The sequence below is a fragment of the Microchirus variegatus genome (genome assembly GCF_963457635.1).
Source record: "Microchirus variegatus genome assembly, chromosome: 9".
In the NCBI taxonomy this organism is placed as follows: Eukaryota; Metazoa; Chordata; class Actinopteri; order Pleuronectiformes; family Soleidae; genus Microchirus; species Microchirus variegatus.
The window spans coordinates 1928577-2000028 of record NC_139810.1 but is presented as its reverse complement, the minus strand read 5'-3'; the positions used below and the strand labels follow the sequence as shown (position 1 = coordinate 2000028).

Below are 71452 nucleotides of genomic sequence, written 5' to 3'. Positions count from 1 at the left end.
ATTCCATGATTTTAAAAAATCAGGCGTCTGAGAATTTAAGCCGGAATTTGGATCTTTAAAGTCAGAATTCCGAGATTTCAAAAATCAGGCGTCTGAGAATTTAAGCCGGAATTTGGATCTTTAAAGTTGGAATTCCACGATTTTAAAAATCAGGCGTCTGAGAATTTAAGCCGGAAATTTGGATCTTTAAAGTCAGAATTCCGAGATTTTCATGTCAGGTTTTTGAGATTTTACATCAGAATTCTGAGAATTTAAACCAGAACTAGGAATCCGAAATCTGAGATTTAAGTCGTCACTGAAGAGTCACGAGCGCGACGTCTGACGCGAGAATCAAAGGCAACAGATTAAAGTTAAATAGATTAAATTAAATTGGATTATTAAATTCTGAATCCTCAAATTTAAGTCAGATTTCCGAGACTTAATTCAAACTTGTGAATTTCGAAGTTGGAATTTTCTGTGATTAAAGTCAGAATTCCATGATTTTAAAAAATCAGGCGTCTGAGAATTTAAGCCGGAAGTTGGATCTTTAAAGTCAGAATTCCGAGATTTTCATGTCAGGTTTTTGAGATTTTACATCAGAATTCTGAGAATTTAAACCAGAACTAGGAATCCGAAATCTGAGATTAAAGTCTGACGCGAGAATCAAAGGCAACAGATTAAAGTTAAATAGATTAAATTAAATTAGATTATTAAATTCTGAATCCTCAAATTGAAGTCAGATTTCCGAGACTTAATTCAAACTTGGAAAGTTGGAATTTTCTGTGATTAAAGTCGGAATTCCATGATTTTAAAAAATCAGGGGTCTGAGAATTTAAGCCGGAATTTGGATCTTTAAAGTCAGAATTCGGAGATTTTCATGTCAGGTTTTTGAGATTTTACGTCAGGATTATATCCAGAGTGCGTTTGTTTTGGATACCTGCGTCCGGCTGAGCGGCAGGATGATGGTGGCGTCGTCGAGCTGCTGCGTCCCGATCACCGTCTTCATGTAGAGGACCTGAGACGTGATGCTCTGGACCAGCACCGAGAAGAAGTTTGGATTGGTGAAGTTCAGCGTGCTCTGAGGAGACCGGAGAGTCAGAGATTAGAGAGTCAGAGAGAGTGCCTGAGAGCGGGCACTTGGCGCCATCTAGTGGACGAAACCTCTATTGACTTTTTTTTTGGATTATAGAGAGAGAAAGCCTCACCGTCATGTTCATGAGGACTTTGGTGTTGAGGTGGTCAAAGTGAACGGTCACCGATCGTATCCCATCATCCTCCACCACCACGGGGCGAGGGAACAGGAAGAACGCCACGAGCGAAGACGCCAGGAGGCAAAGCACCACCGACAACACCACGTACAACTTCCTGCGTCACACGAAACAACGGATGTTAATCTGGATTAAATCTGACTCGCTTTTAAAATCACGCGGTAACACTTTGTTGACGTCAGAAATCCCGAAAACGCTCAGTGAGTTCGGAAGAAACGACTGAGCTACGTCCAGCTGTAGATTAAAGTTAAAAAGACTTCGAAATCACTGAAAACATTAACGTTAATCTCCAAGATTAAATGAGAGTTTAAACCAGAATTAGGAATCCGAAATCTGAGATTAAAGTCATCACTGAAGAGTTGTGAGCGCGACGTCCGACACGAGAATCAAAGCAACGACGTCCAACTGTAGATTAAACTTTAGAAGACTTTAACGTTAAAGTTAATCTCCAAGATTAAATTCCTAATTCTCAAATTTAAGTCAGATTTCCAAGATTAATTCAAACTTCTGACATTCAAAGAGAATGCGTCTGAGAATTTAAGGCGGAATTCGGAGCTTAATGTCAGAATTCCCGAGATTTTAAGTCAGGCTTTTGAGATTTTTTACATCAGAATTCTGAGAGTTTAGGAGTCTGAAATTACAAATCTCAGACTTAAAAATCCTGAAAACATGAACGTTAATCTTCCTAGATTAAATTCCGACTCCTCAAATTTAAGTCAGATTTCCAAGTCTTAATTCAAACTTCTGAGATTCGAAGAGAACGCGTCTGAGAATTTAGTCGGAATTTGGAGCTTAATGTCAGAATTCCTGTGATTTTAAGTCAGGCTTTTGAGATTTTACATCAGAATTCTGAGAGTTTAAATCAGAATTAGGAGTCCGTAATCTGAGATTAAAGTCGTCACTGAAGAGTCCGACGTCTGACGTGAGAATCAAAGCCAACAACGTCCAACTGTAGATTTAATGTTAATCTCCGAGATTAAATTCCTAATCCTCAAATTTAAGCCAGATGTCCAAGATTAATTCAAACTTCTGACATTCGAAAACAATGCGTCTGAGAATTAAAGTCGGAATTCCCGAGATTTTAAATCAGGTTTTTAAGATTTTACATCAGAATTCTGAGAGTTTAAATCAGATTTAGGAGTCTTTAAAAATCCTGAAAACATGAACGTTAATCTACAAGATTAAATTCCGAATCCTCAAATTTAACTCAGATATCCGAGACTTAATTAAAACTTCTGACATTCGAAGTTGGAATTTTTGTTGGTTAAAGTCGGAATTCCATGATTTTAAATCAGCCGTCTGAGAATTTACATCAGAATCCTGGGAGTTTAAATCAGAATTCGGAGATTTTAAGACAGAAATGTGAGATTAAAGTGGTCACTGAAGAGTCTTGAGCGCGACGTCCGACGCGAGAATCAAAGCCAACAACAGATTAAAGTTACAAAGACTTAAAAATCCTGAAAACATTCACGTTAATCTCCAAGATTAAATTCCTAATCCTCAAATTTAAGTCAGATTTCCAAGTCTTAATTCAAACTTCTGACATTCGAAGTTGGAATTTTTTTTCCCCCATGATTTTAAATCAGGCGTCTGAGAATTGAAGGTGGAATTTGGATCTTAACGGGTTCAAACTTTTTTTTTTTTTTATGTTAACTTTTCTCGACCGGTGAGAAGCTAAAGTCGAGCTAACGCACGTCTTCCATTGACTCACTGTTTGCCGTCTCCTGACTCCAGTTAGCGTTAGCCGAGGTCATTAGCGTGACTGTGTGTTAGCGTCAGCAGAATCACTGAGTCAAATCGCTCATTGTTGAGTTTAATTCACAGGTTTTATTGTGTTTGTGAGCTGCTCTCGTCACATGAGTTGTGTTGAGATTCCTTTGTGTGTTTCTAGGTTTTTACTGCTCCGATGACGACCACATTTGTGACGCTTCTTAAATGTGAAGATTTCTTTCAGTTTGTGGACAAAACAAAGCAGGTTTTTGGAAAAACTGACCAGTGTTTTATAACATTTTATGACATTTTATGGACCAAACAAGTCCTCCATTGATTGGTGGATGAGAGCAAACACTTCAGATTACTCACGTTCTTTGCGGTCGCAGCCTTTGGTCGCTGTACGGGATCAACGCAACCAGTTCATTGACTTGATCCGTGAAGAGAAAGATAACACAAAAGACCATTAACACACACAGACTAGGAATGTGATTGATCTGAGCACAGAACAGATAGAACAGTACAAATCAACAACAATGAAGCCGTTAACCTCTGTGCAACGTTTGTGTTTAATAAGAATCTGAAGAATTAGCTTCTCTTGCGCTAGCGTGAAATAGTGAGGTTTGATCCAAGCCAAAAACGCTGATGCATCTGTGTAAGAACGCTAACGCGCTAACGTGCTAACGGCGGTGGAAAAAGACAAGCCAACAACGTCCAAATGTAGATCAAAGTTAAAAATCACTGAAAACGTTAATCTCCTAGATTAAATTTGGAATCCTCAAATTTAAGTCAGATTTCCAAGACTTAATTCAAACTTCTGACATTCGAAGTTGGAATTTTTGTGATTAAAGTCAGAATGCCATGATTTTAAATCAGCCGTCTGAAAATTTGCATCAGAATTCTGAGTTTAAATCAGAATGAGGAGATTTTAAGTCAGAAATGTGAGATTAAAGTCGTCACTGAAGAGTCGTGAGCGCGACGTCCGACACGAGAATCGAAGCCAACAACAGATTAAAGTTAAAAAGACTTAAAAATCCTGAAAACATTAATGTTAATCTCCAAGCTTAAATTCTGAATTCTTGAAATTTAAGTCAGATTTCCCAGACTTAATTCAAACTTCTGACATTCGAAGTTGAAAATTTTTGTGATTAAAGTCAGAATGCCATGATTTTGAATCCGGCGTCTGAGTATTTAAGTCGGAATTTGGATCTTTAAAGTCAGAATTCCGAAATTTAATAAACAGACCGCTCCAGTTCCACTGTCAGCTAACGGTAACGGCGCTAAAAGGAGCTAACGGCGCTAACTGGTAAACGGTGCCTGGACTGCGTTTGCCGTGGCACGTAAACATGACGTCACGCGTCGCCTTTTCCCGGTCAGTCGTCAAGCGTCAACGTCGACGCCGTTAGCGCGCTAACATGCCCGGCACTAGCAAGAACACGGAACGGCAACTACGATCGCTCTCGCCTAACGTCGTCAAACCGTCTCACCACTAGATGTCACAATTTTTAACCAACATCCGAATCTCCACTCACCGGACGGTATCCGGCCCGTGCCCTGACACGTGGGACACGTGATGCTGTCTCTCCCGGTGAACTCCACGTACGGGAACTGGGCGATGTCCTCGCGTCTCACCAGGCCGTCCAGAGAGTCGTCGTCGTCGCCGCCGTCGTCGCCGTCGTCGCGGCAGTTGCCGTCTTCCTTACACCGCTGACTGCTCCGCCTCTCCGGGAGGAGCGACGCGCTGCTGCCGCTGCGAGACAACCGCGGGCCCATGGCGCGCCCAGATAGCGCCTCGTTAGCGCCCGCTAGAGGGAGAAGTGACAGCGACTACAGGCCGTCTGTGGGTTCACAATAAACCGAATATTGACCATAATTGTGACGTTACAATTCTAAAAAAGTACATTCCAAATATTCTAAATGTTGCTCCCAGAATGCATTTCAAAATCAATAAAGCTCAGAAACGAATAATTATTTTCATAGTTAACTAAAGTGGTTTGAAACTTAAAGTATTGAATAATCTTGATCAGTGTTTCTTAAACCTACAAATGATGTTCTGTAAACAAAAACAAACATAACAATATTCACAATTAAGAAGCTGAAACATCAGAAAACTACTTAAAAATCTGAGAACTTGCTTAAATTATATATTTTTTTAAAACATTCAATCTATTTAATCGATTCTGAAGAAACAACAATTAATTTATGAATTTCAAACATTGTCCATAAATGTTTTATTTTTAAAAATCCAACAAATTTAGTTAAAGGTCATAGAAGCTGAAATCAAAGTAAAGTGATTTATATGAAATGTGATTTTATCACTTAATCGTTGCAGCTTTTGTAAATATCTGTGAATGTTTTAAATATCTTATTCTGCAAGTTACATTTTCACTATTGTTGTAAAATCAATCCATCATTTATTAGCGATAAACATAATAATTATAATGTCCGGAAATATCGTAAAATCGTCAAACCTGAAAATGTACGATTTTACGGACATTTCGCGGATTAAACGATAAAGTACTCGATTAATCGACCTTATGAAGATAATCGTTAGTTTCGGCTCTAAATCTTCACCGTTTTGTTGAAAACGTACGAGCACAAAACAAACGCATCGTATTATTAATTAACTAATGATTTATGTACGTGCGTATATCGCGGTATCGGACGCTAACATCGCGTGACGGACGGATTTTATCACTTAATCGTTGCAGCCTTTGTAAAATATTTGTGAATGTTTTAAAATATCGTATTCTACAAGTATCATTTTCACTGTCGTTGTAAAATCAATTCATAATTTCTTGCGATAATTAAAACAAATTCTTAAACGTGAATATTCTCTGCTTTCTTGACATTTTTTCCAGTATTTTCTGACATAATTCGATTAATCGATTTTACGAAGATAATCGTTAGTTTCGGCTCTAATTGTCACTCACAAACAAATACATCGTATTATGAATGAACTAATGATGTATATACGTACATATATCGCGGTATCGGGCGCTAATATCGCGTCGCTCCGGTGTCCGCCGCCATTTAATCGACGCCACCTCGCGTCAGGTCCGGCTTTGATTCGCTGACTCACGCAGAATCACGAACTTTGTTGACAGGGAAACTTTAAAACACCGCAAAGTTAAGCTAAGTGCGGCTGCTAACCATGCTAACAAGAGCGCTGTGTGAAAGTTAGCTGCCGCTGCTAGCTGCTAGCTGCTAACTTTAACCGCGGTGTTGTCACGATAGTTAGCGCTAGTTAGCTTGACGAACACACACTTTAACTCACCTCTCACGGTGTTAACGAGTCGACGCCGCCATCAGTGACTCATTTATTGACACCGATGTTCACGCTGTTCACGCTGTGGGTGTGTGAGTGAGTGTGTGTCCTCGCGCCGTGGTGCCTTCACGTACCCTGGGAATTTATGGACACTCTGCCGCGTTCAAGTACCTGTGACTACACCTGTTGTTTTACTATTCAGGTTTTATTTTTGTGAAATTACAGTACGACGTTTTTGTCAAATTTTGAAACCGAATTGTTTCTTTTGTTTTTTTTAATTACACATTTTGGACAACAATGACATTTTTGTCAAATGTTGGACGACATAGTATAGTATGACGTGTTTGTCCAAATTTTGTCCAATTTTATTTTTTATTTTTTTATTTCAAATGTAGGACCACATTTTTTTTTTATTTTTTTTTTTACACATTTTGGACAACATAGTATAGTATGATGTTTTTGGCAAATTTTTGAATCTAATTTTTTTTTTTTTTTTTTTCTAAAAAATTGTCCAATTTTGGACAACATAGTACAATATGCCGTTTTTGTCCAATTTTGGACCAATTTTATTTTATTTTTTTTCAAATTTTGGACCAAATTTGTTTTTTTACAAAAAAATTACACATTTTGGACAACATAGTACAGTATGACGTTTTTGTCAAAATTTGAACCGAAAAAAAAAAATTTAAAAAAACATTTTTTCTCAAAAATTGTCAAATTTTGGACAACAGTACAGTATGCCGTTTTTGTCTAATTTTGGACCAATTTTATTTATTTTATTTTTTTAATTTCAAATTTTGGACCAAATTTTAGATTAATCTTAGTTGTGAAAAGGTGGAGGAAAAAAACATGGAAATCTCACACAAATATTGTTAACAAATGATTTGTTTGCCATTTTAAAAACACACAAAATGGAACTCGTATGCACACAATTGTGATGTGGATAACATTGACTTCAAATTGTTCAAATAGTAAACACAAACCCACTGGTTTCACTCTAATTTCAGAAAAATATCCTTTATCCATTAACATAATAAGATTAGGACCACAACTCCTTTTCTTTTCTGACTTTAATTTCAAGAATTCTGACTTTAATCTCAGAATTATTGTTCATTATTATCACCTTTTTAAAAACAATGTTGTAGGTCACATTATTAGACCCACATTAGCAGCTCATCGCTGCCATCTACTGTCACATGTGTGTAACAGCAGCATTCAAATGTAACCACTGCAGGGAAAAACCACAACACATTTTTATTTTGTTATTTTTTTCCATGAACAATTTTAAGTTCCAGCTTTCTGAAAACAGGAAGTTCGTTATGTATTCCGAGTATTTTCCGAGTTTAATTATGCGTCAGTTTGTGCGAGTCTCCGCCTCAGCTCAGTGTTTTCTCTCTGCAGCATTTTATTCTGAAAGACAGTGAAAAAGAAAAGACAACTCATTTAATAAGAGCTACTGCTATTTTTACTCAAAAATAAATAAACATAATAAAATATATGCCTGCATAAGTCTATGATGATGTCTTAAGAATATTATTTAACAGAAGACGGACATTTCCTAAAGAAAATTAGCATTTTTAGCTGGTTTATAAAGTCAGTCTTTAGTTTCCAGTGAGAAAATAAATGAAATAGTTATTAAATATAATGTTAAAAAAAATATGAGTAAATATCAAATTTTTCTCTGTGTCTAATAACATTTTTGCAATCGTTTATTTTTGGAAAAAATTCACGTTTGTTACTTCTCTACAAATATATATTTTTTTAAAAAAGGGTTTTTGCTTTGGTTTTATTTTGAAAAACTTGTCTACAGGAAATTCAGTGTCCGATGATGTATTCACACTTCACTGTGAATACGAAAGTGCTAATTAACACTCGGCCACTTTTGTGATGTGGTGATGGTGGGGGGGGGGGGGGCCCAAAATGACATTCTGCTTAGGGCCCCATAAAAGCTTGGGCCGGCCCTGGAAGCAGCTAACTAAACCAGGGATAGATGTTACTACGTGAGCCTCGAGTGCAGTGGCTAGGGTGTCCATGTTAGGCTCTATTTCCAGCCCAAAGAGGGCGCTTTTCAGTCCTTAATCAGGACGGACCTTGTGTCTGAGGGCCTCCACGATCAGGTCTCGTCCCCCCCTGGTGGTCTTCTCCTGCGCTGACGCTCGGAGGGCGTCGCCGATCGTTGACGCCAGCACGTGAGACTGAAAACAACCAGGTTCGAGAAATTCATTCAAAACAGGAGTAAAGAGATTATTGCAGAGAATATAATCTGACTCACAAACAGGTAGCAGTGGAACATGTCGGCCGCAGTCAAATTGTCAATTTTCCGACAACATAGTATGAAATTTTTGTCAAATTTTGGAACGCATTTTTTTTTTCTCAAAAATGGTCAAATTCTGGACGACATAGTATAGTATGACGTTTTTCTCAAATTTTGAACTGAAAAAAAATTTCAAAAAAAATTGTCAAATTTTCAACGACATAGTATAATAGTATGACGTTTTTGTCAAATTTTGGACCAAAACATTTTTTTTTTTTTAATTGTCAAATTTTGGACGACCTAGTATAGTATGACGTTTTTGTCGAATTTTGGACCGAATTAATTTTTTTATTTTTTTATTTCAAATTTTGGACGACATAGGACATCGTATAGTATGACGTTTTAAAAAAAAAAAATGTTTTCTCAAAGATTTTAAAAAAATTATCAAACAATTTTCAAATTTTGGATGACAAAGTATAGTATGACGTTTTTGTCAAATTTTGGACCGGAAATTTTATTTTTTTAAAAATTGTCAAATTTTGGATGACAAAGTATAGTATGACGTTTTTGTCAAATTTTGGACCGGAAATTTTATTTTTTTAAAAATTGTCAAATTTTGGACGACATAGTATAGTATGACGTTTTTGTCAAATTTTGGACCGAATTTTTTTTTTTTTTTTTTATTTCAAATTTTGGACGACATACGACATAGTATAGTATGACGTTTTCTCAAAACAAAAATGTTTTCTCAAAAATTTTCAAAAAATAGTCAAAAAAAAATTCCCATTTTGGACGACATAGTATAGTATAACTTTTTGTCAAATATTGGACCGAATAATTTTTTTTTTTTTGATTTCAAATTTTGGACGACATAGTATAGTATGACGTTTTCTCCCAAAAAAAAGTTTTCTCAAAAATGGTCAAAATGTTTTTTACATTTTGGGCGACATAGTATAGTATGACGTTTTTTGTCACATCTTGAACCGATTTTTACAGAAGTAAAGAGATTATTTCAGAGAATATAATCCGACTCACAAACTTCTTGCTCTGGAACAGGTAGCAGTGGAACATGTCGGCCGCAGGGTGTCGCGCCACGAAGCCGAAGACTTTGGGCGAGGACGGCAGGACGCCGCAGAAGGACACGGTGGACAGAGGACACGTGTACAACAGAAACTGAGGACAGAGGACAGTCGGTGAGAAGATGACGACGACGACGTGACCGGGTCGTGGCGTCGACCGCACGACGTCGGCTGCTCACCTTGGTTTTGCTCTCCAACAGGTCGATGCCGTTCAGAGACAGGAAGAGGTGGACTTTACTCTTCTTCGCCACCTTCTCCGAGGAGAATGGATCGGGCGTCTAGTGATGAGGAGACAGAGAAAGTTCATTAAAGTTCATTAATGTCCACTCAGGGGTCAAGAAGTCATAGTTCATGAGGTAGCATGGACTTTTAGCCACGTAACATAAAGCACCACTGAGATTTCCTCCTGCACTTAAGTCCATTTACAAATTTTTTTTCAAATTTTGGACAACAAAGTATGACGTTTTTGTCAAATTTTGGACCATAATCGTTTTTCTCAAAAATTGTCAAATTTGGGACAACATAGTATAGTATGATGTTTTTGTCAAATTTTGAACCGGAATTTTTTTTTTTCAAAAAAAATTATCAAATTTTGGACGACATAGGTTAGTATAACGTTTTTGTCAAATTTTGGACCAAAACACTTTTTTTCAAACAAATTGTCGAATTTCGGACGACATAGTATAGTATGACGTTTTTGTTAAATTTTGAACCAAAATTTATTTTTTTTAAATGGTCAAATTTTGTTTAGCCATTTTGTTCAGTTGCGAAACTTGCAAAACAAAGAAAAGATGGACTCCAAATCCAAGATGGCCGACTTCCTGTTGAGTCAAGGTCATGGTCCCCAGAGGATTTTTTGTTCGTCTTGGTCCGACCGATGTTCCCACCAAATTTCGTTAAACTTAACTTCGGCTGCTCCGTAGGCTTTGACCTGAGGGGGGCACTACTGAGCCATTTCGTTCAGTTGCGAACCTCGCAAAGCGAAGAAAAGATGGACTTTGTTCGTCTTGGGCCGACTGATGTTCGAAATTAAATTTGGCGCAACTGAATTTCGGATGCTTCGCAGACTTTGACCTGAGGGGGCACTACTGAGCCATTTTTCGTTGAGTTGCGAAACTTGCAAAACAAAGAAAAGATAGACTCCAAATCCAAGATGGCCGACTTCCTGTTGAGTCGAGGTCATGGTCCCCAGAGGATTTTTTGTTCGTCTTGGTCCGACCGATGTTCCCACCAAATTTCGTGAAATTCAGCGCAACTTAACTTCGGCTGCTCCGTAGGCTTTGACCAGAGGGGGCACTACTGAGCCATTTTGCATTGTTTTTTCGCAATTGCTAGAATAACAATAGGGCCTCGCACACTGGTGACATTATGAATACGATGTAAACTCACTCCTTGATGACTGACCTTGAGACTCTGAGCTGCTTCGTCCAGGATCTGAACGCCGGCGGCGCGAACGACCTCCACTCGTCCGAGAAACTGCAGATTTTTTAACGAGAGACTTTTTCGTGAATCCACAAAACGTTGACGGAGAACGTCGTCCAGCTCCCGTCACATCAGTCGTCAGAGAAACGTCGGTACGTACCTTGACCTTAAAGGAGATCTCCGAGTCGTCGTCTGAAACGTCGCTCATCTCTGCAGACGTCAAAAACGAGGAGATTTCTCAGCGTTTTCTCCGTCACTGAACTGTAAGCAATAAGAAAATAAAGCTCAGGGTGTAAAGTCTGTCCCGGTTAATAAGTCACTCTCATGTCTTCCTTATTGCAGCCTTATCACATCTACAGCCTGAATATTGCTTTGTAAAGTCTAACCTTTGTGTGTGTGGTTCATGTTATTGGTTTGATCCAGGAGCAAAATCTCCACAGTTTAGAATGCACCGAAATGCACCATAACCTTTAGAGGTGAACTTTCTCTAAACCTTTGAATGCACACGTCTAATTGTTCAATGTTTAATGTCTGATGTTAATAACATGCTGTTCTCTAACAAGGTGATGAAGCGCAACAATCGCCTGCTTTCGTGCTCGAATATCACTGTAGCATCAACTTTTCAGAGGGATTTTCTTGTCAAATATGTGTATGCATCATAGCCAAATAGCCAAAATAATATGTGATAAAAATGAGAAAATAGAGAAGGGGTAGTATTATATAAGTTATTCTTCCTACTACTCCTTTATTTTTTATTTTTGTTGTTGTTGTTTACTTATTTTTTATTTTCATTTCTTCTTTCGTTATTATTATTATTCACATGCTCGAAATAAACTAAACCAAACTAAATATATACACAAAAAGTTAGGGATTAGTCTTGTGGGTGTATCTGCTGCCCCTCTGTGGTCAAACACCAGCTACTGCACTCATATTTTTCAAACATTTTCCCTTTTTTCCCCATTCGGGAAAGTTACCTGATGTGAAGTAACGGGAAAAACTACGCAACTGATACCAAACTGAGTCAAGTACACTGTAAAAAAAAAAAAAAAAAAAAAAAAGTTGGGAAAACTCAAGATTTCAAGGCACTTGATGCCATCAATTTTTGAGTTTACAGTCCAACAAAAGATCTTGTGTTTTTAAAAAAAGTTCAACCAACTTAAATGATTTTGTTAGACAAACTTGTAAGTTAGAGTTGTGCCAACTCAAAATTCTCTTTTCAAACAGTTTGGCTAACTAATCTGGTTCAGATAATGTAAATGTGTTAAAAAAAAAATGATTACAAGTTTGTCTAACAAAATAATATTAGTTGATGGAACTTTTTTAAAAACTCAAGATCTTTTGTTTGGCTTTAAACTCAAAATTTGAAATCTTGAGCTTCCTTTTTTTTTTTTTTTTTACAGTGTATCAACATCATTCAACACGTCAGCAAGTTTTCCCTTAAAGTTTCCCCTTAATATTAAAGTAAGTAAGTTTTTTGTAAGTAAAGTAGTTACCACTACCGCAGGTGTCAAACGTGAGGCCCGTGGGCCTGAACCGGCCCGGCTGATGGTCTGATCCGGCCCGCAGAATACATTTGTTGTTGAAATGCTATATTAAACTACCAGAATGATGTGTATATGGTACATTTAGGCATAATAGTGTTGAAATTGCACATATTCTTCCTCAAGAAATGTCATATTTTGTTAAAAAAAAAAAATAATAATAATAGTTTGACACTTCCGCTGTAGACCCGTGGTTCTCAAACTTCGGTACGTGTCGCTCAATACTTTGAGGTTGTAATGTGACCCGACTCACGTAAATAAACCTTTTCACGCGTTGAGCCCCAAAAGAAATCTCCCACAATCCACCTGTGTGGAATCCAGGTGTTTCAATCAGGCTTTGGGCTCTTGACCCCTATATCTTCAATGAACTTGACCGGCCCGCACAGAGCCGTGACCTTTAACCCCATCCAGCACCTTTGAGATGAACAGGAACAGGAGATTACGAGCGAGAACCTTCTGGTCCAACATCAGCTGTTACAGCTGTGAAAGAGGAACAAACTCCATATTAATATAATATAAATAAACAAACAAAGAGAAGAATTTTCACCTGTGTTTATTTGTCGACTTCATCAATCATAGATACTATAACGTCATGTCATGATTATAGAAATGAGAGTTTTTCAGCCATAATAAGCCAGAGAACAACAGCGATGACGTCATCGATGACATCATCGAGCCAAAACAATGACAGTGATTGGGATTAGCCTAAAAAAAGCAGACAGTTAAAAACAAACACCTGGTCGCGTCAGATCGATTAGTTTGACCCAAAAAAAACGAAGTCGCGACGACGTAAACCACAGAAGAGAGAAGGAGTTTTTTGTTATTTTTTGGTCTCGACAAAAAAATTAATTATCGGATTAATCGGTAAATATTTGTGAAGCTAACGCTAACCGTCCGTCTCTCGGAGAAGAACCCAGGCGTGTTCTGTCGGCTTCGGGCTCAGTGTTTGGTTGCAGATGTGAAACGGAGACGGAGATGTGGATTTGCTGCTGCAGATGAAGACGAACGCCGGCGTCCCGGCAGACACGCAAACACGAGACGGAACCAGAAACACCGGATCGTTTAACGCCGCGCGATCCGCGAGTCCGGTCCGTGAGTTTACGTCTGCGAGGTGAAGTGAAGCTGGGGCCTACGAGTCGTTGACGGACATGTTGTCCATGGCGTTGGGCAGGTTCTGGTCTCCTCCTCCTCCTCCTCCCTGCTTCTTCTTCTTCTTCCCTCCTCCTCCTCCTCCTCCTCCTCCTCCTCCTTCCTGTTTCTTTGCCTTCTTCGTCACTTCCTGATCGATCGGCGCCGGCTTCACGAACTTGATGATCTCTGTCAAACCTAGAGGACGAGAAAAAAAAAAAAACACCAGTGCGTGAAACTGACCGTCATTTAAAGAGGTTACGTCATAGTTTGCGTTATTTGTAGTGCTGCGCACGCTAGCGCCGCTAAAGTTAGCAAATGCCGCGTTTCCATGACGACTGACATAACAAAAGACATGCTTGATGTCATAGTTTAGAGTATAATTCCGTTTAGTATAATCCCACTGAGTATAATCACACTCAGTATAATTCCGGCGAGTATAATCCAGTTTAGGTATAATCCCGCCAGAATATAATCCCGCCAGAGCATAATCCTGGCCAGTAATCCAACCAGAGTATAATCCCGTTTAGTATAATTCCACTGAGTATAATCCCATCTGATATAATCACACTCATTATAATTCCGGCGAGTATAATCCCGTTGCGTATAATCCCGGCAAGTATAATCCTGGCGAGTATAATCCCACCAGAGTATAATCCCGTTTAGTATAATTCCGCTGAGTATAATCCCATCGAATATAATCACACTCATTATAATTCCGGCGAGTATAATCCTGTTTAGGTATAATCCCACCATAGTATAATTCCGCTGAGTATAATCCCATCGAATATAATCACACTCAGTATAATTCCGGCGAGTATAATCCAGTTTAGGTATAATCCCTCCAGAGTATAATCCAGGCCAGTATAATCCCACCAGAGTATAATCCCGCCAGAGTATAATCCTGGCCAGTATAATCCCACCAGAGTATAATCCTGGCCAGTATAATCCCACCAGAGTATAATCCCGTTTAGTATAATTCCGCTGAGAATAATCCCATCTGATATAATCACACTCATTATAATTCCGGCAAGTATAATCCCGTTGCGTATAATCCCGGCAAGTATAATCCCACCAGAGTGTAATCCCATTTAGTATAATTCCGCTGAGTATAATCCCATCGAATATAATCACACTCATTATAATTCCGGCGAGTATAATCCCGTTGCGCATAATCCCGGCAAGTATAATCCTGGCGAGTATAATCCCGCTGAATATAATCACGAGTATAATCCCGCCGAGTATAATCCCGTCGAGTATAATCCCGTTTTACCGGAAAAAGACGCGCGTGACGTCATGTTTACGTGAATCCCGATTGTTAAAACTCTAAAGTCTCTAAAGTAAAGCAGTTTTTCGTGCCGTGGCACGAGTCCAGCTACCATTTGTCAGTTAGCTCCGTTAGCTTCTTTTAGCAGTGTTAGCATTAGCCTACAGTGGAACTGGAGGGGTCTGTTTATTAAAAGAGCAGCGTACCTGTGTTACTGCGTATGTGTGCCTCTGTTTTTAAAGTTCAGCGTTACTTTCGAGACTCGTTTTAACAATCGGGGAGTCACGTAAACATGATGTCACGCGCGTCTTTTTCGGGCAGTTGTTAAATGTTTATCTGTATATGTGTTGCTACGCTAGGTCGCGTGCACAAATACATCACGTAGAGGGCTGTTATTAACCGGTAATTAATGATAACAAAAGAAAAGTTAGTGTTTTCTGTGCACTTTAAGAGTCAGAGCATGTAGAAATAAAAGCATGAATCACATGTTTAAAGTTAGAAATCGTGACGAAATGTTTCCCTTGAAGTCTCACAGAGACACTGGACTGACAAACACTGAGCTGGAATCAAAACTCTGACGCCCAGATTCCTGTAAGCGTGACTCATTTAACTCTTAAAAAACTATTTCCGGTCAGAGAAAAGTCAATCATCAGATTAAAGATGGAATAGAATAAGCCACATATTATTACTAACACACTTGTGTGGTATTTCTGCAGATTAATTATCACGTCAGAGCTCGTGAGTGAACTTCATCTGACTCAAGGATCAGGTGTTGATGCAGCCTGGAGTCTAATCTCTGTTATCCAGGACGTTCACTTGACTCCAAACAAAACTGTTTTTCAGGCATTTCATACCTGTGGGAACCCAGAGTATAATCCATCCGAGTATAATCCGGAAAGTATAATCCCGCCGAGTACAATCCCAGACTATAATCCCGCCACGTATAATCCTGCGAGTATAATCCTGCTGAGAATAATCCCACCGAGTATAATCCCACTGAGAATAATCCCACAGAGTATAATCCCACTGACTATAATACCACCGAGCATAATCCCACAGAGTATAATCCCGTTGAGAATAATCCCTACGAGTATAATCCCGGCAAGTATAATCCCACTGAGTATAATCCCACAGAGTATAATACCGTTGAGAATAATCCCACCGAGTATAATCCCGCTGAGTATAATACCGCCGAGTATAATCCCACCGAGTATAATACTGCTAAGTATAATCCCGTTGAGACTAATCCCACCAAGTATAATCCCGGCGAGTATAATCCCGTTGAGTATAATCCCACTGAGTATAATACCGCCAAGTATAATCCCACTGACTATAATACCACAGAGTATAATCCCACCGAGTATAATCCCACTGACTATAATCCTGTTGAGTATAATCCAGCCGAGTATAATACCATCGAGTATAATCCCATGACTATAATCTTGTTGAGTATAATCCAGCCGAGTATAATCCCACTGACTATAATACCACCAAGTATATTCAGACCGAGTATAATCCCGCTGCTCTCAGGTTCATAGGAACACACAAAGCTCTAAACCACAGCAAGGTGGTGACCCAAGGAGAGCATCCCACCGAGTATAATCCCACTGAGTATAATTCCGCTGACTATAATCCCACCGAGAATAATCCCACCGAGTATAATCCCGGTGATTATAATCCCTTTGAGAATAATCCCACCGAGTATAATCCCGTTGAGAATAATCCCACCGAGTATAATCCCACTGAGTATAATCCCGCTGAGTGACTTCAGTGTGGTTTTACCTGGAGGCATGAAATCCTTGAGCTTCTCTGGAATGACGATGCCCTCCTCAGTCTGGTAGTTCTCCAGGATGGCGCACATGACGCGAGTGGTGGCGCACATGGTGGCGTTCAGCATGTGCACAAACTCCGCCTGCACACGCACACGCACACGCACACACACACACACACACACACACGCACACGCACACGCACACGCACACGCACACACATTACTGATTGTAACAGTACTTCTATAGCACTTTTAAAAACACAAAAAATCATCCTGTAAAAGTGTGTTTTGACGAAGACGACCCGGATTAGAGTGCCGCTCAGAACAAGGGCCTTTCTGCATGGAGTTTGCATGTTCTCCCTCTGTGTGTGTGTGTGTGTGTGTGTTCTTGTACTTGTGGCATACTGAGGACCAGTGAGGGTTTTTAACCAACAAAGTGAGGTCATTTTTACGGAGTGAGGACATTTTGGCCGTTCCTCACTTTGTTTTCATTGAAATCACTTCCTTAGGTTGCTATAACATGCTATACTCAATTTGTCAAAAGAAATGAATTCAAATTTTGGACGACATAGTATTGTTTGATGTTTTGTCAAATTTTGGACCAAACATTTTTGGTCAAAATTTTGTTTTAATTTTGGTCGACATATGACGTTTTTGTAAAATTTTGGACCAAAAAAAACCAACAAAAAATGAAAATGTTTTCGTTCCCTTTTTGCTCTGGGGCTCCACCTGCAGACAGTTTGTGGTACTGCAACCAGTAGTTTTTTTGTAGATGTCATTCATGAAGAAGATATTTGTAATTTATATTTGTAAGTTTCCTCCAGGTTTTCCAGTTTCCTCCCACAGTCCAAAGACATGCAATATCGGGATTAGGCAAAATTGGACAATATGGTCCATAGGGTGGTTGTTAGTAGATTTTATGGCTGTAGAATTGTCCAAAAATGCTTAAAATGTGTGACTTCTTCTGACCCTTTTTCCCAAGATAACTTTCACTTTTGCAATGACAGCACTGAGAGTTTGCACGAGGTGTGGACGAGGAATGATCCCTGAATACAGGGAACCGCAACTGTCCTGTGACGTGAGGGGACGATTTCCATCAATAACATGTTTACCATCCGACAACAACACTTGAAGACGGGGGAGATTTTTGTTCTCCTTCTCCTTCTTCGATAAAGAGAATTACAGTGGTCCAAGAGTGTCAAAATGAAAGCATGACTCAGCAGCTGAGACCAAGTCAAAACTGACGCCCTGATTTCTGAGCGAAAAGGTACTTTTCTCTTTATAGTTTCACTAAAACGGCTGAAGGTGTTATGAGGTAAATAAATAAGACGAGGACGACGCGAGCTCAGCGCTCACCTTGTCCATCATCTTCTTGGTCTGTCCGTAGCGGATGCGGAGGCGTCGCGCCTGGTAGTCGGTGCAGTTTGAGCAGGAGACGAGCTCTCTGAAGGCGGCCGAGGCCGGGAACCAGGCCTCCAGGTCCAGCTTCTTACTGGCTGCATGGTTCAGAGCACCTGTGAGCACAGGAGGAAGAGGAGGAGGAGGAGGAGGAAGAAGAGGAGGAGGAGGAGACTCATGACTTTGTGGATGAGTTTTGAACAGTTTAATTCCACGACACAAGCTAAGGAACTCAGCAAACTGAATACAGGTTTTCTCACTGTGAACGAGCACAGATCATTCGATTGATAATTAGCGCTGGGTAAGCGTTAGCGCAAGACGCGTTTCCATGACGACTGTCCGGGGAAAATTACGCGCATGACGTCATGGTTACGCGCCGCGGCACCGGGGTGCAGTCCAGTTCGCTCCGTTTACCAATTAGCTCCGTTAGCCGCGTTAGCTCCGTTAGTCACATAAACATGACGTTATGTGCGTACTATTACGGTCAGTCGTCATGGAAACGCATGATGCGTTACCGCTGATGCCGTCATGTTTATCCGCGCGGCACCGGGGTGCAGTCCAGTTAGCTCCGTGTACCAGTTAGCACAGTTTACCAGTTAGCTCCGTTAGCTCCGATAGCCGCGTTTGCTCCGATAGCCGCATAAACATGACGTCACGTGCGTACTTTTCAGGTCAGTCGTTATGGAAACGCATCACGCGTTAACGCCGATGCCGTCATGTTTACGCGCCGCGGCACCAGGATGCAGTCCAGTTAGCTCTGTGTACCAGTTAGCACAGTTTACCAGTTAGCTCCGATAGTCGCGTTAGCTCCGTTAGCCACATAAACATGACGTCATGTGCGTACTTTTCCGGTCAGTCGTCATGGAAACGCATCATGCGTTAACGCTGATGCCGCCATGTTTACGCGCCGCGGCACCGGGGTGCAGTCCAGTTAGCTCCGTTTACCAGTTAGCTCCGTTTGCTACGATAGCTGCGTTAGCTCCGTTAGTCGCATAAACATTACGTCACGTGCATACTTTTCCGGTCAGTCTTCATGGAAACGCATGCGCTAACGTGCATTAACGCTGAAGTAGTCATGTTTATGCACCACGGCACAGTCCAGTTAGCTCCGTTTACCAGTTAGCTCCGATAGCAGCGCTAGCTCCGTGAGCCACATAAACACGACGTCACGTGCCTCCTTTTCCGGTCAGTCGTCATGGAAATGCGTCATGCCGTTAGCGCGCTAACGTGCCCGGCACTATTGATAATAGATGATCAACTTGCGACAATCATGAAGGACTTGTGATGACATTTTGGTCAAAGTTAAAAGATCAAGTGTAGCATTTAAGAGGGTTTTAGCAACATAAAATAGAATAAACTCTTTCCAAATTTCCTGGATGTAAACCACAAAAACACTAGAAAGCTATTGCTATTTTCAACGTGCAATCATACCAGACACGATGTTGACGATGCGATAAGGGATTCCAAGCGACTGGTAGAACTCCTCTGCCGTCGCGATCATCTCGTCGAACATCTCCCACGACTTGCCGTCGTGAGGCGAGGCGTAAACAAACTGCTCGATCTGGAGGAAGATGAACGTCAAGAGCTCAGATTCTAAAAAAACACATCTTTACTTCACCGACTTCACGGTGTCTGAGAACCACTGACCTTTTCAAACTGGTGCACCCTGAAGATGCCGCGGGTGTCTCGGCCGTGAGAGCCCACTTCCTGTCTGAAGCAGGTGGAGAAGCCGGCGTAGCGTATGGGCAGGTCCTCGGGTTTAAGCCACTCCTCCCTCAGGAAGGCGGCGATGGGCTGCTCCGAGGTGGCGATCAGGTACTTCTCGTCGGTGGCGCCGTCCTCAGACTTCTCGCTGCTCTTACCGATGACCTGATGGAGGGGGAGGAGTCAAACTAAAGTGTGCTTTGATGCTTCATAACTTAAGTAATTTTTTTGTTATTCTGATTATTGAAAACCATCGTTTACTTTTCTTAATGTGCACGCAATGAAAGTTTGGAATGGTTTGCCCAAGGAAGAGAAGCTAATAGGGATATAATGAATGAATGAATGAATATATAAATTAATAGATGAATTAATGAATAAATGGATAAATACATAAAGGAGTGAATAAAATAATTAATTAATGGATAATTAAATTAATGAATAAATTAATTAATAGATGACTGAATAAATAAATAAATAAATAAATGGATAATTTAATTAATTAATGGATGGATGAATGAATGAATAAATCAATTAATAAATTAATTAAAAGGTGAATGAATGTATACATGGATAAATACATACATGAATGAATAAATAAATTAATTAATGGATAATTAAATAAATTAATTAATTAATTAATTGATGACTGAATAAATAAATAAATTGATAAATTAATGGATAATTTAATTAATTAATTAATTAATTAATTAATAGATGATTGAATTAATTAATGGATGGATGAATGAATAAATAAATAAATCAATTAATTAATTAATTAATTAATTAATTAAAAGGTGAATGAATGAATACATGGTTAAATACATACATGAATGAATGAATGAATGAATTAATTAATGGATATTAAAATTAATTAATTAATTAATAGATGACTGAATAAATAAATTAATGGATAATTTAATTAATTAATTAAAAGATAATTGACTGAATTAATTAATGGATGGATGAATAAATCAATTAATTAATTAATAAATGAATTAATACATCAATAAATAAATTAATAGCTAGAGTGAGAATGAATAGATCGTTCTTTGTACAGCCTGAGACAAACACTGTTGTCTGTAAGCCGCTCACTCTCCCACACCAAACTCCATAGAGACAATAAGCATTGTTTTGATTGACGGGACACAGGACACGCTGGTCCTCTGCTGCCTCATGTGGTCGGTTTGTGTTATTTGGGTGTGCCGCGATGTAAAAACGCAGATTGTTTCTTTGGACTTTGGTGCAGGAAAATGAGTGGTTTACAAAGGAGGGGAGGTTGATCGTGGAGGTTTTCCCAGACCTTGTAGAGCTCCTCGTCAAACTGGCTGAGCTGAGCCACCTCCTGCATCACCTCCTTCCTCATGAAGAACGGCGTGTAGAGCATGGTGTACTCCTTACTGTAGAGGATCCTCATGGCGTAGTTGATCAGAGCCTGCTCCAGGAAAACCAGCGGCCCCTACAGGACAACACAGGGAACAACAATAAGGCCAAGGCGAAATACACACTTTTAATAACACTTTTCACTCATTTTAAGCAAAATTATCTACGTTGTATCAGAATTTGACCACATTTATGGTCATTATTTATTTTTAATGAATTAGTATTATTATTGTTAGTGTTATCTGTTTGTATTGTCACTTGTAAGCAATATATGTTGGAAAATTCAATAAAAAGATTTAAATCTGAGCCTAATTATCTACGTTATAGCAGAGTTTGACCATATTTATGGTCAATTTCAATGTTTCTTACTTCTAAATATGCTTCATTGAAATAAATAATGAAATAAAGCTAATAAGTGTATTTTAGGATCACGTGACACAGACCATACATAGGAACAGTAGATTATATTTTATATTAGAGTGTATTTACAATCACTTTCACTCTCCGAGAAGCACAAACATGTGAAAAGACATGAAAAATCAATATTGAATGATATAAAACAAGTTTACAGTAATAAGATTTTCGCCTATACAATTTTTTTGGGTTTTCCATTAAAAGTCAAGACTTTTATTCATCAAAAGAGTTGCAAAATGAATAGAAAATGTAGTCGAGACATTGACGAGATTAAAAATAATGATTTTTATTCCAAATAAAGCTGTTTTAAGCTGTGCTAACATCATTGCACAAGGGTTTAAAATTAAAATGTAATCAAATAAAGACAAAAGTTGAAACATAAATATTTTTATAATTAAAATGTAATCAAATTAAGACAAAAGTTGAAACATTAATAAAAATAAAAAAAACATTTAGAAAATTGCAATATAACATTTTTTTTTTAAATTGACAAAAGTTGAAACATTACAATTAAAACAAATGTTTTTACCAAAAGTTGAATCATTAAAATGTTTGAATTTTTTTACAAAAGTTGACATTTTTTTTTTTTTTTATAAACGTTTAAAGTCACCATATGTAAGAATGTGGCCAAAAACGGTTACTACATTCAAATTCAAAACACCGAGGTCTTTTGGGTTTCGTTTTCTGACGTAACTGGCAACCCGTGGTTACTCGGCAGCTGAGACTCTACTGACTGCAACGTTTGGTAGACGGCGGTAGGTGGCGCCACATGCCAAAACATGATTTCAAAACATAAACATGATTTGCAGTCTGCAAAATATTTTTTTTTAATGCAAATATTTTGTCTGTACTGTTGTTGTTGGTCAGTTCAGTTTGTTATATGAACATTATTCCTGAGTCTCTGTGACATATTAGGAGGATTTTATGATTTATTACATAATGCACCTTTAACTTTTAGTAACTCCAGTTTTTTTTTTTTTTTTTTTTTTAACAAAAGTTCGTTATTAGGCTTCTGCAGAGCTGGCAATTTATTTGAATCTGGTGTTTTTGGAGCGGGGCCACATCTAAAACACGGCAGGGCAGAGTTCCCTGAGGATCAGGGTTGGGAAACACTGGTGTATATGACCGTCTGTCACGTTTGTCGCGTCTGAACTCACCTTGAGGAAGTAGCCTCTGCTCCCGGCCACGACGGCTCCTCTCTCCCCGTCAAAGCCGTCGATCATGACCACCAGGTCCACGTGGGAGTATTTCTTCTGGACGGTGCAGTCGCCCCAGGTTCGCTCCACTCTGTTGTCTGCATCCTGTCAGCGGGAAAACACAACGACTATATTAGTTATTATCTAGAAATGTAGAGTAATAAAACTAGGCGTCATTTATGAATGATTCACGTGTGTGGACTGGTTTAAACCAGACTATAATCCCCACCTCATCGTTGCTGATGGGCACGGACGGGTGCAGCAGGTTTCCGATCTCCCTCAGGTACTCGAAGCGCTCGGCCTCCAGCCTGACCCTCTCACTGTCGCCTTTCTCCACGGCCTCGTCCACCAGCAAACGCACCTTCTTGATCTGGTTCACCGTCAGGGCCTGGGAACGGAAAAACAAAAAAACCAAAGACGATGACGATGACGAGAAGAGAAAATAAAGGAAATGAGAGCTGTTAAAAGCAAAAGTAGAAGACTTTGGCGGGTCATACCGAGAGCGTTTCAGCCGTGAGAGATTCCAGGTTCTGTGCTTCCTCGGGTACGGAGTCGTCGTCGTCTCCGACTGGTTCCTTCTTCTGCATCACACGAGAGAAACAGACGTTAAGAAAGGACGAAAACTGAAACATTAAAAACTTCCTCTTCTGCACATTAAGCTTTTTGCGCAAGTCAATAAGGTGTGAGAATCTCAGGGTTCACTTACGACACCAATAATAGGTCATAAAGGTCATAAAGTCTATGGATGGAGCATCTCTTTAACGTAGTTTTCTCCATATTTATCCTGCTGAAAACCTGCTCTTCTTCAGTAGAGACGCCATATAGACGACCAAACCAATATTTTTACCCACACCTAGTATAAATAGTTTTTACAAAAAAGTTAAAAAAAATCTTTTTTTAAGTATCTCGTCAAAAATTTGACAACAAAAATTTTAAAAAGGATGTCGTCAAAATTTGACCAATTTTTTTTAAAGTATGTCGTCAAAAATTGGACCAAATTTTTTTGTAGTTTGTCAAAAATTGGACCAATTTCTTTTTTAAGTACGTTGTAAAAATGTGAATTTTTTTAAAAGTATGTCAAAAATTAGACACAAAGTTTTTTTTTCGTCAACTTAAGATAAAAAAAATCTCAACAAAAATTGACAATACATTTTTTTTTTTAAAATGTCTTCAAAAATTTGACAGAAAGGTTGTTTCTTTTAAAGTATGTCGTCAAAAATTTGACAACATTTTTTTTTTTAGTATGTCGTCCAGAATTATATTATTTTTTTTGAATGTAGTAAAAAAATTGACAAAAAAGTTTTTAAAAATCGATGATAATTTGTTTACGACTACAATTAACATTTTCCACAAATGTAAATATTCATTTTTATTATATTTTTTGAACAGCTGTTGACGACGATCTGTTGTGAAAGCTAACCTAGCGTACCTTCATTTTCTCGCCGATGCTCTTGCTGCACAGGTTCTTCGCTTTGTTCAGGTTGTCTGCGGTGAAGCGGCCTGTTGTCGAGTAAACATTACAAATCGGTCAGACACAGGGTTATAAAAATGTAATTAATTAATTAATTCCCATAAATTCAGATTAAAATTTACCAGGTTGGAGTGTTTTCCAAAAGTCGTAAACCATTGAATCGTGGGATTGAGCTAACGTTATGTCTGTGTTCTTGTATTTGTTACCTCAGGAGGTATATATATATAAATATATATATATATATATAATAATGTGTGTGTGTGTGTGTGTGTCTGTGTGTGTGTGTGTGTGTGTGTGACAGTGTGAGATTAAAACAGCTGCAGTAGCAGAGACCAGGTAACACCCAGATGGTCTGTTGTCAGTAGCAACCCACGCTTAAATACAGTCAAAATACACAAATAAACACGTAAACACACTTTGACTCAAACAGTCTCAACAATGTAGAGATAAAATCATTTAATGTGATAAAGCAGTGGATCAAAGTGACAGTGTTTGGCTGCAGTAACCTGCGGTGGCGAGGTTAGCTTGACATGTCGCTGTCTGGGATTGCATCAGATTGCACGGTTGCTACCCGGCATCGCTAAGCTAACCTAGCATTCGCGTTAGCCACCACTTAAGTAAACAGCGTTTTGTCTGAGTAAACACCCACATTATGTCTAAAACGTATAAAATACAGATACATAAGTCGAGTTTGACCATTCGGTTCACTTACACTGGTTTAATAGCTGCTAGATGCGCTAGCATTAGCGTTGCAGGTGCGCTTTCCTGTCAACTACCACACCAAACTCCATTCATATTTGGCGTGAAGATGCTTTAGATTAACTCATTGGCAAGTATGTACACATTGTACGAGGTTATTTTTTGTACCGACTGATAAAAAACATGTTATTGATTAATTCGGCATGAATTTTAAGTGTAATAATCAGCCCTTTATTTGCGCTCTCGGGCATTACATTTCCAAATGTTGGTTTCGCTCTTAACGTAGCAGCCAAATAAATGAGTCGTTAAAAGTATATTCTCAAACGCCGTTTGCGTACGTCTGTGCGCGGTATTCAAGTTTTACCCTCGAATTGTCATGGAGTCATTTGAAATCCCAGATGTTTTGTAACCAAGACAATATTCCAACGCGATCAACACAAATAGAGCAGATTTTCCAATGGGGACCGGCGTTAGCTGCGCTCCACCGCAACACTGACGTTACGGCTAAAGTTAGCGTGGTTAGCAAGCGCGCTAACGTTAGCCACTTTCTTCTTCTTTTTAAATAAAAAGGGCATAAACGCTCACATTTTCTCCACGCTGTGTCCACGTCGACCAGTTTGTCCACGAGCGTCACGTCTTTGAACCGCTTCCGCTGAGTCTCGCGGATGACTTCGGGGTCGCCGCCTTTGTCGGTCCGAAACTGGTCCAGGTCGAGCACCATGGTTCCACGCTGTCGTTCGGTTCTCACACCGGGAGAGAGTGAATGAACGCGCGGCGTCAGAGAGACGACTAGTACACGCGGAATGGTCACACCCGGGTTACCGCGTCAAGACCGGTGCGAGGGAGAGTTAGTGACATCTAGTGGTCAGACGGCGCATTACAGCTCCTCTGACGGCTCAGTGGAATTATTATTATTATTAGCTGCAACACCAGAGGCGATTCTAGAGTCTGTAGGGGCCCTGAGCAAAACATTGGGGGGGGGGAGGCCTTCCTTCCAACCAGTGTTCATTATGTTATAAATAATCTGACACCAACGAAAAATGTATGATTTAAAAACAAAAACAAAACATTTTTCAAAATGAATGAAATAACATGGAAAAACCTTGTAATTAAAAAGAATGTGAAAATATATATGTAAAGAACAATAAAATACTGTAAATAGCTTTTAAAAAACAATATAAACTAAAGAACCCACATTATAAAACAATATATATAGAAGAATAAAATACTGTATAACTGAAAAAAACATATAAACGACAGAAGTACTTCTGTCGCGCCAGAGTACTTCTGTCGCGCCAGAGTACGTCTGTCGCGCCAGAGTACGTCTGTCACGCCGGAATATTTCTGTCACTCCAGAGTACTTCTGTCGGGCCAGAGTACTTCTGTCGGGCCAGAGTACTTCTGTCATGTCAGAGTACGTCTGTCACGCCAGAATATTTCTGTCACTCCAGAGTACTTCTGTCGGGCCAGAGTACTTCTGTCGGGCCAGAGTACTTCTGTCGCGCCAGAGTACTTCTGTCATGCCAGAGTACGTACATCTGTCGCGCCAGAGTACTTCTGTCGCGCCAGAGTACTTCTGTCACGCCAGAGTACGTACATCTGTCGCGCCAGAGTACTTATGTCACGCCAGAATGCGTCTGTCACGCCAGAGTACTTCTGTCACGCCAGAGTACTGTCACGCCAGAGTACTGTCACGCCAGAATGCGTCTGTCACGCCAGAGTACTTCTGTCACGCCAGAGTACTTCTGTCACGCCAGAGTACTGTCACGCCAGAATGCGTCTGTCACGCCAGAGTACGTCTCACGCCAGAGAATGTCTGTCACGCCAGAGTACGTCTGTCGCGCCAGAGAACGTCTGTCACGCCAGAGTACGTCTGTCGCGCCAGAGTACTTCTGTCACGCCGTCTGTCGCACCAGAGTACTTCTGTCACGCCAGAGTACTTCTGTCACGCCAGAGTACTTCTGTCACTCCAGAGCACTTCTGTCACGCCAGAGCACTTCTTTCGCACCAGAGTATTTCTGTCACGCCAGAGTACTTCTATCATGCCAGAGTATTTCTGTCACGCCAGAGTACGTCTGTCACAGCAGAGTACTTCTGTCGCGCCAGAGTACTTCTGTCACGCCAGAGTACTTCTATCATGCCAGAGTATTTCTGTCACGCCAGAGTACGTCTGTCACAGCAGAGTACGTCTGTCACACCAGAGTACTTCTGTCGCACCAGAGTATTTCTGTCACGCCAGAGTATTTCTGTCACGCAAGAGTACTTCTGTCATGTTTTCAGTGTATTTTAACAGTGAAATGTAAACAATATACATGCTATTAGCATTAGCACAGTTGCTTTTATCCATTTCTTTTATCCAATTTTCTGGACAGATCAAGGTCAGACACGAATAAACACAACCGACGGCACGAGCACACAACATTCCCAGCGACATTCTCATAACGTTCCTACAGCACCTGCCTGCAGGTACAACTCCAGTACAGAAGATCGGTTCTGCCCTAATTCCACTGAAGCAAGGCACGTTACCTCAAGTTACCGCTAACTCCTGGCGACCCCTCATTTTTAAGAGTCTATCGCAGATTTTGAGCTACAGACCTATTGAGAATGTATAAATAGCCTATTTTAGGTTTCACGCCGTCTTCTTTGGAGAAAAAACATCTACGACGCAATAAAAAACGTCCCGTTTGTCGCTCAGTCGTCGTCTCTCTTCCCTTGAGCGTCCGCCCTCTTGCGTCCTCCTCGCTGCGTTCCTTTTGCCGCCTTGACTCGGGTCCTCTCGCCCTTGCATTCGCCGTTTGCCGGCGACCTCTTGGCGAGCGGCGGTTGACCCTCGCACGGGTCTCTTCCTCGCTGACTCCGCCTGCACGCCGCCGCCAACGAATCCGGATCCGTTTCGACTTCGGTTCGGTCCGCGTCTTCGTACGCTTCCCGAGCCTGAACCGTCTGCTCTTTCGCTCTCTTCGAGTCGACCTCGAAGACCTCGTCCGACTGCTTCCGCTTCGTCGGCCTCTCTGGGATTTCTGATCGCGCTTCCGCCTCGTTCGCGCTCGGCTCTCCGGCGCCGCCGGGTGGCTCCTGCCGGTGTGGCTCCTGCCGGTGTGGCTTCGTTATTTTGCCGTCCTTTGACTTATTGCGTCTTCTCTCGGCTTTGTGCGGTCGTTGATCGTCCAGAACGAACTCCTGATGTGGACGGTCGTCTCCGGTCGGTTGGACTTCACCGTTTCGTTGCCGCTGATCCTCTGGGCGCAGAACCGGCGATTCTGGCTTTGGACTCTTTTCGCAGTTCTTCTCTGGACTCGACAGCGGAAAGTTCTGCTCGACGCCGTCACCCAGCACTGCTGCCTCTCCTGAAGCTTCCTCGCTATCTCGGCCGACCTTTTCGTCGTCTTTTGTTGACGTCTTGACCTCTGGACTCCAGGGTCCAGAAACCATTCCTTCAGTCAAATCTGTCCTCTCGTCGTCGCCGTCGTCGCCGTCTCTCGAGCTTTTCTCTGGCGGCGTTTCAGTGAAAGCTGCTAATGCCGTCTCCAGTCTGGTGAAGAAATTCAAGTCCTTCTCCAGCGCTCCATCGTTCCTCAGCTCTGCTGTCTCTTCTTCTTCTTCTTCTTCTTCTTCTGTACCATCCGAGAGCTGCTGGCACGTTGCGTTGTCAGGTCGGACGTTGCCGTCGTCCTCCTCGTCCTTTTCGAGCGACTGTTCTCTCCGGGTCTCATCGAACAGCTGTAAAACCAAGAGAATGACGGAAACGACGGATTATAACACAAAGAATCCACCTCGGGCAAAACATACATGTTTGTTCAGAGTTAGGCCATGGACCAATACCTCCTCCCCTAACCCTACATTTTTGCCGTAACCCTACATTTTTGCCCTAACCCTACATTTTAACTCTAACCCTACATTTTTGCCCTAACCCTACATTTTAACCCTTACCCTACATTTTAGCCCTAACCCTACATTTTTGCCCTAACCCTACATTTTTGCGCGTTCATGTGTAGGGAGGAGCCAGGGGAAATAATAATAATCAACCCTCAAAACGTAGTGAGCTCTGGTGTAAGGCTTAAAAGGAAGTGGAAGATGAAATTACCCATGATGCTTTGCGGATTCAGCGGTACAAATAAGCACAGTTACAATGTCGAATTGTGTTGGAATACGTTGTTTTGATACACATCCAAAGGACCGTTGAGCTTTGAACACTAACGTCAGAAAATAAGTGACGATTTATGAAAGCAGCTAGCTAACTAGCTAGCCAGCGGCGACCCCGCCGAGCGTCCCGAGAGCGCACGCCCGCCACGCAGAACTGCATGACGGGCAAACGCTCTCGAAGCACCCGGCAAACAGCCGCTAGCTAGCTAGCTCTGCTACATCTGGGTAGTTTTGTCAGTGTTTTGAATGTGTGTAGCGGCGTTCACTTGAACACGAATACCCCGGACTTGTCAGATTTCAAGCACATTCGCGATATAAAACAAACGGCTGATCCGCCATCATTTTTCCTGAATGAAAATAGCAGCACGCTCCACCGGTAGAACTGTCAACATGTGACGTAGGTTAGCAACGTTCGCTACATTCACTACGCTAATTTGCATGTAGCGGTGTCCCAATACCACTTCCCTCAACGAGGGGAATTTACGGTTGAGGGCGCTCAAAACCAAGGGGAAAGATTAAGGGGGAGGTGTTGGGAAGGAGCCAAAGTCCCTTGGTGGGGGGGAGTTGTCTGTCTGTAATGGTAAATTCACTTTCTCTGTCTCAGAGCTACAACTGCCCATCACCCTATACCTGCCCAACACAGAATACCAGGTCCTTTTGTGTATTGTGTAGTTAGGGGGCTCCCCAATACCTACAGTAGACAAAGAGGTGTGAAAACATGGCCTGGAAAGCCAGACCCCTTTATCTATTGTAGGAATGCTAAAAAAGGGGAGTTGCTCAGGTATAAATGTGGAGCGCTCACTTTGCTCGGGGTCTTTTCTCCAGCTAGGATCAACTCCCGTGAAGATTGACCCATTTTCCTCGCAACGAAAATAAAACCTCGTCGGCCGGCAGATGTTTCTCGATTTCATTCGTTCACCGGACGGCAGAGAATTCCCACGACACGGACCAGACCGGCGACAGTCGTCGTGTTAGTTACCTGTTCTTCAGGATCCGTCGGTGGAAGAAAGTCGTACGGCTCCGGATCAGAACAATCGGCGTCGTCCGGCGGGATGATCTCCGTCGTCTGCGTCGACTCCAGCTGAGACACAGACCGTAAAACCATGAGGATTTTGTATTTTTAAGAGGTTTCGGAACGCTGAAGCGTGACCACGTTACCTGCTCCTCTGGTTCGGTGTGCGGAAGAACTTCATGGGTTTCCGGTTCGGAACAAACGGGAGAATCCAGCTGGGTCTCTTCAGCGATCTGCTTCAGCTCCAGCTGCGAGACACGAGAAATAAAGCTAAATCCCAACTTCCCACTTCCCACAGCGACGTACAGTTTGATCGACACGTCTCCCTCGCCCCTGACGATAACGTACGTTTCTCAAGAAGTCGTCGGTCGCGAACAGTTTGTCCAGATACTCCCACGGCGAGCTGCTCTCTGGCGTCTCCGGCGTTTCGTCGCCCTCTCTGTCCCCGTCCTCTTTGATTCCATTGTCGTTTACGTCGACATTTTCGTGAATCTGAGTCAAAGTCAGAAAAGGAACAAACGAGGCGGTGATTGGGAATTAATTTGACGGACTGACATTCCTAGAATTGATAGCGTGGTCCTTTCATCGTCTGTGATGAATTTGGTCCGCACCAAAGAAGCTAACTCTGTTAGAAGCAAACTCTGTTCCGCACCAAAGAAGCTAACTCTGGTCCGCACCAAAGAAGCTAACTCTGTTCCGCACCAAAGAAGCTAACTCTGGTCCGCACCAAAGAAGCTAACTCTGGTCCGCACCGAAGAAGCTAACTCCGGTCCGCACCAAAGAAGCTAACTCTGGTCCGCACCAAAGAAGCTAACTCCGGTCCGCACCAAAGAAGCAAACTCCGGTCCGCACCAAAGAAGCAAACCCCGGTCCGCACCAAAGAAGCTAACTCCGTTCCGCACCAAAGAAGCTAACTCTGGTACGCACTAAAGAAGCTAACTCCGTTCCACACCAAAGAAGCGAACTCCGGTCCGCACCAAAGAAGCTAACTCTGGTACGCACTAAAGAAGCTAACTCCGTTCCGCACCAAAGAAGCGAACTCCGGTCCGCACCAAAGAGGCGAAATCTGGTCCGCACCAAAGAAGGGAGCGCTGGTCTGCACCAAAGAAGCTAACTCTGGTCCGCACCAAAGAAGCTAACTCTGTTCCTCACCAAAGAAGCTAACTCTGTTCCGCACCAAAGAAGCTAATTCTGGTCCGCACCGAAGAAGCTAACTCCGGTCCGCACCAAAGAAGCTAACTCTGGTCCGCACCAAAGAAGCAAACTCCGGTCCGCACCAAAGAAGCAAACCCCGGTCCGCACCAAAGAAGCTAACTCCGTTCCGCACCAAAGAAGCTAACTCTGGTACGCACTAAAGAAGCTAACTCCGTTCTGCACCAAAGAAGCGAACTCCGGTCCGCACCAAAGAGGCGAAATCTGTTCCGCACCAAAGAAGGGAGCGCTGGTCTGCACCAAAGAAGCTAACTCTGGTCCGCACCAAAGAAGCTAACTCTGGTCCGCACCAAAGAAGCTAACTCTGTTCCGCACCAAAGAAGCTAACTCTGGTCAGCCTAAAAACGTAGGTCTCGGTTCGCTTCAAGTGAACCAAGTGCAGGAAGCAGACTACAACGCGGGGCATTGTGGGTAAACACGACCGGAACATAAGCGTGTGCCGGGAAAATGCTGTATATGTGTTTCGCCATTGTAGCACGACTACGCGTTACCTTCGTCCGCTATCCTAAAGCTGCTGCCATCTAATGCTACCGAACTCCGTTTCTCTGAAACCACCACGCATCATAAGGACGTAGACGTGACTACGAAAAAACCAACTCCGTTAGCGCCGACAACTCTTTTCATTTGGAGCAAAACTCAAGCGCTAACTAGCGCTAACTGTAGACGTTTCATTTGTAGCGTCAGACGTGTGAAAACCCTGGATTTTTTTAAACGTTTCACTAACGTGCTGGAACCACGCTACGGAACGCCGAGCAGGTCTCACAACTCACTACGGAGGTGCTTCCTTCCATGTACGATATATAACGTTGGAGGTCAGAGGTCAGATATAGTGACTTTTGCTGGACATTCAGAGCGACACGGAGCCGGAATATTGGGCAGAATTCCCTGTTCTTTATCGTCCTCAGAAGTGAAGCAAGTTCCAGTAAAGTTCTGCATTAAAAACTCCAGTTCCTTTAATCTCCTTTGATCCTCTTTGATCTTTTACATCAAAGACATGTCTATACTTTGATGTGTTTTATCAAAACCTGTGATCGTGGGAAACGTTTACTTGTCAAAGTCTTCACAGAAATCTCCCCTTTGATGACTTTGAAGACGCTCACATCAGAGGACGAGGTCGTCGTGGACAAACGATCCTCGAATAAATACATTTTTAAAACTCGTAAAATACTCTGTTCAAACCTGAGGGATTGTTGTTTTATTATCGCAGTTGTTTTCTTGTCGTACGTCAATCTCTTCCTGTTTTTCTGTGAAAATGGAAAACAACAAAAGAGTTAGAAACGTGAGTCACATCTCGATGCCGAGGACAGGAAACGTCGCCCGCCTTTGATCTTTTTCTTGATTTTTGATTCACCGCGTTTACGCAAACTCTTAGGCAAGTTCTAGCCCAACATTTTCTCAGGCTAGCTTTACACGACAACGCTCCCGGGTGAATCCGACAAAAAATATTTGATCAGACGTGCTCTAAGCCGCCCTCCAGAGTGGAAATCTTAAAAACGCTCCGCCGAGGCGTTCCCGTCTAAAGGGTTGAAAACGCTAAAGTGAGCTCTTAGCTGCTCTGAGACCTGTCCAGGAGTCATTTTAGCAATTAAGCTAATGGAGTTAATGTTTTGGTTTTTTCGACTACTAGAGCGAAGTAGAAGGACGTTTCAACGCTCCTGGTGTTGTTGTATGGCAGTGCGTCACAGTGCCACCTAGCCACCTGGCATGCATACTACATCAAATTTCACACGTGCAGATTTTCCACCCAAAGACGCTCGTCTAAACGCGGAATAAAAGTGGGAAACGCACAAAACGCCACGTGTGTTTGGATCGTTGTCGTGTAAAGCTAGCCTTAAAGCTCACATAGAGTGGTCCTGTTGCACATATATGTTAGTTATGGAGGTCTACTTACATACATTAACTTGTTTTTATGCTCAAAAACCTCCTAGTTGCTGTAAACGAGCCGATAGAAATCTGTCTTTTCTGACGCTGTGTTCCCCAGCCGCGAGATTTGAGACTCAACTCTCTCAACCCGGAAGTGACGTAATCAGCACAACACCAGCTCTCAGAAGCACAGCTCCCCCCTCTGGAGCGGTGGATGCACTGCTCCTCATTATCAAAACATTGTTTTTACCCCCTTACGACCTTTGACCCGGAGTCAGAAGACACTGTCGCTCGTGAAACACCTCCACAACGGACGTTATTCTTCTTCTGCGGTTCAATGTACGCAACCGGACGTGCCCGGATTAGTGTCTAGGTCCGCTTTAAATTTGCAGGCGATATAATTTAAATTGCCTTTGATTTGAGCTCCAATGCAAAAAAAAAATAAATCTACCTTTTATCTTTGCTCTGCATCCATTCGTAGTGTTTTTTTAAAGCGATAGTACAACATTTTCCCGGTCAAATAATTTTTGGAGCTCAGGTTTTGCCTTTGATCCCCTTTCGTCCATCCATTATCTACCACTTTACAGCCGATCCCAGCTGACGCAGGCCGAACCCTGGACGTTTTTCACCGTACACTTACCTTTACTACTCCTCGTCATTTGATATAACTGCATTCCGACGGGTTCTCCCGACTGCCACGGAAACCTGAGGTCAGACATCAAGATACAGGGTTAAACCAAGTGGCGAACGGTCGTTACGTCACCCGTACGAAGGATTCCCAAATCTTTGGCATCGCCTACGACACTGGAACGACACTAGCTTTTTTACGGACGCTGTAAAACGAGTTCTTTTCTCAACCAGTGGTCACCCCCTGGTGGCTATTCGGTATATTTTCCCATTCTGATTGCTGTAGTAGTTGTCCATGGTTGACAGCTACGTACTACAGGCGACGTTTTGTTGATCTTGTTAATTATTATAAATATTCTTCTTCTAAAATAAAAAAAATGACTTGTTGACGTTGCCTTTGGTGCGTTTTTCGGAATTATTCCCCCACCCCGTTTCACCGAAAGTCACCTTTAAGTAGCAGAACTACCGTTGGCAACAAGCTAGCTACGGGTAAACGCGACGACAGAAATGTCATTTTGTTGAATAGCTGCCTACGCTTGGCGACTACTACAGCGATCAGAATGAGAAAATGTCTATTTGTTGATTTTTGGTGAATTTTTTTTTTTTTAATATTTAATTTCATACCGTTTCACAATAATGGCAGATATCAACAAAACGTCAAAAAGTAGCCGTCTACCATTGGCAACTATTACAGCAATCGGAATGAGAAAATGTCTATTTGTTGTCTTTCAAAAACGAATATCTAGCGAATATCAAACGTCCTGCTAACTTGTGCGCGTTCCTTTAGCTTACATGCTAAAAGTGCTAAAAGCTTATGCATTAAACTCGGCATTTTGCCCACGTGAGGATGCCGTTTCGTGCGGTTCTTACAGTCCAGGGTAGCAGGGGCTGTGGAAGGACACGGTCAGCGGATGAAAGGCTTGGTTGAACTCGGCCACGATGAACTCGTTGGGTCGGATCAACACGTTGTCGTTGTGAGCCGAGGTCTGCTGGACACAGGGGGGCGCCGCGGGGTTCATCAACGGAGGAGCGCTGAACTGGGGCAGGACCGACGGCTGGAAGGGATAAAGAGCGGGGGGGAGGACCTCCGGAGGCTGGATGTGGTGTTGCATCGGCGCCATCATCAGGCCCGGGTGGAGGAGCAGCTGCTGGTTCGAGATCGACTCCCTTTCCAACATCGTCCACGTCACCGGCGCGAGGTCGGCCGCTAACCCGCCGGGCGTTTCTGCACCGGCGGTGGCGGCGTTTCGCGGCGGTTGGTTATCGTCCATCGTTGGTTTCAGACACAGCCGTTTTTTATCCGTCGGCGGGGGCTGACTGTAAATCCCGTCCTCCGACAGTTCAAAGTTACCCGGCGAGGTTCAAAGCTCGCCGCCGCAGTTGAAAGTCTCCGACCCTCCGTGTCACGTTCCCCGTTGTCCCGACTCCGCGCGCCCATGAAGTCGACCGTGACCCAACGCAGACGATGCTTTCATCACCATCAAAGCCTCCGGCAAAAATACCGAAAAATCTACTCGGTCGATGGAATCGTCTTCCGTGAATCGTTACAACTGTCCAACGGTGACCTCGACAGGTGACGTCCTGCGGCCACCAGGGCGTGCAACTGATTGTACTCCGATTAAGAACTGTGTGGACAGGCACATTCTTTATCCTGCAGGGGGCAGCAGTGCACACATCAGTGTACGGACTGTTGGGAATTATTATTAGAAGAAGACTTCTAATAATAACAACTCAATTTGTTGTTATTTGACGTAATTGTAGGCAGCCCATGTATGTACCCGAATATCTTGCACTATGAGCCAACTGAAGCAATTGTACCTTAATATTATTGGTACGGTTACTACATACGAGTATGTAGAGCAGTAGGACGGCGACATGTCGGACGATTGGTGAGGCCCTCTACTGGAGGAGCAGTGAACTGACGGCCGATCGCTGCCACTTTGACAGTAAAAAGTGAGTCAAAGTCAATCTTGTATTTGTAGAAAGACTTTTTTGCAGCTGTGTCAGAAGAACCTATCGTTTTGTGCCATTTTCATGCAGCGCAGCCTGGATTTAAAGGTGCATTATGGTATAAATCTAAAGCAACAACAGTACAGCCAAAATATTGGCAGAAATGTATGCTTACGTTATGAAATCATGTTTTGGCGTCATGTGGCGCCACCTACCGCCGTCTACCAATCGTTGCAGTCAGTAGAGTCTCAGCTGCCGAGCAACCACGGGTTGCCAGTTACGTCAGAAAACGAAACCTAAAAGACCTCTGTGTTTTGAATTTTAGTGTAGTAACCGTTTTTTTGGCCACATTCTTACATATGGCACCTTTAAAGTAGGGCTGCAGCTAATTGGTCGAGTATTCGACCAATTATTTTTCAATTAACCGAGGACGCAAAACACAAAATTATTATTTATTACTCGATTAATCGAGGAATAATCAGTAGAATACTCGAATACAAAAATATTTGATAGCTGCAGCCCCTAGTAAGCTACATTAAATCAGCTAACACCAACGTTTACGTTAGCGTGTGCCGGAAGCGTTAGCAACTGGATGCTAACGGCTCAGATGCTGAATCATTGAGGATGTGCTGTTGTAGTTCTCTTCCAGAAGTAACAAAAATAAACTGTACACAAATAACAAACTGGTGTTTTGTGTGGTTTTTCAAAAATAAAAACTTAAAAAAATTTTTTTTTTCAAAAATCGACTTGGTACACCCGACGATCACACACACACACACACACACACACACACACACACACACACACACACACACACACACACACACACACACACACACACACACACACACACACACACACACACACACACACACACACACACAACACCGTCTACTGTACAAATGTTTTTAATGATTTACATTTACAAATGTTACAGTCATAAACATCAACGATTAAAAACAACAACACGCACATATCCAACAACCGCATTGACAAGAATGCATCGTCTCTACACGTAGCTGCTACGTAGCTCCTTCGCGAAGCCAAAATGTATTCAACCATTCGACGCGTCGCACGCGCGGACGTCTCAAACTCTACGGCGAGCAGGTTTCTGCGCTCGCAGGGAATATTATTTCACTTCCGACAACAACAGTTTAAAAAAAAAAAACAGGATTTACACAAAAAACAAACAAACATCACCATCGATATTCAAATGACACACAGAGAATTTACGAGTACACGTCGTCCGCTAATACAGGCCTGTGGTTTCATAAAAGGACAAAATCGTGATGAAGATCATCGTGACATCACTGATTTTTTTAAAAAACAAAAAACTTTTAAAAACATTTTTTTTCTTTAACTCGAGTCTGTTAAAAATCGTCACAACACGCAACCGTTAGCGCCGAGTCATACTTCACGTGGTTCGCGTACACGGAGAGCAGCTTAGCCCCGCGGTTCCCGCTCAAATGAATGGTGCATTCCATTTATGTCGGTAGTCAGAACTGGTTACGCAAACGTATCTCGGGCTAGCAGCGGTTATTTTGCGCCAAGTACACGGATAATAAATTGAGCCATACCCTGCGCACGACCAGACTTGAAGTCAAACAAATAAGATAGGATGTGAGCGGCAGCCATCTTGGAATCCTACGTCAACACACAACCGCTAGCGCCGAGTCCCGCTCGAATTAATAACGCATTCCATTTATATCGGATGTCAGAACTGGTAAGTTACATCACAGTTGGGTCGCGGGAGAAAAAAAACAAGTTGACACAAACGTATCTCGGGGCTAGCAGCGGTTATTTTGTCCACGAATGATAAATTGAGCCGTATTGACGTGAGCGGCAGCCATCTTGGATATCCTACGTCAACACACAACCGCTAGCGCCGAGTAATACTAAAAGTGATCCCGAGAGCAGCTTCGCCCCGCGGTTCCCGTTCAAATTAATAGCGCATTCCATTTACGTCGGATGTCAGAACCGGTTAGCGGTGTCACAGTTGAGTCGCGGGGGGAAAAAAAACACGTGGACACAAACGTATCTCGGGGCTAGCAGCGGTTATTTTGCGCCAAGTCCACGTATAATAAATTGAGCCGTACTGACGTGAGCGGCAGCCATCTTGGAATCCTGCGTCAACACACAACCGCTAGCGCCAAGTAATACTAAACATGATCCCGGGAGCAGCTCCGCCCAACGGTTCCCGCCCAAATTAATAACGCATTCTATTTTGACGTCGGATGTCAGAACTGGTTAGTGGCGTCACAGTTGAGTCGCGGAAAAAAACAACACGTGGACACAAACGTATCTCGAGCTAGCAGCGGTTATTTTGCGCCAAGTCCAAGAATAACAAATTGAGCCGCACTCTACGTACGACTGACTTAGTCAAACAAATAAGACAGGACGTGAGCGGCAGCCATCTTTGAATCCTACATCAGCGTCTTTGAGAGTTGGAAATCCGAGTTTAGGGTTCGCCGTTTTAACTGGAACGCGCCCCCGCCACGTTCCGACTTCCAACTGGGAAACGCCAACAAACGAGGGTCGGCCAAGCGTTCCATGCACACCAGGGTTCCCGTACATCAAATTCAAGGACTTTCCGGGACCAATTGGACAGAGATCTTGGACATTTTAATTTCCCAGGCTCTTGCTCAACGTTGGCGTAGTCTACGTACATCGACAGGGTGGGGAGACCGTTAGCTAAATATCAACTCCTGGCACAAAATTCAAGCACTTTCAATGACCCAAGTCTATTTAGGGCGATTTCAAGGACCCGCGAGAACCCTGGTATACGTACTTGATCTTACATTGCAATCCCGCGGTGCTATGTCCGTGTTCTGCGTTTACCGTTGTCTTTGGCGTCTCTTTTTCATCAGAACAGTGGACGGTTTTGTGCTACAGGGATTTCGCTCAGTCGGCGTGTGCTGGAATCTGCACGGACCGCGATAATTTTGACGTCTTGCGGACACAGAAAGTATGACTCGGTCTTCACGACCTTTGAGTGACGGGGGCAGTTGTTGTCCGGTGAAAACTTTGCATGCGATTTGACCAAAAAAAAATAAGTGATAGTTCAGGTTTTATTTTATTTTTTGCTTGCTCTGCGTGAAAATGTGGAACCGTCACTCCCTCACACCAAACCCCATAGAGAAAATCTGCATTTTTAGCTCTCTGGATCCAACGCTGCCTCGTGTGGTCATTTTGCGTCATTGGCGTACATTACGCGTTCTACCAGAGGCAGCTGTGATGTAGAATCACTGATCTTCTCTGTGGACTTTGGTGTGGCAGAGTGAGCGCTTCACAAAGACAGAAAAACACCGTCTGACAACAAGATAACGTCGACTTAAAGAGAGACAGATTTTATTGTTTGTCTAAAATCAGTTTTTTTCCTCTCCACTAAAACCTGAACTATCCCTTTAACATGTTTACATTATTAGGGAGTCAGTGTGTGTGTTTGTGTGTGTGTGTGTGTGTGTGTGTGTGTGTGTGTACCACGCTCTTAGTCTTCCTCGTCTTCGTCGTCTCCTCCAAACGACAGCAGACTGTTGTTCTTCACTTTCTTTCCAGACGTCGTCACCGCCGCCGCCGCCGTCTTCTTCTCGTCGTCCTCCTTCTTCTCGTCGTCTTCGTCGCTCGCCGCCGCCACCGGCGTCGTCGTCTTCGTCTTCTTCTTCTTGCTGGAACTCGCCGTGATTCCGTGGAACTTGTCCGAGGACGAGCGCTTGGCCGGCTTCTTGAACAGGATCTTTCCGTCGGCGGGAGGAGGCTCGTCGTCTGCGGGGGCAAAAGATGTCGGAAAATGTTAGCCAGCGTTGGAAAATGTCGGAAAACGTTAGACGATGACAGAAAATGTTGGAAAATGTCAGAATGTCGGAAAAGTCAGACATTTTTGAAAAATCTAAGAAAACGTCATAAATTGACTGAAAACGTTGTAACATTGCGTAAAACTTCATGAAATGTCAAAATGACAGAAAACGTCATGAAATGTCAAAAAATGACAGAACTTGTCAGAAAATGTTGGAAAATGTCGTAAAACGTCGGAAAATGACAGAAAATTAAGAAAAACCTTTGTGTTACTATTGCATTACCTTTGTATTACCATTGCGTTACTTCACTATTGCGTTACTATTGTGTCACTTTTGCATTACCTTTATGTCACTATTGCGTAACTATTGTGTTACTATTGTGTTACCTTTATGTCACTATTGTGTAACCTTTGTGTCACTATCGTGTTACCTTTGTGTTACTATTGCGTTACCTTTGTGTCACTATTGTGTTACCATTGCGTTACTATTGTGTTACCATTGTGTTACCTTTGTGTAACTATTGTGTCACTATTGCATTACCTTTATGTCACTATTGCGTTACTATTGTGTTACCTTTATGTCACTATTGCGTTACTATTGCGTTACCTTTATGTCACTATTGCGTTACCATTGCTTTACTATTGCATTGCTATTGCGTTACCTTTATGTCACTATTGTATTACTATTGCATTACCTTTATGTCACTATTGCGTAACCTTTATGTCACTATTGTGTTACTATTGTTCCCATTGCGTTACTATTGTGTCACCATTGCGTTACCATTGTGTTACTATTGCGTTACCTTTATGTTACTATTGCGTTACTATTGCTTTACCTTTATGTTACTATTGCTTTACCTTTATGTCACTATTGTGTTACCATTGCGTAACTATTGCGTTACCTTTGTGTGCAGCTCCGTCAGCGTCACCTTTGATCTTCTTCACCTCCTCTTGGCTCAGATCTCCGGTCTTCAGAACGACGACCTGAGGAAGCTCGTCCTCTCGGTCGCTGCCGCTGTCGTCGTCCAGTTCAGGCATCGACTGACGCTGAGGGGGAAACGGACACACAACAGACGTTTGTGTCGTTGTAAAACGTACAAATGTGTTGCTGTTACACAGCCGTACAAAGACGCCGTCAAAGGAAAGAATCGCCGTTATTCATTTTATACCAAGAACTATAAAAACAACAAAGCTTTTATTCTTAAAAATCTATACAACGTACACAAAGCAATGACCCAAGACTCAAACGACAAAACAAAAACGCACAACATGAGGTGTTTTTATGACAATAAAGCTTTCTATTAAGTTAACTTCTATTAATAAGGATATTGTATGTATGAAGGTAAATTATACTTATTTATTTTGGTTAATTTTAAACTGAAAACGATCTTAAAACACATTACTTCCATCATCAAAGGATTTGAGAAAAATATAGGGCTGCTGTGATTATTTGATTATAATCTATGAATGAATTAATCGTCAACTATTTTGATTTCAGTTTTGAATGTTTTTTCTGTAATTAAAACACGTTTTTCTGATTTTCAGCTTCTTAAAATGTCAATTTTTATAATAAATTCTGGGTTTTTTGCTCCATATTTGCTTCATTTATGTGTAAATGATAAAAACTCATAAATGGTCGGTGTGGACAGAAGAAAACATCACGTCCAGGAGACGATTAAACAATTAAAACAAATTGAAACTAATAGATTGTTAAGCTGAGAATGAGGATTTTTTAAAAATGTCAATTTAGGATTTGGACACAGAACAATAAATAATAAAAACTATTTATTTAATAAATCTTTGCAAAATGTTTTATTTTCACAACAACTTTTTCCTCAGCCCTAATAATGAGCTAAATGTAATAAAATAAATATAAATATAGTCAGCGATGGATAAAAAGTGTATTTTCCTCGCTTGTGTTCCTATAAAACTGTTTTTAACACACACGTAAACTGTGGTTTTATGTCATTTTGATGTTATTTTGCAGCACTGTGTTGCTTTAAACTGTTCTCCACATATAAAGTGGATTGTTTATGACAAAAATCCAAATGTGATATTAAATGTTTAGATATTAAAACTGTAAGTAAATGAGATTTCCCCTCAGAAAAACATCCATAATGTAGTGAAACAGTCACTGAATGAACCGTTAGCTTGGGTTAGCATCAGAGGACGAGAGCTAGCATGAGAGCACGGTATGTTCCGCTCGAAAAACACTTTCTTTTTGCTCGCACTAACATTTTTAGCTTTATTTATCACCGAGTTTAATTCACGTGTTTTGTTTCTATTTTAAAACAAACACTCCGGTGAATCATAAACGAGCTCTAAGCTAACACTCGGCTAAGCTAACGTTAGCTCGCTGCTAGCCCTCGCCGCCGTTAGCCGTAAGCGCTCGCGTACCTTCGTGTCCACGTTCGGTCCTTCTTTGAATCCCACGTCGTTTTTAAACTTCTTCAGAAAAGACGGCTCCGCTGGTTTGACCCAGGAAACTCCGCTGGCTTTACTTTTATTCATGTCAGAGCCGGAAAACAACGGCTGCTACTGAGCTTCTGTTGTTAGCTCGTTCTTCTTCTTCGTTACAATGATTTATAGGTAGAAACGGCGCCTCAAATGCGCACTGACACCATCTACTGGTGGAAGTCGGTAGTCACGCTCACAGCTTTTTCTATATTGTTTTAATATTTACGAATACGAAATCTTAATGGAAAAAAAAACCCTCATGAATCTCATTGTTAGGCAGCACTTTCCGTTGGAAAATGTCTTAAAACGTCGAAAAATGTTAGAAAATGACAGAAAATGTAAGAAAAAGTCAGAAATTGTTGGAAAATGTTGGAAAACGTCAGAAAACGTTAGACAATGTTGGAAAATGACAGAAAATGTAAGAAAAAGTCAGAAATTGTCGGAGAAATTAAATGTTGGAAAACGTCAGAATGTCATAAAAAGTCACAAATTGACGGAAACGTCATAAAATGTCGAAAAACTTCATAAAATGTTGTTAAATGTCAAAATGACAGGAAATGTTGGAAAATGTTGGAAAATGTCAAAATGACGGAAAATGTCAGAATGTCGGAAAACGTCATAAATTGACGTAAAACGTAAAATGTCGGAAAACTTCATAAAGTGTCGTAAAATGTCAAAACGGCGAAAAATGTCGTAAAATGTCAAAAAATTACGAAAAATGTCGAAAAACTTCATAAAATGACGGAAAACGTCATCAAATGTTAGACAATGATGGAAAATGACAGTAAATGTTGGAAAAAGTCAGAAATTGACGGAAACGTCGTAAAATGTCGAAAAACGGATTTGACGTATTCATTTTTTTAAATTTCTGACGTTTATTACTGTTGTTGTTATCTTTTAACAAATAAAACATAACCAGGTTGACGGAGAACATGTTTTAACTTGCTTTTATTACATGAATATATATATAAACAAAGTCACATTCATATATCGACATAAACATGAAATAACATAAACCACAAAATACAAAGTGCAATTAAAAAACATATATAACACACGATATATATGCAAAACAAACATGCATAATGAGTTGAGTGAATCTACTTCATGGTGAACGAAGAGTCACTTCACTTCCTGGTTCACGAGGAGACGGGATGTTTATACGTACAGAGCTTTACTGACCGTTATGATGAGTGATTATGTTTGTTTATTTCAAAACAACAAACAACAATAACAAAAATCCTTCCTTTTATGTGTGAACACATTATCGAGGTCACAGTGCTGAGTCAGAGGTGGTTAGGTTCAGTGGTTGAGTGCTTAAGGGCACGTCGGCAGGGAATGGTGCACGTACGACTCATCGTCCAGCTTCTTCTTCTTCTTGCTTTCTGAGCTGAGAACTCTACGAATAAAGCTGCGGTAGGCAGGAGGTTTGTTTTCAAAATAGATTAAAAATAAACAAAACAAATGTTTTTCTTAAAATCATTGATTGTATTTAAAAATACAAATCTTTCCACTCCAAGGATGTTTGTGCATCTATCGCCACAAGGTGGCAGCAGCAAGCGTTTAGTGAGTGGACTTCGTGCGGGCATCAGCGGGGACACTTACGAGGTTTCTTGAATGCATCTTAAGGCTGATCCTCTATGTTCAAACACATATCGCCACAAATGTTATTCCGATATTATTCCGATGGAATATCGTGATGCAATTTGGACTTTTGGAGTTTCGCTCGTGTGCCGAAGTTTAGAACACTCGTTAAAATATGTTTTAGGGACGGATCGTAGGTACCGCAAAAAAAGATTATGCTAGCAGAGCTGTGCCGCATTGCGTTGTTGACGATATTATCATCAGTATACATTTTCACGTAGAAAATGGTTAGACAATTCGGAGCAGCTGGCAGAACACGGGAGCATTCTCTAGCTTAACGTCTAGCTAAATGTGGGAAAATGTCAGAAAATGTCGGAAAAAGTCAGAAATTGTTAGACAATTTTGGAAAATGTTGGAAAATGTAAAAATGGCAGAAAATGTTGGAAAATGTCAGAATTTCGGAAAATGTCATAAATTGACGGAAAATGTCAGAATGTCGGAAAACGTCATAAGTTGACGGAAAATACCTGAACACCTGATTCAAATAAATCAGCAATTCTGCAGAAGCCTAATAACGAACTTTTGTATTAAAAAAAAAAAAAAAAATTCTTTTCAAAAAAAACAAAAACATTTCCACTTTTGTCAGTTTTTCAAAAAAAAAAAATTATATTTCAATTTTTTTAATGTTGTGCAATTAATGTTTCAACTTTTGTCTCTTTTTTAAATTAATGTTTCAACTTTTGTAAAAAAAAAAAAAATCAAAAATTTAATGTTTCAACTTTCGTCAATTTTTTTTTCAAAAATGTAATGTTTCAACTGAATCCGGTGTTTTTGGAGCAGGGTAACATGTAAAACATGGCAGGGCAGAGTTCCCCGAGGATCAGGGTTGGGAAACACTGCTCTAGCTTAATGTCTTGCTAAGACAAAAAGCCACAAAGCGTCTGCTAAAAGTCTTTAGCATCCTTCTGTTGTTGGCTCAGTTATTTAGAGGAGCAGCTATGAGAAGCATTCAAGGAACCCCAAAAGAACCTACGGCTAACGCTGCCATCTTGTGTCAACAATCGGTGATCAAAAACATTGGTCAGTTCTGTGTGTTTCACGTTGTCGTGAATATCTTTAATTCAATCAATCAATCTGTCCATGTTTGAAATGCTCCACCAACACTGACGCACATTCTCATGCGTTTATTGTCAGACTCTGTTGTTCTAGGATCTGTTCCCGCTCTCTCATTGGCCAGATTATCTACGTCACTGATGCTGAACGCGTATCCCCCGCCTACTGCAGCTTTAGTCCCCCCCAAAACAACAACAACGTTGTAGTATTTAGACCGTCCCTTCCGCGGAGCGATGTCTTTTTCCGGCCTCGTAGATGGCTAACTGGAGCGCGGCTCCCGCCGGCAACTTGGCGAAACCTTCCTCGGAGATGTGGTTAATCTTCAGGTAACCCCCGGGCCTGTGCAGCGCCACCCCGTGCAGGCGGGAGAAGAGCAGCGGCAGGTCGCGCGTCAGCGCGTAGTGAGGAACCAGCCCGAGCTCGGTGGGGATGTCCGCCTCCTCGGAGTACTCAAAAATGGCCGCCATGTACTTGGACAGGTCCCGGCCCCCGGCCTTGGCTCGGCCCACCTCCTCCCCGACCAGCTGGACGGCGGCGTCCGAGCTGAAGGCGTTGGACCTGAAGTTCAGCCAGCGGCCTTCCTCCACGCCCCCTTCGTCGCCTTCCGGTTCTGCGGGCGGCGGCGGCGGCGGCGGCGGCGGCTGCTTTCGGCCGAGGCCCCGGGAGCAGATCACCAAGACGAAGTCGCTGTCGCGGATCTGCCGGCAGTGCCAGGCCATGGCGCCCTCCTGAGCCACGCTCAGAGACTCCCACGTGTCCAGACACACCTGCACGGAAAACAACGCAACAGTTAAATAACCGCTGTAAACACACAGGGGCAAGGCAGGCAACTGCTTGGGGCCCCCGAGCTAATAGGGGCCCCCCACAACACTCTCAGTAGGAAACCTCCCTAAAGGGGCCCCACCTCACTTTAACCTGTGTGAAGTTATCGTTCTGCAAGTTGGAAAATGAAGAGGATTATTTACAGTGTAATGCATATCTTTTTTACTGTTTTTTTTCAGTTATACAGTATTTTATTGTTCTATATATTTATATTGTTTTATAATGTGGGTTCTATACAGTGTAATGTATTTTTTTTACTAAGTTTATATAGTTTTTAAAAAGCTATTTACAGTATTTTATTGTTTTCACATACTTTTTCATTTTTAATTAAGGTTTTTCCATGTTATTTCATTCACGTCAATGACAAAGTCAGGCTGTTCATGAAAATTAAAAAAAAAGTCATGCTGTTGACCAAAATTTGACAGAAAAGTAAAAAAAAAAAAGTAATAACAATTGTGTCCAACCTTTGACAAAAAAAAGTAAAAAAAAAAAAATTGTCCAAAACTTTACGAAATAGTTATCATCGGGTTGGTATGTCGTCCAAATTTTGGCAAAAAAAAAATTGCGTCCAAAATTTGACGAAAAAGCGATAGGTTAGTATGTCGTCCAAAATTTGACAAAAAGTCAAATTTGGACATTATGTCGTCCAAAATTTGACAAAAAAAAATAATACAAAAATTGTGTCCAACCTTTGACAAAAAGAAGTTTAAAAAAGAAATTGTCCAAAATTTCACGAAAAAGTCATCAGTTAGTATGACGTCCAAATTTTGGCAAAAAAAAATGCCTCCAGCATTTGACAAAAACGTTTTTTTTAAAAATCGTCCAGAATTTGACAAAAAAATTATACAAAAAATGTTTCCAACCTTTGACAAAAAAGTGTAATGGGAAGGGCCCCCTGGGAATTTTTGCTTAGGGCCCCTACAGACTCTAGAATCGCCTCTGTAAACACAGCAAATTAAGCCTTTAAAGTGATCGCATTTAGGCAGAAAATGTCCAAAGTGTGGGACCATTTCACGCTTAAACAAGGTGCAGTGTAACCACTGTAAACGACAGCTAGCGTAGCGTCCTGAATGATTCAGCGTCCGAGCCGATAGCATCCAGTTGCTAACGCTGCCAACACACGCTGACGTAAACATTGATGCTCGTGCTTTAACCCTAGAACACTATCGCCGGGTGATTTTTACCCGAGATAATAAATAGTATACTAATAAAAAGTACGTGTCAGCAAAATATATCAAAACATGACATATATGAGAAAAAATTCATTATTTTGCGTTTTGCGCAAAAGTCGCTATCAGTCGACCTGGAGTTAAACCTCACACGTCCGCACAATAAAAACACCTGAAATCTTCTACCTGAGTGGCCATGTGCTGCTGTATGAAAGCTCCCAACTGCATGACCGCCTTGACGTGAGCGGCGCCGTCGTTGCTGCTGTAGCAAATCAGCAGACGGGGCGGAGTCAGTCTGCTCCTGGGCAACGACACCACTTCCTCCTGACACGCAGTGTCGTCTTCGTACTGCTTGATTATATCTTGACGGGACAAAAACACGGCGTCATTTCACTGATGGTGACCACAGAGAACCCTGACACGCTTAAAGTAGATATAATATCTGCACCTGGTTTCAAGTCCAGCTTCTTCATGTGATGCTTGGATCTTCTCCAGGTGACAGCGGCCAGTACCAGCACGAGTGCGGCTACCGCGGTCAGGCACAGGGGGAGCACCAGAGCCAAAGAGGGCGCGACCACGAGCGTCGAGTCTGCGGGAGTTTACCGTTTTACACGATGAATCGTCACAATCGTCGCGAAGAAATACATTTACTGGCTTCGGCGCTTCCGAGTACCTTTGTGGATCCTCACGACCTGAACGCCGAACGTTCGCCTGACCGCGTCCACTTCGTTCGCCGCAATCTGTGACAAGAAGAAAGGTCGCGTTTGTAAATCAAACTGGTTTTAAAGGGGCAGAAGCAGCTATTTTTAAGCATTTTTGGCTAATATGCAGCAAATGTCCATGGGTGGAATTGAATCCAGGACACTCTGTAAAGCTGTCACATCTCTATCGATAGCTCCTGCGTTTCTTAGCCAAATGACGTGAAAGTCGGCACTGCACACATCGGTGCCCCGAGTGAGTCACTTGCCAAGTTTGAAGCCCGTCAGTCCAAAGGTTGGACAGTTATGGTCGCATTTGTGGATTTTTAGATACGCTGATGACATGGCCTTTTTCATGAAACAATCTCATATATAAATGTGTAATATATTTATTATATACAGTATATATAAGATGTATTTTTACCTCACAGGTGTAATTGGTTCCCTCTTGCAGGTCCTTCAGCTGGTACGTGTGGTGGGTTTGGTTTTCGGTCGACTTCTAAGGAAGATGAGTTGATCGTAAAAATCGTAAATCAAACAAATCAAATATTTTGCATCGTAGAGACGACGAAGTGAAGCTGACGCCACTCACGGGCACGATGTCGGTGTATTTCTTCACGCCGTTTGCGTAACACAGAGAGAAGTAGCTGGTGATCTCCAGATCCGGCGGTGCCAGGTTAAAGGTCACCGTGATGTCAGTGCCTTCCTGCTGCACCTCGATATGTTCAGGGTACCAGTCTGGAGCAGGACGGTGAAATATCAAATATCGAGAATGATAAAGTCAGGCTGATCATGAAAGTCCAAATATTCTTTTGGAAAAAAAGTCCAACATTTTAGTAACAATTATTATTAGTAATAATAAAAAAGTAATACAAAAATGGTGTCCAACATTTGACAAAAAAAGTTAAAAACAAAATTTGTCGAAAAAGTAATCGGTTAGTATGTCGTCCAAATTTTGACAAAAAAAGAGTCAAAAATATTTTTTGTACAAAATTTGACAAAAAATTTAAAAAATTTAAAAAATTTGACAAAAAAGTTTCCCCAAAATTTGACAAAAAAAAAAATTGTGTCCAAAATTTTACAAAAAAGTCAAATTTGGACATATGTAGTCGAAATGTTGACAAAAAAAGTCAAAAATAATTTCTGTCCAAAATTTGTCTACATATTCAAAAAAAAATTTGCAAAATTTGACAAAAAAGTTTTCCAAAAATTTGACAAAAAAGTTATAGGTTAGTATGTCGTCAAATGTTGACAAAAATAGTTAAATAATTTTTTTTTGTCCAAAATTTGAAATTCTTTTCAAAAAAATGTGTGCAAAATTTGACAGAAAGGTTATAGGTTAGTATGTTGTCAAATGTTGACAAAAAAAATAAAAGACATTTTTTTTGTCCAAAACTTTACAACAATTTCAAAAAAAATGGTGCAAAATTTGACAAAAAAGTAAAGAAAAAAAAAGTTTGCCCCAAATTTGACGAAAAAGTTATAGATTAGTATGTCGTCCAAATTTTGACCAAAAAAAAGTAAAAAAAAACATTTTTGTCCAAAATTTGTCAAAAAAATCTGAGATTAGTTAAAGTGGAAAAAGTAAATTTCTCTCACCCTTTTTGCACTTTTCAAGACCGTTCTTGTCTGCACACGCTGAAAAACACAAACACAACATCCCATCATCAGGTTTGAGGAGATTTTTACAGTCAAAATTACAGCCGATTACTGATGACGACTATTTTAGAACGTATGAGGCAATAAGAGTGTTGTGTGTGTGTGTGTGTGTGTTCTTACAGCGTGTGGAGAAGATCTTGCTGTGGTAGAACCTGTCCCACTTCTCAGGAACCGGCAGAGCCATGACGGTGACGGCAAACTGGGAGCCCAGGGAGAGGCCGGTGAACGGGTCTGACTTATACACCTGCACAAAACATCATCATCATCGTGCTTAAAACACGATTGTTTCATGAAAAAGGCCATGTCATCAGCGTATCTATAAATCCACGAATGCGAGCATAACTGCCCAACGTTTTGCCCGACGGGCTTCAAACTTGGCAAGCGACTCACTCGGGACACCGATGTGCGCAGTGCCGACTTTCAGGTCATTTGGCCGAGAAATGCAAGAGATATCGAAAGAGAAGCGACAGATGTTAGCGCCTGAGCTACACGGCCCTTTGCAGTATCCTGGATATGTACCTCTCTTTATTATGCTAGGAATGAGATGATTAAATTAAGACATATAAGGACATACCGTACGGCAGTTTACAAACGCAGGAATGCGACGCCACAGAGAGGAAACTAAGGATAATAACGCGAATAAATAAACACGACATTGCAAACAGCTGCCAGTGTTGTTGATGCATTAAAGCCGGTCAAATCTCCTGTTTGAACAGCTGCTGTTAGTTGTCATTGTCAGAGCGACAGGACGAACCTGTGCACACGGAACATGCATGACACATGAAACACGCACAGCACAATACCTGGGTACATAAGGCGTGTACTTGTACACAAAAATTCACTCAGATTCACTCAAAAAGACGGGATCTACGTGTAAATAAAGGTTACGTAGCCAAAGAAACACTATTTTTCATGTGTCACAATATTTTGGGCATGTAGAAAATGTAAAATATTTTTTTTTTTAAATTGAAAATTGTTAAAAAAAAAAACACAAAAATTGTAGCTGTAAACATATTTTTTACACAAAAGTGTAAAAAAAAAGTGTAGAAACAGTTATTGTGTGTCAAAGTTTTGCATTTGCAAACCACTCACTCTCCCACACCAAACCCCATAGAGAAAAACAGCGATTTTAACATCACAGAGACACAGGAGTTCACAGTTCGGGATCTTAAATTCTTTGTTCAAATGTACCTCAGTGACACAAAGTGACCACACGAGGAAGCAGAGGACCAGCAGCTCCTGTGTTTTCATGAGCTAAAATCACTGATTTTCTCTATGGGGTTTGGTGTGGGAGAGTGAGTGTGGGAAAAAACCCCCCCCCACAATTTTAAGCATTTAACTAAGATAAGAATGTGTTCAGCGCTTTAAGTTTGTAAACCACTCACTCTCCCACACCAAAGCCCATAGAGAAAATCTGTGATTTTAGCTCACAGGAGCTGCTGGTCTACTGCTGCCTCGTGTGGTCACTTTGTGTCACTGAGGTGAATCTGAGTGAAGAATTAAAGATGCCGAATTGACAAAATAAGACATTTGAAGTTAGTGATGGAGGCAGCAGTGGATCAACAACTCCTGTGACCTCCTGTGTCTCTGTGACGTTAAAAACGCTGGTTTTCTCTACGGGGTTTGGTGCAGGGAGAGTGAGCGGTTTGCAAACTTCAGTTTCCTGTCAGAACAGGTGTTCGCCTTTTGTAGGACGAGATTGAACCGTCAGCCTCTGCTTCCTGCTGCTTGTGTTGTTTTTGTGGGTGTCGCCCGGTGAAGGATTACACCATCGTGTTTGATAAGCTCGGAACAAAAAGGCCACGTTTGCTAAAACGATTAACAGCGTGTAAACTTCCAGCTGATGTTCTCAGTTTGTCGTGATAAACAATCGAGAGTCTGTTGTTGTTGTTGTTGTTCTTCTCGTCACGCCGCGTCATTATTGTCTGCAACATTCCTGAGAGCGTGCGAGGCAGAAGAAGAAGAAGAAGAAGAGGAACTCCCGGTTGTGTTTACGAGCGCGCATGTTGTCAAACGGCATACCAGACAGAAAGAGAAGAAGAAGAAGATCAGAGGCAGCGCGGCGGCTTTCTTACCCGCTGAGCGTGTGACGCAGACAGGGAGAGGTTACGGTGGAAGAGGAGGAGCTGACAGGTGAACGTGGATCCACCCAACGCCTGCAGCGACACCTGGAACCCTCTCAGGAAGGAGATCCCTGCAGAACAACCACGGGTCACGTTAGCGTCACAGAGGAATCACAACAACAACACAAGAGTCTTTATAAACTGGTCGGTATCAGTCAGTATCGATCGGTATCGTCAGTGTCTGTGATATTGTAGTATCGTCAGTAACGGTGATATCGGTCAATAGCAGTAAGTATCGGTTGGTTTCAGTCAGTGTCGGTCTGATACCAACCTAATACTGATTGATATCACCGATACTGACTGCTAATGACCGATATCACCGTTACTGACGATACTGAACAATATCACCGATACCGACTGATACCGACTGAAACTTACTGAAACCGACCGATACTGACTGCTACTGACACCGTTACTGACGATACTGACTGATACTGAACAATATCAGATTGGTATCTGATATTAGATACAGGTTGGTATCAGTCAGTGTCGGTAAGTATCGGTCGGTATCTTCAGTATCTGTTGGTATCATCAATATAATTGGTATCGTCAGTATCGGTGATATCGGTCAGTAGCAGTCAGTATCGGTGATATCGGTCAGTAGCAGTCAGTATCGGTGATATCGGTCAGTAGCGGTCGGTATCGGTCAGTGTTGGTTGGTATCAGTCGGTATCATTTGTATTGGCTGGTATAGTCAGTATCGGTCGGTATCATCAATATCGTTAGTATCGGTGATATTGTTCAGTATCGTCAGTATCGGTGATATCGGTCAGTAGCAGTAAGTATCGGTCAGTGTCGGTTGGTTTCAGTCAGTGTCGGTCTGATACCAACCGACTGACACTGACTGCTACTGACCGATATCACCTTTACTGATGATACTCACTGATACTGAACAATTTCACTGATACTGACGATACCGACTGATACTGACTGATACCAAACGACACTGACTGATACTGAACAAAATCAGATTGGTATCTGATATTACTGATGTCAGTCAGTGTCGTAAGTATCGGTCACTATCTTCAGTATCTGTTGGTATCATCAATATAATCGTATCGTCAGTATCGGTGATATCGGTCAGTAGCAGTCGGTATCGATCGGTATCAGTCAGTGTCGGTCGGTTTCAGTCAGTGTCGGTCAGTATCAGTAAGTATCTGTTGGTATCGTTCAGTATCTTCAGTATCCGTTGGTATCATCAATATAATCGGTATCTATATATCGGTGGTCAATGTTGGTCAAAATCACAACAACAACAGCACAAGAGGTATCAGTCAGTATCGATCGGTATCGTCAGTATCGGTGATATTGTCGGTATCAGTCAGTGTCGGTTGGTGTGAGTAAGTATCATCAGTGTTGGTTGGTATCAGTCAGTATCGGTCGGTTTCATCAATATTGTTAGTATCGGTCTGTATCTTCAGTATCGGTTGGTGTCATGAAATATAATCGGTATCGGTGATATCAGTCCAATGCTGGTCAAAATCACAACAACAACACATCACATGGTTCAAAAGTTTCCATTTTGACCTTTGACCTATGATTTACTGTCTGTGACCTGAAGTAAATCACACTCACGTCCAAACGTGACATGGAAAATTAGACTGGAGGAGGAAACTCACGCCCGACCTCTGACAGTGTGTGTGTGTGTGTGTGTGTGTGTGTGTGTGTGTGTGTGTGTGTGTGTGTGTGTGTGCACATACCATAATAACTGGGCTTCCAGGAGACGACCACAGAGTCAGACGTCGGATTTGTCTCGTGTATAAAATCCACGGTGACGTCGGTCGGAGGATGAACGTAGTGCTGACAAATCTGAGGGTTTTCTTCTCCCAGCAGAGCGAAACATGGCCACGGTACACAACCTGAGACACACACACACAAATATCGGTGACATCGGTCAGTATCATCAGTCTCAGTAAGCGCCGTCACTGTTGTATTGTCAGCGTCAGTCAGTATTGTTGGTGTCAGTATCCGTCAGAATTGGTCAGTATTGGTCAGCATCGTTACTGTCGATGATATTGTCAGTATCGGTGATATCGGTCAGTAGCAGTCAGCGCCGTCACTGTCTGTGATATCGGTCGGTATCGTCAGTATCAGTCGGTATCAGTAGTATTCGTCGGTTTCGGTTGATGTCAGTCAGTATCAGCGATATCGGTCCAATGCCGGTCATAATCAATGGATCAGATATCAGACATGAAAATGTAGCTAAATCCGCTCCGGTCTAAAAACCCTACGTATCGCATGTTTCGCGATGCACAGACTGTAAAAAAAAGCTTCACGCTATTAGCTAACATGCTAAGCTAACATCAGGTAGCTAACCAAACGTGACCTAGGGCGGTGGCTGCGTTTAGCTCTCGGCGCGTCAGGAAATGTTCCTTTTTTCCTTTTTTAAAAGTAATTATCTGATATTAAATGTACTGAAGTTTTAGAAGTAAAAGGATTGAGCTATGGTGGCTCAGTGGTAGTTTAGTAGTAGTAGTAGTAAGTACATAATTTAAACAGTATATATATTTATATAAATAACAAAGTGAAGTACAGATACGTGACAGTTTACCCAGACACTTATAGTGTTGTGGCGACACAAGTTACAGACTCGAGCTTTAAACCAATATTTAAAAAGACGTGTGTTTAACGTCAGAGGACGACAAAGTGTTTATCAAACATCAACAACGTCTGGAAAATTATATTTTATACCTTATCTCACCTTATCTTGTATATCTTACATTATCTTGTTTGTTTCATCTCACTTTTTACTTTTTCTCTTAGATCTTGTTTTCTCTGGTGTAAATACAGTATCAGTGGATCTCTGATCTCATATTTGATCTTTTTTCCATGTCTTTATGTCTTTATGTCTAATCTTTACAAACAAACAAAGGTTCCTCAGCTCGTGTCGTCGTCACTTACTTCCAAACGCCGGGATGGAGTTGAACCCCAGAGCTTCTCTGACGTCACTCCTGGTTATTCTGCAGTATTCACATCCTGTTTGTCCCTGCAGAGGAAAAACAACAAAACGGTTTCAATCGAGAATAGAATCAAAATAACCAGCAACAACCGTTCCATTGTTTGGCCCCCTCCACTCAGGCACCAGAGAAAAACATGGTATGGTCAGGGTGGAACTACCATTCCAAACTGTACCAAACTTAACCAAACTGTACCAAACCAAACCAAACTGTACCACACCAAACTGTACCACACCAAACTGTAGCAAACTGTACCAAACCAAACTGTACCAAACCAAACCAAACTGTACCACACTAAACTGTACCAAACCAAACCAAACTGTACCAAAACAAACTGTACCAAACCAAACCAAACTGTACCAAACCAAACAGTACCAAACCAAACCTAACAGTACCAAACCAAACTGTACCAAACCTAACCTAACTGTACCAAACCAAACCTAACAGTACCAAACCAAACTGTACCAAACCAAACAGTAGCAAACCAAACTGTAACAACCCAAACCAAACTGTACCAAACCTAACCAAACAGTACCAAACCAAACCAAACCAAACTGTACCAAACCAAACAGTAGCAAACCAAACTAAACTGTACCAAACCTAACCTAACCAAACTGTTCCAAATCAAACTGTACCAAACCTAACTGTACCAAACAAAACCGTGCCAAACCTAACCAAACTGTACCAAAATAAACTGTACCAAACCAAACCAAACCAAACCAAACCAAACTGTACCAAACCAAACCTAACAGTACCAAACCAAACTGTACCAACCCAAACCAAACTGTACCAAACCTAACCAAACCAAACTGTACCAAACAAACAGTAGCAAACCAAACTAAACTGTACCAAACCAAACTATACCAAACCAAACCAAACCTAACCTAACAGTACCAAACCAAACCAAACTGTACCAAACTGTACCAAACCAAACAGTAGCAAACCAAACTGCACCAACCCAAACCAAACTGTACCAAACCAAATTGTACCAAACCAAACTGTACCAAACCAAATTGTACCAAACCAAACTGTACCAAACCAAATTGTACCAAACCAAACTGTACCAAACCTAACCAAACAGGGTTGTGGTTATGTTAGAGTACGGGTACGGTCAGGGTGGAGCTGGACTAGCATCTGGACCTGGTCAGGACCAGTAGTAGTGATCCTGGTTCTAACGAGGAAGAACCTCATTTCTGAGGAACTGGTTGACCCATTTGGACTAAGATTTGAATTGTAAGGTTAGGGTTTGACATTTAACTGAGTTTGGTCGAGGTTATTCTCTAATGGAAGGAGTGTGAAGAACAGCTACGTGTGTGTGTGTGTTTGTATCGTCGGCGTAGAGGTGAACTGAGGACACGGTGCCTCCATCTGCCGCCGTTACACTCTGCTCTGAAGTCTTCATCACACACTCGTCTTCATCACACACTCGTCTCTAAACACACTTCCCGTCTTCAGTCATCGGCTCGTCCACATGTGGTGAAAACACCAGGCCAAAAGTGTCCGACACGTCCAAACATCTGCGTCCGCTCTGAACCGACAGAGGCCGTGAATCACGGAGCAGAAGAATCATCAAAGATTCTCAGAGTTTAAACCATGACATCAATGTTTGTTTGTGTTTATATATCAAAGCGGAACCAGAACCAGAACCAGAAGATCCATCTGCACGACACCTCCGACCATTTGGACTCCATCGCAATGCGAATTTGCGAGGGTTTTTTTTACGACGCACGACGCGTTTGCCAAAGTTTTCGTCACTTTTATTCCCGTTATTTATCGATATCGTCGTGAAAAACCAGGCTCAAAAATCAACGACTTCTTGGGTATAAATACACATTTTCGTAAACTTGATTTGTGGAACGAAATGCAGCACATTCTAAAATTAACTTTTATTTTGAAGACATTTGAGAAATTGGAGCTACTATTTTACGACTGTGTGTTGGGGTTATGGTTATTCAAAATTTGCATAGGCAATGAAGGCCACTTTGGACATGTGGTGTGCAGCGGTGACCTTGGAAAGTAGGTCAAGGTCACCCATCTTCGAACTTGTCCAAGATACTTGTAAGAGGCATCCACGGTGCCAGTTTGGCAGCAATACAATAAATATTTGTCAAGTTATCGCGTTGACAAGCTTGAAAAGTGCCGGTTTTTGGCTATTTTTCAAGTTTCAAGTGCAGCTGTGACCTTGAAAAGTAGGTCAAGGTCACCCATCTTCAAACTTGTCCAAGATACCTGTAAGAGGCATCCACGGTGACATCAATATGTCGAAATATTTGTTGAGTTATCGTGTTGACAAGCTCTTAAAGTGCCGTTTACACATTTCTCACATTTCCCCGCAAAAAAACCGCGTAAAAATTCACGAAAAATAAAATAAAAAAAGGTTTTTGGACAAAACGAAAAAAAAACGCCTGGAGATATTCACCCACTAAACAATCCTGCAAAATGTGAAGGACGTACGCGCACAGGAAGGTATTCATTTTAGTCGAGCGCGGAGCATAATAAAAAATACAAACCGTATATGGAAATAAATATTTCTAATTTTTTTTTTAAAATTGTCGTAAATCAATCCAAAATAAATGTACTATTTAAAGGTGCATTATGTAATAAATCATAAAATCCTCCTAATATGTCACAGAGACTCAGGAATAATGTTCATATAACAAACTGAACTCACCAACAACAACAGTACAGACAAAATATTTGCATTAGAAAAAATATTTTGCAGACTGCAAATCATGTTTATGTTTACGTCTACCAATCATTGCAGTCAGTAGAGTCTCAGCTGCCGAGCAACCACGGGTTGCCAGTTACGTCAGAAAAACGAAACCTAAAAAGACCTCGGTGTTTTGAATTTGAACGTAGTAACCGTTTTTGGCCACATTCTTACATATGGCGCCTTTAACTTTTATTTTGGGACATACTTACTTGGGCTGAACATTTTGGGTAAAATTAAAATTTTTCCTCAAAAATATCAAGACTGTGACTCAAAAAGACAAAAATACAAACCTTATAAGGAAATAAATATTTCTATTTTTTTTTTTTTTTAATTGTCGCAAATCAATCCAAAAGATTTGTGTTTGAAATTGTACATTTTTAGTGTTTTAATGCATTTCTTTTCCATTGTCCGCCTTGGTTTTGTCATCGCACAATCCTATATTAAGTTGTGTTTTTTTTTCTACTTTGAGACATTTAAATACTTCCAACTTAAACGTGCAACTGTTTTACAAAATTTTACTCGACATATTTAGCGACTTTAGGTCTCAAATTCACAAATTGACGATTTCCGAAGCGTTAACAAAGGTTTTCGTGTGTATACGTTGACTTCACTACTGCTTCACACTGTGGACTTGTGTGTATTTCAATCACTCCACACTTATTAATTCGGTGTGTGTGTGTTTGTGTAGATGACTCACACAGTGACAACACAGAATCATACCAGGATTCAGTCAGGTGACATTTGTGACATTTACTGCTGACAATGTCACATTTTCACGTTAAAGGATTTTACACTTTAACACAAAAGCGCACACACCCTGTGTGTGTGTGTGTGTGTGTGTGTGTGTGTTTTTGTGTGTTTTGCACACGCGTCGCACCACGTGATTTATGATTTATCGACCGTCTTGACACATGAAGCGAGGTTAAACGATCGTTACATTATTACACGGCCTCATTTCATACGGGTGGAAATAAAAATGCAGACAGGCCCCGCCCCCCCCCCCCCTCGCCTGCCTTTGATCTCTGTACGGTTACCGTGGAAACCACGGCCGTAAATTAAGACAAGACGTGTAACATGTTGTTGACGTGTTGTTGAATAACTGGTTACTGAAACACACGCTGGTTGACCTTTAACTCATTTACTCACTTCTAATTTCCACCAAATCAACAGCGACAGCAGCGACGTCTAAAATAACACCAGGATGTGACAGCGTGGATGTGAGCGTGTGTCGCACTGTGAAGCAAATACACCAGACCTGATCTTGCATGGACAGTTTTCCCGCTGCGGCGCACATACTTGTTTTAATTACTGTAACTCCTAGACCGTTCAAGTTCAAAAAGTATGGACTGGAGATCTGTCCAGGATGTTAGGATCCTGTCTTTCGCCCTATGTCAGATGAGATTGGCACATTTAGTTAGGCTCTTGGGTTTCTTGGTTGATTTGGTTGGTTTGGTTGGGTTTCTTGGTTGGTTTGGTTGGATTCCTTGGTTGGTTTGGTTGGGTTCCCTGGTTGGTTTGGTTGGATTCCTTGGTTGGTTTTCTTGGTTGGATTCCTTGGTTAGTTTTGTTGGGTTTCTTGGTTGGGTTCCTTGGTTGGTTTGGTTGGGTTCCCTGGTTGGTTTGGTTGGATTCCTTGGTTGGTTTGGTTGGGTTCCCTGGTTGGTTTGGTTGGATTCCTTGGTTGGTTTTCTTGGTTGGATTCCTTGGTTAGTTTTGTTGGGTTTCTTGGTTGGGTTCCTTGGTTGGTTTGGTTGGGTTCCCTGGTTGGTTTGGTTGGATTCCTTGGTTGGTTTTCTTGGTTGGATTCCTTGGTTGGTTTTGTTGGGTTTCTTGGTTGGGTTCCTTGGTTGGTTTGGTTGGGTTCCCTGGTTGGTTTGGTTGGATTCCTTGGTTGGTTTGGTTAGGTTTCTTGGTTGGTTTGGTCTGGTTTCTTGGTTGGTTTGGTTAGGTTTCTTGGTTGGTTTGGTTGGATTCCTTGGTTGGTTTGGTTGGATTCCTTGGGTTTCTTAGTTGGTTTGGTTGGGTGTCTTGGATGGGTTCCTTAGTTGGTTTGATTGGATTCCTTGGGTTTCTTGGTTGGATTCCTTGGGTTTCTTAGTTGGTTTGGTTGGGTTCCTTGGATTCCTTGGTTGGGTGTCTTGGTTGGGTTCCTTAGTTGGTTTGGTTGGATTCCTTGGGTTTCTTGGTTGGATTCCTTAGTTGGTTTGGTTGGGTGTCTTGGTTGGGTTCCTTGGTTGGTTTGGTTGGATTCCTTGGGTTTCTTGGTTGGATTCCTTGGGGTCCCTGGTTGGTTTGGTTGGATTCCTTGGGTTTCTTGGTTGGATTCCTTGGGTTCCCTGGTTGGTTTGGTTGGATTCCTTGGTTGGTTTGGTTGGGTTCCTTGGTTGGTTTAGTTGGATTCCTTGGGTTTCTTGGTTAGTTGATCGGTTGGTTTGGTTCCAAGGTCAGTTTGGTTGGTTGTTGTTTGATTTGGTTGATTGAACGTCATGCGGAGGCGCCCATATACTTGTCATTACGGTAGAACCTCAGGACGTCCGTCCAATCACAAATGAGATTCACCAGTGCATCACGCGCAATTCCTCAACAGTTGAACAGATATCCAAGTTATCTTGGAAAAAAAAGGAAGCAGAAGAACTCGATCTTTTAACTTTTTTTTTTTTTTGGACAGTTCTAGAGCCATAAAATCAGAATAAAACCAGGCGATGCCTGATTATCATGACGGTCATGAAAGGATTAAATGAGGGTAAAAATCCCGCACGGTTCCACTTTAAGCAACGTTGTGTTTCCAATCAGCTGCAGATGAGCTGCAGAAGCATGGTTTTGCTCTTCAGGACAAACTACAGAGGAAAACCATAGGATTTACATCAGACTGAAGAGCGACAGCTCTAAGTGTCCGAGTCGTCCATCTTTGTTCCCATCGCTTCTCTTTTCCTACGACACAGAAGCAACTCGTCCTGCAGGTTTATGACTGACTGCAACTGGACAAACAGGTGGAGAAAATGAGAGACGGAACACACTGAGGTTTGCCTCAGGCAAGAGTGTGTGTGTGTGTGTGTGTGTGTGTGTGTGTGTGTGTGTGTGTGTGTGTGTGTGTGTGTGTGTGCTTGTATTGAAATCTTTGTGAGGTCCAAAAAAAACAACTTTCCTCACAACTTTAAAGGGATTTCTTTAGGGTTAAGACCTGGTTTTAGGGGTTAGGGTTAAGGTTAGTAGGCACTTAGTTGTGATAGGGAATATGTGTGTGTGTGTGTGTGTAGAAAGTTGTGAACCTCACTTCTGAGGCCAAAGTTGGTGTTAATGTGCTATAATTAAGTGTGTGTACTATATTAACTTTAAAGGGCTTTTTTTTTGCAGGTTAAGACTTGGTTTCAGGAGCTCCAGGTTGGAGCTGTGTTTATGTTAAGGATTAGGATTAAGGCCACATTATACTTCTCCGACTGCGTATGCGTTATCCGTCTGCGTCACCACGGAGACGCCTCGAGCATTTATACTTCTGCGTCGTGGTGACGGACACTCGCTGCAATTTCCCGCCCGATCAGTAGGGGTCGCTGCGCAAGGTTGTTGTGCTTCTGGCTACAGTGAGCAATGGCGTCCGAGAAAGAAAGAGAGAGAAAGACTGTTGTTGTTGAAACAGTGGCCGTTTCTCACTTTTCTGTGTCACGGAACGCAGTTTTAAGATAATTTGAGGCGAGAAATTGGCCATTTAGAGTCTAAACATGTGCTGTGTGTGTTAAGATATGACGTATTTATAGTTCGGCAGCGGCGTTATCGGCGGGGATCAGCTCCGCCTCTGTCAGGACGCCCGGAGCGCACTGAGAGCCGGCACAGAGCAGCTTAGCTCGGCCTGTCATGAGGACCAATCGCAGCTCTTGCCGTCTCCGTAGTCCCTTGACGGAGTGACGGACACTTAAAAAATATTTCGTGCAGACGGAGACTACGCAGAGGCTCTTCGACCGTCTCTGCGTCGACGCAGAGTCTCTACGTAGCCTACGCAGAGCACTTTACGCAGAAGTATAAATTGGGCTTAAGGCGTTTCACTGTGATGGTGATGGTGAAGGTGAAGGTGAGGTCCTGTGGGAGTCACTGCCCTGAGCTCGGTGTGTTTTAGACATTTCCTGATCCACCAGATTCAAATCGTCAGCTCATCACGGAGCTCCGCCAAAGCCCGACGATGAGCCGACGATTTGAATCCGCTGTGCTGCAGGAGCAGGGACTGAGAGACACTGGGCCATGTGTTACGTCAATGACGGTCCTCACTGGGATAGCTGTACCAGAGTGTGTGTGTGTGTGTGTGTGTGGGTGTGTGTGTGTGTGTGTTCACACAGTGGTAGTTAAACTGTCAGGTGAGGGAACAGCAGTCACAGAGTCTCTGAGGCCTAAACACTTACTGGCACGCAAACGTACGATGAGAGAGAATAATCAACATAGCTTAGCGTGCGCGTCACAAACACTCACACACTCACAATGCACGCTATTTATATACACACACACGCGCACGCACGCGCACGCGCACGCGCACGCACGCGCACGACGTTAATTTTTTAATATTACACTCTGTGGTGAGTGTCAGTGGCCGCACCTGGGCTGAAAAGATCCAGGTCAGTCATCAATCATTCTGTCAGAGGATCGCTGTTATTCCCAAAGACGCAAAACAACAACAAACAACAACCAACCGCCCTCAGCTTAATCTGTGTCTCGTTCACATTTAATCTGTGTCTCGTCTCGATCACGACATTTAAACTACGTCTCGTTCACCACATTTAATCTACGTCTCGTTCACCACATTTAATCTACGTCTCGTTCACCTGATTTAATCTGCGTCGTTCACCACATTTAATCTGCGTCTCGTTCACCACATTTAATCTGCGTCTCGTTCACCACATTTAATCTACGTCTCGTTCACCACATTTAATCTACGTCTCGTTCACCACATTTAATCTACGTCTCGTTCACCTGATTTAATCTGCGTCTCGTTCACCACATTTAATTTACGTCTCGTTCACCTGATATAATCTGCGTCTCGTTCACCACATCTAATCTACGTCTCGTTCACCTGATTTAATCTGCGCCTCGTTCACCTCATTTAATCTACGCGTCGTTCACCTGATTTAATCTGCATCCCGTTCACCTCATCTAACCTACGTCTCGTTCACATCATTTAATCTACATCTCGTTCACCTCATTTAATCTGCGTCTCGTTCACCACATTTAATCTGCGTCTCGTTCACCTCATTTAATCTGCGTCTCGTTCACCACATTTAATCTGCGTCTCGTTCACCTCATTTAATCTGCGTCTCGTTCACCACATTTAATCTGCGTCTCGTTCACCACATTTAATCTGCGTCTCGTTCACCACATTTAATCTACGTCTCGTTCACCTCATTTAATCTACGCGTCGTTCACCTGATTTAATCTGCGTCTCGTTCACCTCATTTAATCTACGCGTCGTTCACCACATTTAATCTACGTCTCGTTCACCTCATTTAATCTACGCGTCGTTCACCACATTTAATCTGCATCTCGTTCACCACATTTAATCTGCGTCTCGTTCACCACATCTAATCTGCGTCTCGTTCACCTGATTTAATCTGCGTCTCGTTCACCACATTTAATCTGCGTCTCGTTCACCACATTTAATCTGCGTCTCGTTCACCTCATTTAATCTGCGTCTCGTTCACCACATCTAATCTGCGTCTCGTTCACCTGATTTAATCTGCGTCTCGTTCACCACATTTAATCTGCGTCTCGTTCACCACATTTAATCTGCGTCTCGTTCACCACATTTAATCTACGTCTCGTTCACATCATTTAATCTGCATCTCGTTCACCACATTTAATCTACGTCTCGTTCACTTGATTTAATTTACGTCTCGTTCACCTGATTTAATCTGCGTCTCGTTCACTTCATTTAATCTACGTCTTGTTCACCTCCTTTAATCTGCGTCTCGTTCACATCATTTAATCTGCATCGTTCACCACATTTAATCTGCGTCTCGTTCACTTCATTTAATCTACATCTCGTTCACCTCATTTAATCTGCGTCTCGTTCACCTGATTTAATCTGCGTCTTGTTCACCTCATTTAATCTACGCGTCGTTCACCTCATCTAACCTACGTCTCGTTCACATCATTTAATCTACATCTCGTTCACCTCATTTAATCTGCATCTCGTAAAAAAAAGGTCGATAAATTCACTCGGTATGACGTCGTTATGGGGAGAATATCTACGGCCACTTTACGACTAATGTTCCACGTTAAGCTAACGCTAAGAATTGAGAACCAGGATCAAACCAAACCTGGTTCAGGGTGAGAGTCAACAGAAATATCTTATGAAGACAAATTTAAATACATTTAAATTATTTTAAACTGCTGAAATTTTCCCTGAAATTAAGCAAATTTTAGATTATTAAAAACAAAACATAACAGGTTTTTTTTCATTTTTTTACACATTTTATGGACTGAATAACTTAATCGGTTAATTCAGAAAATAATCAACGGATTCGACGATCGTGAGGAGAACAAAAATATTCATTCATTCAAGCAGGATGTCACGCGTCTGTACCAAGATTTAGTCGAGCAAAAAAATCAGGGGGTCTCAAGCCTGCATAAAAACTCAGATTCTGGCCAAAAGTGCGACATTGCCCCTGAAGGGGGAAACGTGGATGGAACAGGCCAAAATTAAGTTGCACCGAATTTCACTAAACTTTTGCGAGAACTCGTCACAGCCCGAAGAACAAAAACAGTGAACTGGGACCATGGTCTCAACTCAACAGGAAGTCGGCCATTTTGAATTTTGCCGTCTTACCTGCATGTGTTTACAGGTACAGTGCGGTTTGGTACGGTCCAGTGCGATGTAAACGAACAACAGACAGCAAAGGAGGAAATCCAGTAGCTCTGGATTTTTCTGCTCACTTTGAGAAGCGACTGCGGGCGTTGAAGAAACGCCAGTCACGAGGGAGCGACGCTTTTCTGTCGCTAAATCAGCCGACCCTCTCTGGACCGTACCATTACTCGGCTGTTCTGGAACGGTTGGTGCCTGTTATTTTGGTTCGATTCCCGAATGATAACGCAATTCTAATTGATGGAAACGCCCAAAATGACTTTTATTTTTTTGCACTTGATGCTCAGTGCCAGCCCCAGCTCATTCTATACCCACATTTTACAGGTGCGGTTGGGTTTGGTACAGTACGGTACAGCCCTGGGTCAGGGTTAGAGTAGCCGTGGTACGAGCTGTGCCCCGATGTTGATGCGATGTAAACCAACAACGACAACAACAGACAACAAAGGAGGTAATCCAGCAGCTCTGGTTTTTCTGCTCTGAACAAACTTTGAGAACGGACTCAACGCTACGCTTTTCTGTCGCCAAATCAGCCGACTGTCGTTGGTCGAGCTCCACCCGTACTGGACCGTACCATTACTCACTTGATGCTCAGTGCCCACTCACACCCCCCCCCCCCCACCAGGTCATTCTATACCCACTTCTGGTGTGATTTATGGTTTAGTACGGTAAAGCCCTGGGAAGTGCGATGTAAACGACAACAGACAACAAAGGAGGTAATCCAGCAGCTCTATTTTTCCAAAGGAACTTTGAGAAAACTTTGGGAACTGACCCAACGAGGCGCCAAATCCGCCGACTGTCGTTGGCCTAGCTCCACCCGTACTGGACCGTACCATTACTCGGCAGTCCTGGAACGGTCGGTACCTGTTATTTTGGTTCGATTTCCGAATTAAAACGCAATTCTAATCTATGGAAACCCCCGAGAAGACTTTTATTTTGACTTCAGTGTTCCAGCTGACACTCAGAGATCAGAGAATGATCCGCCGAACCCTCGGGAGGGCGGCGGACATTTTCTTTTTTTTGCGATCACATGTTGTGAAAAATGTCTCGGAGGCAGTGTTTTTTTTTCTTCTTTTCTTCTTTTTCTCTTCAGTTACATCAAGTTTGTTCAAGTCTTAACTTAAAGACTGTGGATTGACCGAGTAAACCAACACCCCCCCTCTCCACCCCACCCCGTGGGGCCCCCCTGACGTTCAGCCTCTGGGTTAAAAGCAGCAGATTTATCCCTTCCTTGTCATTTTTTTTTAAATTTTTCTTTGGGGTCAAAGTTGAGATGAAAAAGAAGCAAAGACGGAGAATCAGAGAATTAACGTCAGTCACTTCAGTTAACGTCAGTCCTGCTGCGAGCGTTAACCACAAACACTGCGCCGAGGTGTCAGTGAACTCCTCCAGTGTACACAAGCGCTAAGACACACTGTGTCAACACACACACACACACACACCAGAGGACAGGACACTTTAAATAACAATAATAATCCTCCTGGATTAGAAAATGCATGAAAAATAATAAACCATTAAATCAGTGCTTAAACTTCAAAACACCGTTTGTTCTTGCATTCGTTGACATGTTTTCGGTCACAAACGCTGACCTCGGAGTCGTCAGTCGAGACTAAAAACCTGGTCCCAGAGAGGCCAGGACCTGGTTTGTGAGGAACTGGTCCAGTTCAAGGCTCATTAAGAGTTAGTTCTGGTTATTTTGCTGTTAATGCTTTAGGTTAAAGTAGCGTGCTCAGAAGACTAGCTGCACAAACCTGAGTGTGTGTGTGTGTTTATCTGTGCTGTTGCCTTTGACATTATATATGTGTGTGTGTGTGTTTTATCTGTGCTGTTGGCTTAGATATTATATATATATGTGTGTGTGTGTGTGTGTGTGTGTGTGTGGGTTAGATCAACCTCACCTGACATTTCCCATGAGAACAAAAAATGTCGCAGGAAAAGTATACATATGTGTGTGTGTGTGTGTGTATTTTGGGGGGGGGGGGTAAATATTAGCCTTAACTTCCTGAAGCAGACAAATATATTTATGTAAGAACTCTGCATATATTAATATTAATATTCACACACACACAGTAGATGCACTGACGTGAACCCCATTCAATCATCATTGTGCAAGTAATAATTACATTTTTGACGGATTTATTTGTGGTGACTTTTCTAAAGGGAATCTTATATATAAATATAATTATATATATATATATATATATATATATATGTTTTTTTTTTTTTAATGAATAAAATTATACTAATGTTCTCGTCTTCTAACCCGAGTTTTACCAAAAAACAAAACAATAAATAAGGCATTATTATTATTAATGATATACATACATATATGATGTATGTATAAATATATATATATATATAATAAATAAATACCTATAGAGATATAATAAATAAGTAACTATATATATAATAAATAAACAACTATAAAAAATATATATACATAAAACAATAGATAACTATATATATAATAAATAAATATATATATATAACAATAAATAACTATATATAATATGCAAATGAATATATACAAAATAAATAAATAACTATATATATATAATAAATAAATATATATATAAAACAATAAATAACTATATATAATAAACAAATGAATATATACAAAATAAATAAATAACTATATATATAATAAATAAATAACTATATATATATATATATATAATAAATAAATATATATTTAACATACACAGATAAATAAACAAATATATATATATAATAAATAAATAAATATATATAATATACATATATATATAACACAGATAAATAAATAAATATAAATATATAACATGCACAGATAAATAAATATATATATATATATATAAAATAAATAACTATATATATATATATATATATATATATATAAAACATACACAGATAAATAAATAAATATAAATATATAACATGCAGAGATAAATAAATATAAATATATATATATATATATGTATATAAAATAAATAAATAAATATATATATATAATAAATACATAATACATATATATATATGTATAAAAACAGAGATGTAAAGTGTCAGACCTGTTTGATGCAGTCCAGAGTGCAGTCCTGCGGCGCGATGCTAGCGGCGGTCACGTCGTCCTGAGCCCACGCTGGCCGAGCGAGAACCACGAGCAGGAACACAACAAGAGCCGTGGTCCACATGGTTCTGCAGTCGGCATGACACTGTCCCACTGACAACACACACACACACACACACACACTATCACACACACACACTCGGAGAGAGAGAAAACACTCCGGTGAGAAAGAGGAGCGACTACCACTCAGCGTGGAATCTGATGTCAAAGTGTCTGCGATACTGAGTGACAAGAACCTGAGAGGGAGGGAGGAGGAGGTGAAGAGGGGAGGGAGGAGGAGGTGAAGAGGGGAGGGAGGAGGAGGTGAAGAGGGGAGGGAGGAGGAGGTGAAGAGGGGAGGGGTGTCTCCAGGCTATGGGTGGAGGTGCAGCCAGCTCAGCCTGCATGTTTTAACAGTTATGCAGCAGCAGCAGCAGGCAGGTTAAGGCTCTCCCTGTGGAATTCATTATTTACAGCCAAGAAAACACACACACACACACACACACACACACACACAGTGAGGAACACGGTCATCAAACGCGTGAGCACGAGTCCAGACGACGACGACGACGTGCTCATGAGCCTCGTGAACACAGGCTTGTTCTTCACTTGTCAACGCGGCGACAAACTTTGTGGATTAGCATCGAAAATATCAGTCTGTTGACGTTTCAGTCCACTAGATGTAACGTGGAATATCATGATAATATTGTATTGTGACCTAAATATCGTATCATGACTTAAATATGATATCATATCATGACTTAAATATCGTGATATCGTATCGTGACTTAAATATCGTGATAATATTGCATCGTGAGTTAAATATCGTCATAAAATCGTATTCTGACTCAAATATCGTGATATCGTATCATGACTTAAATATCGTGATATCGTATCGTGACTTAAATATCGTGATATCGTATCGTCACTCAGATAACATATCATGACTTAAATATCGTGATATCGTGTCGTGACTTAAATATTGTGATATTGTATTGTGACTTAAATATCGTCATAAAATCGTATCATGACTTAAATATCGGGATATCGTATTGTCACTTTAAATATCGTATCGTGACTTAAATATTGTGATATTGTATTGTAACTAAAATATTGTGATAATATCGTGATATCGTATCGTGACTTTAAATATTGTGATAATATCGCATTGTGGCGTCTCAATAGTAAAAACAAAATGGAAACAAAACAATCAAATAAGTCAGAATCTGATAAAAAAAAATTATCCGACTTCCGAGAAAAAAAAGGACCTTTTAGAATTTTGAGAAAGTTTGAATTCTGACTTTTTCTCATACTTATTTTAAATGTTTGATGTTCACATGTAATCACTCAGAATTCAGACGCAGTCGAGTCTGTGAAACTCACCAACTCCACTTCTTCTTCTTCTTCTTCTTCTAATACTGCAGCAGAAGTCAGACGCCGTCCTCCACAATACAAATCATCCTGAAAATGATATTTCATTTCCAACGTAGTAGAGAACAGGAAACATTACAGAGTGACGATGAACTGTGAGATAAAAATAAGATACAACTTTTTATCAGGCTTGAGGCAAAAGCTGCCGTCACTTATTTAAAGTATTTAACATAGAATAGAAATAACGTACAAAATAGACGATGAAATGATAATCAATGCTGCTACATCCCGGAATTATGTAAATAAAATACTTTTATATTATTAACAATAACAATAAAAACAAGAAAAAAGAAGAAGTCTGCTTACGTGCGTTCCAGTTGTAGTCGGAGGTTGGAATTTCCCACTTCCTGGTCGGAAGTTTCAACAGTCGGATCATCGACAGGATTCCAAGATGGCTGCACCATCGACCGACATCGTTTTAATTATTACCGGTTAATGAGACCGATGAGACATTTGCAAGGTTCCTTGAATGCAACACGCAGCAGATTGGGCTGAAGTGAAGTTTGTAAATGTCCCGCTGTCGTTTCACTGCGCTGTGAACTCTGCACAGTCCGACAACAGCGTGACATTTACATCTGTTTCAAAGAAACTTTAAGAGAGAATCGTATATTGATCAACAACTGTCTGAGTTCAGATAAACACCAACATCTGTGAGGCCTTTGTTTCTGTGACTTCACTCAGTGTTTTAAAGAAAGGCTTATGTTCGGCCTGAGGAACAACACGAAACAACATTTTCTCCATTGATTTTTCATTTAGCTATTCACCAGTATTTATATCCAAACAAAATAATCAAATAAAAAAACCTGAAATCTGACTTTTTTCCCTCAAACGTCTGAGAAAGAAAGTCAGAATGCTGAGATTGATGTCATAATCTGACTAAAAGATATTTTTGCCTCATAATTATGACTTTTTTTCTCAGAAAAATACGTCATAATTCTGAGATTGATGTCATTATCTGATCAGAAAATGTAACAATTGTGCCTTTTTTCCTCAGAATTATGACTTTTTCAAATAATTCTGAGAAAAAAGTCATAATTCTGAGATTGACACCAGAATCTGATTTTAAAATCTAAAAATTTTGACCCTTTTTCTCAAAATCATGACCTTTTTCCTCAGCATTCTGACTTTTCTTCTTGGAATTCTTTGACAAAAAAGTCACAATTTTGTGAAAAAAGACGACGAGAATTCTGAGGTGGTGTTTTAAAGAAAGTCTTATGTCGGGCTTTTATTTAAACGTCATTCATTATTTTCTTGTTCTGAATTGTGCAATCGAACAATTCAAATCCATGTTGTTTGTGCTTTTATCCAAATACCTGAATAATGGGCCGTTCCAGCTGCAGTTATTACGGTAAGACACCTAATGTAAAAAACACAAAAACAAGGACATGCCGTGCTGCACCAAACCCTGGAAACGCAGCTCGTTTCTGGCCTCGTGAGCGGAATGTGCAGAGGAACTTCCGTTTAGAGACCAAAATGGAAAGCACCAAAGAGTCTGATTTATCCACCGTCGCAGATAAAAGCGCAGAGCATGATTTTCTTTCTGCCAGATTTTTCAAAGTCGGAGCCAAAACAAATAAAGAATAAATAAATAAAAAAAAAAAAAGACACAAGAGTGATGTTTTGAATAGTGGCAGAAGAAGCCAAGAGTCTGTGCCAGGTTTAATGAAGCGAGCTCATCAGTCCAAAGAGGCCCGGGCTGCTTTATTAAGCCCAGACACCCACAACGCACTCATCTGCTTTAAAACACATGATCGCACACACACACACACACACACACACACACACACACACACACACACACACACACACTCACACACACACACACACACACACACACTGGCACACACGTTCGGTGAAAGTCAAACAAGTCAATCGTCGTTTGTATATCGTAACCTGATGAAGCACAGAGAGCGGAACAAGACGGAAAAATTAGCAAAAACATGTTTTGCGTCGGGGAGCTCAGGAATCTCCGGTGAGATCAGGAACGTTTCATCGGATCTGAAACAAAACAAACACAAATGGAGGGGGGGGGAGAAAAACACGCAAAGTTTAAGTCGGATTTTCACTCTGGAAAGTCGGAGCAACTTCACAACCCCCCAAGATGGCAGAAAGAAATTTGCAAGGTTCCTTGAATGCAACACGCGGCAGATTCCGCCGAAATGAAGTTTGTAAATATCACGTTGTTGTCTCACTGCGCAGAGTTACAACAACGTGACATTTCCATCTGTTTCAAAGACCGTTTAACAACCGCAGAAGGTGGGAAAATGAGCAAAAACATGTTAGCATCAGGGATTTTAGGAATCTCCGCTGAGATCGGGAACTTTTCATCGGATCTGGAACAAAACAAACACAAACGGGGGGGAAAAAGCACGCAAAGTTTAAGTCGGAAAGTCGGAGCAACATCACAACCCTCCAAGATGGCTGCCCATCGACCAATAAGAACTTTGCAAGGTTCCTTGAATGCAACACGCGGCAGATTCCGCCGAAATGAAGTTTGAAAATATCACGTTGTTGTCTCACTGCGCAGAGTTACAACAAAGTGACATTTCCATCTGTTTCAAAGACCGTTTAACAACCGCAGAAGGTGGGAAAATTAGCAAAAACATGTTAGCATCAGGGATTTTAGGAATCTCCGCTGAGATCGGGAACTTTTCATCGGATATGAAACAAAACAAACACAAACGAGGGGCATAAAGCACGCAAAGTTTAAGTCGGAGCAACGACACAACCCTCCAAGATGGCTGCCCATCGACCGATAAGAAATTTGCAAGGTGCCTTGAATGCAACACGCGGCAGATTCCACTGAAGTGAAGTTTGTTGTTGTTGTTGTTGTCTCACTGCGCAGAGTTGCACTTTGCAAAGTCTGAGCAAATTCACAACCCCTCCAAGATGGCCGCCCATCCACCGACATTGTTACTGGTTAAATTTGCAAGGTTCCTTGAATGCAACTCGCTGCAGATTATTGCCTCACTGCAGTGGAGACGACAACGTGACATTTCCATCCGTTTCAAAGATCGTTTAACAAACGCAGAAGACGTGAAAATTAGCAAAATCATGTTGGCATCAGGGAGCTCAGCAATCTCCACTGAGATCAGCGAACGTTTCATCGGATCTGAGACAAAAACAAAACACAAACGGAGAGGGGGGAGGGGGAAGAAAAACACGCAAAGTAGAAACACAATCGCGTCCAAAAAGAGCAGACGATTAGATTACGGCGCATTAGAGAGGTTTATGTCCCGAGAAATCCTCTGGAA

General features: G+C 41.5%; 5 protein-coding genes across 6 annotated transcripts in view; all 5 read right to left on the bottom strand.

Annotated features, from left to right (window-relative positions):
* Positions 1 to 6339, bottom strand: part of LOC310931446 (transmembrane protein 106C-like) — a 10958-nt gene extending 4619 nt beyond the window's left edge. Inside the window, exons 1-5 of one of the 2 annotated variants that reach the window (XM_083894594.1) lie at positions 6235 to 6339; positions 4490 to 4795; positions 3330 to 3387; positions 1185 to 1344; positions 917 to 1057 (exon numbers count right to left, since the gene is read on the bottom strand). In XM_083894594.1, the coding sequence (XP_083750720.1) occupies positions 917 to 1057; positions 1185 to 1344; positions 3330 to 3387; positions 4490 to 4730 (600 nt within the window). In that variant the 5' untranslated portion in view covers positions 4731 to 4795; positions 6235 to 6339. The remainder of the gene's footprint in view (positions 1 to 916; positions 1058 to 1184; positions 1345 to 3329; positions 3388 to 4489; positions 4796 to 6234) is intronic. The other variant, XM_083894595.1, reaches the window with a different exon arrangement.
* Positions 6340 to 13058: 6719 nt separating this feature from the next.
* Positions 13059 to 25723, bottom strand: sars1 (seryl-tRNA synthetase 1). The gene is made up of 11 exons (XM_083895716.1): positions 25535 to 25723; positions 24209 to 24279; positions 23277 to 23360; positions 23009 to 23167; positions 22741 to 22884; positions 21090 to 21245; positions 19733 to 19954; positions 19517 to 19646; positions 18044 to 18201; positions 16699 to 16828; positions 13059 to 13847 (listed from the first exon to the last, which is right to left on the bottom strand). The coding sequence occupies exons 1-11, from the start codon at positions 25668 to 25670 to the stop codon at positions 13651 to 13653; spliced, it is 1587 nt and encodes a 528-aa protein (XP_083751842.1). The 5' UTR covers positions 25671 to 25723; the 3' UTR covers positions 13059 to 13650.
* A 10925-nt stretch (positions 25724 to 36648) lies between these two features.
* On the bottom strand, positions 36649 to 42103 carry kiaa1143 (KIAA1143 ortholog). The gene is made up of 3 exons (XM_083894485.1): positions 41947 to 42103; positions 40452 to 40596; positions 36649 to 39518 (listed from the first exon to the last, which is right to left on the bottom strand). The coding sequence occupies exons 1-3, from the start codon at positions 42058 to 42060 to the stop codon at positions 39244 to 39246; spliced, it is 534 nt and encodes a 177-aa protein (XP_083750611.1). The 5' UTR covers positions 42061 to 42103; the 3' UTR covers positions 36649 to 39243.
* A 2315-nt stretch (positions 42104 to 44418) lies between these two features.
* On the bottom strand, positions 44419 to 66984 carry LOC310931563 (interleukin-17 receptor D). The gene is made up of 12 exons (XM_083894750.1): positions 66730 to 66984; positions 54076 to 54160; positions 52875 to 53033; positions 51127 to 51245; positions 49172 to 49295; positions 48992 to 49030; positions 47985 to 48130; positions 47817 to 47891; positions 47368 to 47434; positions 47143 to 47283; positions 46881 to 47056; positions 44419 to 45470 (listed from the first exon to the last, which is right to left on the bottom strand). The coding sequence occupies exons 1-12, from the start codon at positions 66850 to 66852 to the stop codon at positions 44913 to 44915; spliced, it is 1812 nt and encodes a 603-aa protein (XP_083750876.1). The 5' UTR covers positions 66853 to 66984; the 3' UTR covers positions 44419 to 44912.
* Positions 66985 to 69825: 2841 nt separating this feature from the next.
* fam50a (family with sequence similarity 50 member A) overlaps positions 69826 to 71452 on the bottom strand; it is a 16194-nt gene continuing 14567 nt past the window's right edge. Inside the window, exon 13 of the mRNA XM_083895661.1 lies at positions 69826 to 70196. Coding sequence (XP_083751787.1) covers positions 70188 to 70196 — 9 coding nt within the window. The 3' untranslated portion in view covers positions 69826 to 70187. The remainder of the gene's footprint in view (positions 70197 to 71452) is intronic.

Excerpts from the sequence above, each read along its gene's own strand:
- kiaa1143 (XM_083894485.1), bottom strand. The coding sequence starts at position 42,060 with ATGAATAAAAGTAAAGCCAGCGGAGTTTCCTGGGTCAAACCAGCGGAG. Across the intron at positions 40,597-41,946 it reads GACCGAACGTGGACACGAAG|CGTCAGTCGATGCCTGAACT; the intron begins GTACGCGAGCGC and ends TTTCCCCCTCAG. Across the intron at positions 39,519-40,451 it reads TGACGGAGCTGCACACAAAG|ACGACGAGCCTCCTCCCGCC; the intron begins GTAACGCAATAG and ends TTGCCCCCGCAG.
- sars1 (XM_083895716.1), bottom strand. The coding sequence starts at position 25,670 with ATGGTGCTCGACCTGGACCAGTTTCGGACCGACAAAGGCGGCGACCCC. Across the intron at positions 23,361-24,208 it reads GCATCGGCGAGAAAATGAAG|AAGAAGGAACCAGTCGGAGA; the intron begins GTACGCTAGGTT and ends CGTGTGATGCAG. Across the intron at positions 21,246-22,740 it reads GCAGAGGCTACTTCCTCAAG|GGGCCGCTGGTTTTCCTGGA; the intron begins GTGAGTTCAGAC and ends GTTGTCCTGTAG.
- LOC310931563 (XM_083894750.1), bottom strand. The coding sequence starts at position 66,852 with ATGTGGACCACGGCTCTTGTTGTGTTCCTGCTCGTGGTTCTCGCTCGG. Across the intron at positions 54,161-66,729 it reads CTCTGGACTGCATCAAACAG|GGACAAACAGGATGTGAATA; the intron begins GTCTGACACTTT and ends TTTCCTCTGCAG. Across the intron at positions 47,284-47,367 it reads GGTCGTGAGGATCCACAAAG|ACTCGACGCTCGTGGTCGCG; the intron begins GTACTCGGAAGC and ends AAACTCCCGCAG.